At 35.9% G+C, this 72,089-nt stretch overlaps 2 protein-coding genes and 1 long non-coding RNA gene across 5 annotated transcripts; 1 reads left to right on the top strand and 2 right to left on the bottom strand.

Annotated features, from left to right (window-relative positions):
- The first annotated feature begins 34,115 nt into the window (after positions 1–34,115).
- On the top strand, positions 34,116–36,811 carry LOC135077824 (uncharacterized). Of its 3 annotated transcripts, none has more exons than XR_010258517.1 (4): positions 34,116–34,379; positions 34,931–35,150; positions 35,325–35,554; positions 36,315–36,811. It is a non-coding gene; the product is annotated as an uncharacterized LOC135077824 (long non-coding RNA). The 3 variants fall into 3 exon arrangements; XR_010258518.1 differs by lacking the exon at positions 34,116–34,379 and adding an exon at positions 34,407–34,621; XR_010258519.1 differs by lacking the exon at positions 34,931–35,150 and having other exon boundaries at positions 34,121–34,379.
- A 5,398-nt stretch (positions 36,812–42,209) lies between these two features.
- On the bottom strand, positions 42,210–47,104 carry LOC135078025 (G-protein coupled receptor moody-like). The gene is made up of 3 exons (XM_063972570.1): positions 46,420–47,104; positions 45,378–45,616; positions 42,210–45,248 (listed from the first exon to the last, which is right to left on the bottom strand). Exons 1-3 carry the CDS (start codon positions 46,630–46,632, stop codon positions 44,321–44,323), a joined length of 1,380 nt encoding a protein of 459 aa, XP_063828640.1. The 5' UTR covers positions 46,633–47,104; the 3' UTR covers positions 42,210–44,320.
- Positions 47,105–47,245: 141 nt separating this feature from the next.
- On the bottom strand, positions 47,246–51,695 carry LOC135077823 (G-protein coupled receptor moody-like). Its single transcript, XM_063972362.1, has 3 exons — positions 51,220–51,695; positions 48,469–48,707; positions 47,246–48,390 (listed from the first exon to the last, which is right to left on the bottom strand). The coding sequence occupies exons 1-3, from the start codon at positions 51,457–51,459 to the stop codon at positions 47,553–47,555; spliced, it is 1,317 nt and encodes a 438-aa protein (XP_063828432.1). The 5' UTR covers positions 51,460–51,695; the 3' UTR covers positions 47,246–47,552.
- Between the last annotated feature and the right edge of the window lie 20,394 nt (positions 51,696–72,089).

The raw sequence follows: 72,089 nt of genomic DNA, 5'->3' as shown, positions 1-72,089 counted from the left end.
CCAAGGTGATGTATTTGCGTAATGTGGTGACAGTTGATGTTCAAATGTTATGGGAGAAAATTTTCATTTTATCAAAATCCATTATCTCTATATTAAAAATTATGTTATTTTTAAATGGAAGACAAACAAACATCCATCGGTTATGTTATGTTAGCACACTATGTAATGGATTTTTTTTTATCCACAATGGGGAATTTCTTGGCGAATATTGGATAGATCGATTAGGTAACTTAAGGCTTGGTATTTCTTCTAAAGTAGGTATTTCGCGCTGTCAAAATCTGCGCGCGCAATTCTTCGTCGAAAACAGCGCGTCAAAGAGCTCCCGCCACAATTTCCAGCTACACAGTATAGAAATACGCAGTTGGTTAGGTTAGGTTGACTTCCTTCCCTTCAAGCGTCACACTCACAACACTTTCTAATAGAAATCATATCCAAGTGATACAAATTAAAACACCTTTCAGACTTTTTGGGAATATATTCTAGAATCGAATAAATATAAAATATAACTGCAGAAGTAAACACTGTTCAAAGTGGCCGTGGCGTCGCCCGACCTTCTAGAAGTTCTGCGCCGGCTTAAAGAATTTCAAGATTACGTCACCCGACCTATCGGTAGGCCCTTGGGAGCTTGAGCGATTGGAATTTTTTTTTATGATAAGTTACTCTTAGTAGCGATTATTTAGAGCTTGGATAATAAATTTAATTATAGTTGTTGCAATTCACGAAGCTTTGCATGTGGTTAATAACATTAATCAGTATAGGTACGCATCAATTTTGTTCAGTCTCTATGTTTATTAATAAATAAAAATATCATACTAAAATTGCAGAAACATATTTGTTTGTATTGGTCTGGGTGTTTTCTTTCTATAATATGTATGACGTATGTACGGGGTTCTGTACCTATCGAAAATTGTTATAAGCATCACACGCGGTTACCTGCGTACCTCTGTGCACTCATGGGAGTTTAAGCAGAGGTCCCTAGAGTTTGACTTTGAGCTTTGTTTATAGTCATTACGAAGCAGACTGATGGGAAACTGCACTGTCTTGAATTCGAAAGGGTAATTTGACGGTGTTTGGGGAATTCTAGGAATAAATACAGTTTCCTCATTGAGATTGAGACATTTCAATTTGAGATTTCACTTGACATTGAACACAATCTGAAATGGAGTTTTCAAACACTTGTAAAAATAAAAAGTAATTAAATCAAAGGCACTAAGTAGTATTGATATCAACTTCGAAGAAAATGACTGCCAAAATTACTTTCTACCCGAATCCACACGTCTTTCATGAATTATATTAACACCTTTGCTGCGGCAGTAACTTTCTAATACTTTCCATTCCTTCGGTACAAGGTCAGTAAACCTGGTATTAAAACTTACATTGTGGCGGCACAAGGCTTAAAGACCTTGTAATATTTAAGATATATTAATTTTATTTTTGGCTTCATGTTAATAGATATTGTGTTTTTTTTCTTTGAATATTAATAATAATGCATTTATTGACATACACCTGAAGGCGTTCGTGAATAACTTGTTTAGTATAAAAATTATAGCTATATTCAAAATACAAGGCTTATGCACCCTGTGCCGCACTGAAGTAGGGAAGTCTGGTGGGTATTCTAGGGATGTGAAATACAAATATCGATAGTTTAAATTAAGTTTTAATAAAAATTTAAAAAAGTAACAAACAAAGATGTTTTAATAATTTAGTCTAAATATTTTACAAATAAGACATACGTGCATAAATACCTAAATAAGCTATATTTAAAGAAAACATATTATTTAATAACATTTAGTTACAACTTCAAATGTTTGTCACGAAAAACATTATTTAAATTAGCAATAAATCATGTAGCAAATTAAATTATAATCAATTTGCAGTTTTGATTTTGTTTGTTTCTCTTGACGCCATGTCGACATGTGCGTTTCTTACGAATGCGAGGCAACACTGGCTGCACGAAGCTAGCGTGGGGTGCGGTACCAGGTGCGCAGGGTACAAGGTGCTTCGACCTGGTTTCGCATTGTGAAGACATTTTATTACTTCCGTGCGGTACCAGGTCTAAAAACCTGGTATTAAGGTAGGTACATCATTGGATTCTATTTTAAGAATACATCATAGATATATATTCATCACTTTCCTACACCGGACCCAATTGAAGTTATGCCTTTCGCACGACAAGGAAGACTATAATTTTCTTAGCCGCACGGTAAGCGAGACGTACACAAGGTCTATAGACCTGGTTTCGCACTCAACGTGTGGTATTGTTAAACTAAATTTCAAGTAGATTGAACCAAGGAATCACTTTGTCCCATACAAACTTTGCCCCCTTTTTTCACCCCCTTCATTTCATGACCCCATTTCGGAAAATGTTTTCTTATGAGATGCCTACGTCATAAAAAGAACACACCTTCCAACTTTCAGGTCTCTACGATATCCGTCAGTCATTTAGGACAAAGCATTTTTATTAGTTGTTCAAAACTCTATCGTTCCAGGTATGTCATTGACAGGAGGGCGCTACTATCTTAATGGGTTATTCATTAGTCCACTTGACATTTCAGAATCGTTTGACTTTAGATACCTAAGCGATTTGATATTCGGAGTCTTTTAATGAAATCAAGTTCTGAAATAACTTGAGGTGTTGTACCCGATCAAGCTTTTCATTGCAGAACAGTTAAATAGTTTTATTATTAGTTTCTTCTCTAAGTCTTAATTTGTCAGAGTAGGTAAAGGCTCCATGAGAGCAAAATTCAGCTTTATAATAGTTTTTAATTTTTTTCTTGAAATATTTGACGCCTTGTAATCTCTTGTAATCTCTCGTTAATATAGGTCCACACAAATAAAGAATGTTTGACTTCGACTTTAATAATTATGCTCTTACATAATTATAAATAAACTAGCTTTCCGCCCGCCGCTTCGCCCGCGTGGAATTATTTGGTTTTTATATAACTTATTACACTCAGATATAATGTGGCTTTCTATTGGTGAAAGATTTTTTAAAATCAGTTCAGTAGATCCCGAGATTACCCCTTACAATTTAACAAATATACAAACACACAAACTTTACCTCTTTATAATATTAGATTAATATTATAGATAGGTAATTTGAAACCCTATTTTGTTTTATTCTTTTTTTTATTTTAAATATTTCACGATCCAAACTAATATTTACTGTAAGTAAATGCTAAATAGTAAATATTAGTTTGGATTGTGAAATATCCTACTAATATTATAAAGGCGAAAGTTTGGATGTCTGGATGTCATGATGTCTGGATGTTTGTTACTCTTTCACGCAAAAACTGCTGAACGGATTTTGTTGAAACTTTACAGTATTATTGTTTATAACCCAGATTAACATTATGACGATATGTGGCAAATAAATTTCAATAAATAAATAAGACGTGTCTAAAAAAGCGCCATCTATCGTCATTGGTTAAAATCTACAGCACTGGACAAACTACGGTATGACGTTCGTAAATATTCATTCGGGGGAAACCGTGAAACGCCATCTATCAACATGGGTAAAATGAGGTAAAACATCATATCTAACGGGGGTAAAACGAGGTCCACGCGAACGAAGTCGCGGGCGGCCGCTAGTTTATAATAGGTAGCTTTCCCTCCGCAACCTTATTGGTATTCCATGTATGTGTCTTTTAACTGAGTTCTGTTAAACATTTCATGTAAAATTTGTCCAATTATAACTCTATTTGGGTCATTCCACCGGCCCAGAAAATCACGTGTCCGGGGCCAAAAAGTACCCGAATATCATAATATTTTAGTAACAAATATTTTTATCTAATAGTATAAATTTGGTTCTTGTTGTTAAACCACAGAGATAGTTAATAATAGTTAATTAAGTAATTTAAAAAAAATCGTAAGTCGTCAAAAATTGATTACCACGCCGTGTCCGCGCTCCCGATTTCAGAACAAATTTGCTCGTATAAATTAATCCGATATTATTATCGCTTTCAATGCTTATGTAATCAATTACTGATTAAATAAACATTGATAAATTAAATACGATATAACTATATCACTAAAAGGTTTTGTAAAATAACTACTTGAAGTTGTGTCCGGGCGTTAACCGTGATTACCCCGACACGTCGCTAATGTGCGCCTACGTCCCTAGCTACGCAATTTAGAAACGAGCTCTATCCTCCCCCGTGAACCTTTAGTGGTGGCCTGCGTGCCGAGGTGATCGGTAATGCAACTCGTCGCAGGATTTTGGAGTTATCGAGATAAGAATATGATTACCCCGACCTTGATTCAGTGCACGATTGATTTACTCTATCCTGTTTTTTTAGGTTTCTTTACATGGAAAGTTCTTGAGAATGTACAGGAATAATGGTCCATGTAACCGCATTTTTGTGTATTAAAACATATGGGATTCAACTTACAGATTGGGCAGGGCTCAGGATAAACCTAAATTTTTTGACTACCCCGACCTTGATTACCCCGACTTTTGTCACCGAGTAATCAATAATACTGTAATTTTACTAATGAATGACTAACTAAATAACGTTTAATAAGCAAAATTACCCTTTACTAAAATGAAATCCTATCTTCTATTAATACATAATATTTATCCCTCAAAATTGGCAAGACCCCTGGACTCGACCTTATCACCGCTGAAATGCTGTAAGCCGATGTAAACTCCGTCGTTTACATCCTGATACCTGTCTTCGAAAACATCTGGATGGAAGAGGAAGTCCCAGACGACTGGCATAAGGAGCTTCTAATTATTGTGTCGAAAAAAGGGTAGAGCAAGGGTATCAGTACCGGAAGACCCAAGAGATGCGATCTGGAGTGAGGAATTGCACACCGTTGGTGCAGAGGATGTCCAACGAGTCCACAATTTCACTTACCTCGGGAGCATCGTTTCAGAGCCTGGAGGTACCGAAGAGGACATCACTTCGCGCATTGCCAAGGCCAGAGCTACCTTCGCACAACTTCGAGCCGTTGGCAGTCACGGAAATTTACCCAAGCAAGATCGAAATATTCGGGTCCAACGTCAAACCAGTTCTGCTCTATGGGCGGGCGTGAAACGTGGAAGGTCACTAAGGTTATCTCGCACCAGCTGCAGATCTTCTTCAGCCGCTGTCTTCACCGAATTCTCCAAAATCTTCAAACGACGAACTTTTGGAACGCTGCCACGAAATACTGATCGTTCAGCAGAATAAACGCTGCAAGTGGAACTGGATCGGCCACACTCTCCGAAGGGACCCCGATCACATCCCCAAGCAGGCTCTAGATTGGAACCCCCAGGGAAAATGCAAACGTGGTCGCGCCAAAAAAACATAGCGGCGCACTGTTAAGACTTGGAGCGAGATCAAACGCGAAGCTCAAGACCGAATTCGATGGAGGACTGTTGTGGACGCCTTCTGTCCCATATAGGAGACATAGGACATTGAGTCACTAATATTATAAATGTATAATGTATAATATGTATGTTTTTTACTCTTTTACGCAACAAATACCTAACAGATTTTGTTGTAACTTTACAATATTGTCGTTTATACATCAAAATAACAAATGGCTAGTTATAATAACATTTGTTTTACCATAACTTAAAAAAAACCTTAGAAAATAAAATATTTTGTTTTATTTTTGATTACTTTGACTCCCAACTTTGATTACCCCGACCATGAAAATTTTGATGTCGCATAACTTTTTATTCCTGCTTGCTACAGATGGGCCAATATAAAAAATATGCTCGTAATAATGTCTATTTTGAAATGTTTTACCTAAACTTACTCTAAATTCAAAAATAAAAAAGGTCGGGGTAATCAACAAAATAATCCAGATCCGGAGAATGACCGATTTACATCTGCATCTGTAAGCAAGGATTCATGTTCTCCAGCCCAGATGCCGAGTAAACAGAATCGTCTTTCAGTGACGTGCAGCTGCCCCTATATTTGACCCACTGACCTAATTTTTTTTTATTTATTTGTGTCAGTGTGCTCTTCTAAAGAGTGAAGACGATTGTATGTAGGTACTATTAAAATGTAATTTTAACTCATTGGTTTTGTCTCATATTTGAGGAATGTAACATGAGTAGAGTCTTAGTTTAAAAGGATGCCAACGATTTAAATTTCAATAGGTAGACAAAATTCAGAATTCTTAATTATCAAAAATTTTAGCTTTCTCCAGTAACACTGATATTATTATACTGTGACTCATCAAAGTCATCATTGTCAAAAATATTGACAAATCGAGAACTGTCACGGCCAAAAAACTGGCACGCGTCCGTCCTCCGTAAGCGCCACCGCGCGACTGATTGAGATTGTCCAAGCCGTCATGGGCGATTTTTTCCACATTTTTTAACATAGTAACTAAATAAGACGCAATATAAAAATTTCATCCGTTAAAAGCCCTCAAGTTATTTCTGAACTTTAGTTTAGTAAAAGATTCAGAATCTCAAATCGCTTATTTTAAAAATAAAACCATTATTAGAAAACGAATAGAGGTAACTTTGGGAATTTATTCTATCGAGTCAACTTCATCAAATCGTGTTTCCATCCGTTAATAGCCCTAGAAAATATCCTCAACTATGCTCAAAAAAAATCTTAGCCTTTTATTTTACTGTTTAGTACCTCAAAAATGAAAAATGAAAACCTCATTTTCGCCATTTTCTCTGTTACCCGGCCTTAACCTACAAAGTTTATTATTAGAGTAATAAGTAGTATTTGTCTGTTTACACATTTTTTCAATTAAACGCACTGAATTAACTTCAATTGTATCTGAACTTGTGAATCGGGGTCGTAGAGCATTACGCGTAGAGCGGTAACTTGATAAGCTGAATGCTGCGTGAGAGATGTTTTCATAACGCGATGTGAGCAGTTGTTTCTACTAAGCTGCGAATCGCGTGCTAAGTAAGGAAAATATTATTCGGCTGGTTTTGAAGATATTCAATATTTGAGCTCCTGTATTTATAGGGCTTGAGATGTTTATTCGATTTCGTATCGACTGTGATCTGAGAGCAAAGAACTGCGAGCATTGAACGGTAGATATAGAAATCAAATAGACGATATTATTATTTCAGTCTCTATTAATGACATTTTTTTCTTTATTTATTTAGGGACTTTTACATAGATGTACTTCAGTCCCATCATAAGCTAACAATTTATAAAGATAAAAGAAACAAGATACAAAAACATTGTCATTTTAAAGTCAGTCAGCACATAAGGCGATAAGAGTACATTGTTGTTTCAAAATAGCACCTACACCATAAAATATTTTTTGATTTATTATTATAGATTATAATAATCTAGTGCATGTGAACACCATGAAAAAGAACGGAATCTTATACAATTATCCTCACGACTTTTCTAGCCTAATAACCTAATTCCCAAGCTGGCAAGGCTGAAACTTGAATGATTTATCTCGAAGAATGTAACATTTTCCCCGAAAGTATTTCTTGAAGCCTGTGTCGGACGGCACTTTAAAAGGAAAAACAAAAAAATTGATCGTCGAAGAGGGCGGAAGGCGGAGCATCCATCATCTTTTCAGTTTCTTGTACCATTCACACATTTCGTGTTGAGCATACTCGTGCCTGAAGAATGACAGTGGAAATGTGAACGCGACAAAATATGTTACACACACATTATGTAGAACATTAGAAGGATGAAAAAAGTTCAAGCGTGGTCCCATATCATTTATTTTCTGTGGAAATTCATCATCTTAGCACTCATGATAGAGTACCTATAGCGCTCGAGAATTTGAACAAAGACCTAAGTACTTTAGCATTTATGTAACCATATTACTCATTTGTTTAACTTTAAAGAATTAAAAAAATATGTAAATACTTAGTAAAATTTATGTAATATTTTCTATATTGATAATATTTACAAACATGCTGATGTTTAGCTTACATGATAGCGTATTAATATTAAAAAAATATTAAATTCGTTTAGAATTTGTTATTGCGAAATATATCTCTGAAGGAAAATGATAAATGTTAAACTCATGCTCTTGGTAACTTTAGAAATATAATGCCCCACGTTTGAAGTCTTCGAAAATCAGCCTGATTATGTATGATTACATCTTACTGTCTGTGTAATCAAATTCAGTTGATTGGCACTGACTGTACGTAAGAAACACTGTTTAATACTCTTAACGATCTCGAGAACGTGATACTTACCACGTGTAACATTTAAAACCTGATATCAAGTGACACTGAAAACGCACCTTTATGGCTCTTCCCTAATGAGCCACTGTTAAATGGCGCGAGGTTTTCAGGCGAAGAGGCCTGGATACCATCTTGTGGTACAGATAAATCCTCCATTGTTTAACATTAGCCTCCTTTTGGGAGTCACAGCCTATTGAACATGCGAATAATGCTGCGGGAATAAAAGTAAAGGATCGCTGCCTAGGGATTCTGGGCGGTATTCTTCAAAATTCCACTTGTAGAAAATTGCTGTGTGCGCCGTGAATTATGGGCGAGATTAGAAGACTTCATCCACTTTACATGAGAAGGCACTTTGGACGGGCCGAATTTTATAATTTTATGTATGTTTATTAGTTTTTTCGGCTTTATGAAGCTCAGAGGAAGTGCTTGTTTATTTTGTTTGTGGAAAAATATATTTTTCTTAGAAATGATCATCTATGTAAAAGTTGCAAGATAAAGAAAATAAAAGGTTTTCATAGACTATACATTCATTCAAGTATATCTAAAGATCGCAGGTAGATGAATGAAGTTGACAAAGCTAGAAACGAGGTCGGTTGTTAGAACCTTACTTTCGTTAGTTGGAAGAGCCCTTGGGCACAACTCGGATCGTCACTCGATAAAATAAAAGGGGATCATGTCTCAAGTGGAGTAATCCTATCTTTCCACTCTATTTATGTCTCGTAAGGTCAATGAAATATTTATTATTTTTGGACGCTCAATCTTCTTCAATCAATATAACAGGGTGTCGTTGCCTTGTTTGGGGTTTCGCGTTCCAGGATTCATTGCTAGCTCCTAGTTCGAGATTGGGATAAAGTAGTTAATTAAAAAAAAGTAGGTACATTTAAAGAAGTCTTTTTACGCAGTCGGCATGCGTACTACAGAATTCAATGAAAACAATTGATTTAAATGCACCTAAGAATTTAGTCGGTTTAGTACTTAGCTATAGTAGCTATTACATGAAGTGTTTAAAATCAATTCGAATTACATATATACCAAGTAGAGGAAGGAAGGCTTATTTTAACGGGGCTTCGAGGAAATTCTTCTCGTGGCATGTTTGTGTTAGGGAACTGTGGTTCCACTCAAATTAGCTTATCTCGACGGTCCCTACGTATAAAAACGTATCTGAAAACGGCCAATTTTACAGGAGAGCGGTTTGAAGGTTTAAACATGTGTAGCTCGCGTTCTATTTATCATACATTGACGAAATTTGGTACAATAGTTATAAATGAGGTATATTATATAAAACATGAAGAATTATCAAAAAATAATCACAATAAGTGTATTATTTGTCATTTACTCACTTATACAACGGAAAGTTTCTAATTACAAATGACGTAAGTGGTACTTACTAACTTTTACGTCGGAGTAATATATTTGTTTAAATTATTAACTGCCACATAAGTAATTGTACACGGGAACAAAGTTCAGCTACTACTGACCGTAACTCTCACTCTAGGCCCATAGTCCTGCTCGACGAGGCATAACAGCGTCCCGCCTCGTTTCCCAGATAGTTGCATATTGGAGGCACTCAATACCTTAAGATTCTTCCTTATCTAAGGGGTCTTTTGACTGAAGAATACCTGTAGAGCCGGTAAATTTTTTTTGTCAATAGTGCCGGCCAGGTTTGACAGCATGGCATCGAGTCCGAAGATCCACATGGCTCTTTTTTGAGTTCGATCTTGTGGAACATTGAATACGACTGGGTACTAAATGGAACCCTTTTCAAGGGCATGGATATTTCAAGGTATCATCTGCCATGCAGATAGTTTCATCATTACAAGAATATCCTCATAAATAAATAAATAACTTTCACAGCGAGGCGGCTTGCCTTGCCACAGACGGCATTATGGTCGCCCTAGGCCAGAGACCACATACATTTAAAGACATCCCTGACACCTTCACCTGACGCCCAAACCACTGTCAAAACTAAGGCCCAGATCAAATATCTAAGAGTTATCATGTTAATCACCAATGGCGCCAAGTAGTGAGCGCAAATACGGTGACCTTAACTGTACTGTAAGCTCGCACTTTTTCCAATCCGTTGCCATGCGAATGGAAGACAGCTTGTTTTTTCGTGGCTGCTTCCCTAATTTGGAGGTCCGAAAACTCTATGTTGGAAAGCTATGGAGAAAGGCCGGGAGCTCTATACTGGCACCCTCAAAAGCATGATTCTGTCCCATCTAAGGCATCGCCCTCATAGGGAAAGGTAACGCTGCCCATCTCCTAAGACCTTTACAGGCCCAGAAAGTCTACAGGGCTACATCGTCGGCTTTAACGCAGCGTGAAGAACGAGGTGAAAGTTCCGCCATAGGAGGACAGAGAGGCCGTTTGACGTGAGACTCGCTAGACTGTGCTGTATAGTCTAATAGTTGATAAACCACCTCGGCGTGGGCCGTGGCTAAGTTGGGTCGCCGAACCTTATTCGCACTCGTGCTGAAGTTTAAGGTTGCTCTAGCGATCGCACCATGACTGGGCACGGATCCTTCGAGCCCTACCTGTAGTGAAGTAGCTAAGAGCATACCACACCATATTCTTGCGGGATAGCATAGTCAAAGCTATGTGGACGGTAACAAAAGTTGGGTGGTAATGAATCACCTCTATCTGAGAAGACAAGGTGCCGCAAAAAGCTGCGGTACGATAGCGCGACTACGAACCAAGTGGTGGTGGGTGCATTTGAATTCGCTCCAGGGAAAGTGACAGTATGATTGCCTCCTATCTTACTTCCTCGGTAATGGCCAGCGTAACGGGGTCGTGAGGCCGCACGGGAGGCATTGCATACATAAGCCACCACCACCGTCTGCTGACGGTGAGTGTGTGTACGGGAAAGCTATGTACTTCCAGTTGCTCTCGTCCCAACCGTCGCCGTGTAGGTAGGAGATCTTTGTCCGGAATCTCAAAGTTAGCACTTATAGCGAGTGAAGGGGCACCAGGGTATTTTTAGTGGGTATACCTCATCCTTCTGACGGATAATGTTTGCAATATCATGTAAGCATTATCATGTAATAGCATTCTAAATGCAGTTAATTTAAACTTTAGTTTGTAAGTGTTACCTGCTTATCTTTATTTCTGAATGCCTTAATATGCTTAATAAATAAATAAAATAAATTTTACGATTTTTTACTTGTATCTTGTATTATTGTAACATAGGAGAAGAACTTGGTTGCGTTGAGTCTAATAGATACTTCAGTCGTGTTGTATATCATCTATATTATATAAAGCTCGTCATATTTTATATTGTTTTGTCTTCACTTTTATGTCCACCAGATATTGCTAAAATACAATTTCTCAGCGTAAAACACCGTTACTGGCACTAACTTATAGATATAAAACAAACTTTTCCAAAGTAAAACATTTATAGTGGCAGTTACGGCTAGAAGATGCTTGAATTTTCCGACGTAAAAATAAGTAAGTGCCACCTACTTATAATAGTAACTTTAATTTTCCCTAGTAAAACAACTCAACTACCTTATGCCTACAGTTAACTGGTTAATTTGCCGTTGGTATAATGTTGAGTGAAATATATTAAGTCAGAAACCATAATAATACCTATTTCCTTCATAAATTACGTATCAATTTACTCGATCTGCGCGAATGAAAGTGGCAGTTGCGGGGCTGATCGCGCGGAGTAAGGCGTGTGGTCCAACGTAAAATTTCTTAACTCCCACTAATGCAATTTTACTGCGGAAATCGTTCTAATTTTGTAGTTGCGGGATTTGTTTTTTGGCGTTTTAAGGTTCAATTTGAATAAAAACTGTATGTTTTTTTAACTGAGCCGAAACTGTTGGGTGCTCTGAAGGTTTTGCAAACAAAAACGGCAAATCACGGAACTGGTAGATACTGAATTATACGTAGGGACCGTCGATCTGATCCTATTATTGTTGCTGTTAATTGCGTAATTAGGTCAAAGCTCTGTAATTTGATCAAATTAAGATAACAAAGCCATGAAACAAATGTCTTGTTTAAAATAGGGTGATCCATGCTAAAAATAAAGTGGAAAGTGTAATCTGTGTGTTTGACTCCTAGTTCATCCTCCATAGTTTGTTATAGCGGAGTTTTATTTTTATTTAATTATTGTTTGAAAGCAAATTAGGTACCAAATCTACATTTTACATCTCTATTAGTGAAGTAGATCCTGAGATCTAGCTCTATCACTAAAATAATAATTGAAAGATCCTAACTGGACGGAATAATTTACTGAAATAAAAATAATGCTGCTTAATTTGTAGCGGAAAAAATAAACATAGAACTGCAGACAAGCGTGTAACTAAGTGCCGTTACTGTTAATAATAAACACAAAAAGCAGTAAAAAGGGACTAAAATTAATACACCCACATCCATCTTTGTCCCTTCGCCCAGTGCGACTATTTTTCGTACACAACAATAGCTTTTCTGCGACACCTTGATGAGGCATTGTCACGGATCTGTACAGTTGGAATAATATATCTCGTCCCAGCGAAATTGCATTGCGCATTGGAATCATTTCCTTTAGCTGGCGAAAACTATCTGCATCAAAGTTTCTAAACACCTTATTGTACCTACTACGTGTATATTGCAGTCATCTGTCCTAAGGCATTTTTGTTGCAAAACCAGACCTATTAAAACTACATATTATGCCTTAGTGTTGAGCTTTATATGAGGTCGATATAATTAATTAATTTGTGCCTGTATTAACGGTACAGTGATTGTCAATCACTTCCATTTGAGACGTTATTTTGACTAGCTCTGCTTAGTTTGAGCCTGCTTAAAATGACGTACTATATGTAATGTATGGCTTCATGGTTTGATCATAACGTTAACAACATTTGCCTAGTTATGGCAAAATATAAAGCTATTTGTACGATTTATATTGTTCATAGATTTATCTCATAAATTAAGTATGTTCCTGTTTGTAGTGACAACACGAAGGAGTATATTTGACTAACTTTGACTGTACTTTCTGTTGAATCTCCGCAATATAGACGGGATATCAAGTCTAATAACTCCACAGGGCGTTGTCAGAAATAACTGTCTTCTTAAAAGTTGATCGATGTATCTTTGTTGAGGGTGTGGAGGAAAATGGCGACTGAAGATGTGTTTAAAATCTTGCCATTTATTTTACGGCACAACTGAGAATAGGGATGATGACACCGGATTCAATTTATTTTAAGGTAAAAAGTTGTGTGGTAAATCTAAGGCTAGGTTGCACCATCTTACTTTAACTTTGACAAACGTTAAAATCTGTCAAACTTCATACAAAAAACGCCGGTTATCGTTAAAGTTACGGTCAAAGTGTGCACCAGCCTAAACGTTTTTCATTACGCTCGGAAATTAAAAACTTTCATCGCCGCACTCCTGGCCAGTAGAGTTTTCCTTTTTTAACCCAATATTGATAGTGAGATGTTTTTTACGGGCAATATCGGCGTGTGCTAAATTTTTCGATTAGAATTTCATTCAATCTACAAAATGAAAGAGCGTTTATTTATTGCCAAAATCACACGAGTATACAACATTATTTGTACATCCTTTTCGAATAACACAACAAAGCAAGTAAATTACTTACCTTATATGTGATTTCGGTGCCCTTTGCTATAATAAAGTGTCACCTTTCCTGGAAGTGATCGATGGGGGCTTTGGTCACCTTTAGCGAAGGTATCACACGGGAAACATTATCCAAAGGCAATATATTTTGTAACTAGATAGAAACCAATTCATAATATTAGCAGTGACAATCGGGTGAATGTTCACTGGAGTGATTGTTTTATTTATTTTTCATTTCACGTTCACAAAACAAGGAGTAAACGATTTCCTCAATTTTCAAAACAAAGGTCTTCCGTTTGTTAGAGGTCAAAACGAGTTAAGAGCCATTTTACATTTTCGTGCGAATTTCTAAGATTTTGGAAGCATGAATTACTATCTTTAGCAACACCCAGAGATTATTTAATAACTGCGAAAGATAAGTCAATCCTTGTTGTTGACCATTAATGAAACGGATTTCCTAAAACTCTTTTGCTTAATTCACAGTGCCCCATCTCCCACAACCATTTTACGAAAAAATTGCCGCAGACTCATTTTCAAAGTCCTGTATCTATTATTTATGCCTATATAATAAGCTTAAAAATATATAGTAATCATCGGACATATATTCTTGTAGTCCATTAATGAAATAGATTCTTGAATTTCATTACCATTATTGAGTAAAATCTAAAAATAATTTGGCAAATTTGAAGATCAACGTCACATTTTGATCGTGGTTTTTGGTTTAAAAACAAAGCAATAACTGCAATAAAAGTATCCCAAAATAAAGAATATTCATTGTAGAATTAATTTCTACAGTTATTGTTTAAATATTAGTAACCACTTTGTCAAAATATTGATGTGAATATCAGTATAAATTACAATGCGCAAGCCGACATCGATTAGTATGGCGCGAGCGCCCGTCAAGGCAGTACCTGTGTCATTTTTCCCGCCGTGACGTTTACGTGCGTTCGTGTCGTAAAGCGGTGATTTGTACGGCGACCAAATACATTTGATACTATGCCGAGAGGCTGTTTCGAGTCGGCCGGCCGAGCAGAAATTGAAATGATGAATTTTAATTTCTTTGACGGATCTGGGTGTAACTATGTATAATATATAATAATAATAAATAGTATTTATTTTCTCATCACAAACATTACAATGACACAAGTTTTTAAGCACATTAGGTACAATTCAAAAACCAAGTTGTTTGTGTGAGACTGATGCCCGTGAATATGTAGGTACCATGTATTTAATTTAATAAATAAATTATAAAAAAGTATATCCATTATGATAGCACCCTTAACACAAGCATATTGGTTGCCTACTTTTGGACTAGATGGCGCTGTGAAATTGTCCAAAGATTTGTTTATTTATTTATCCGCTTTGAGTTTTGTTTCGTGAAGAAGAAAAAGAAACGTTGTTTTTTTGTTAAATCTATACTAATAAAAGAGGAAAGATTTAATTGTTTGTTTGTTTGTTTGGAGGCAACAGGCTCCGAAAAAAATTTCTTTCACGATTTAGAATCCTAATTTTTTTCTATGTAGGCTATAACATATTTTCAAAAACTTTAGTCCAAAATCTTTGATAAAATTCGACGTTTAATAAATAAATTAGATAACATATTAATACTTTTTTTTTTCAGTACGATTTTAGTACTTGTTTTTCAGAAATTCTACGATTTAACTAAACTTCTAAAGTGTTTATATTTTATGCATAATTTATTAACTTCTAAAATATACATATATCCTACTGATAGATGACGTGCTTCGTATTTTATTAAAATTATTACCTGACTAGGTTAAAAAGGTGTGGAATGTTATTTTGGAGATAATTTGGTTCCATAGAAATATAGAGAGATGCTAAGTAATGCACTGAGTTCGAAACTCAGTGTCGTATTAGAAATTCACACACACAAAGAAATCAAATTATGTGCTCATTATCCATTGCGGTATCAGTATTCAACGTCCGAATAATCTTTAGTACTATGCAAATTACGAAGGCTACAGTCGAAGGGTGCAAAGAAATGTAGAAAATTAATTAACTTAATTTATTGGATAAAATTAATTTAAATTACAGTATTAATAATTAGCTAATAGGTGACAGATGATCGATGTAAGAATCAAGAGTGAAATTTGGAGCGGCCGCGATCGAGGTCGAGTGCGGCGGAGGGTGCTGCGTCGGCGCTTCTTGCTAGGCCTTGGTTTCTTTCTATGCGGCGACGTAGTCGCGTAATTGCTAATCAGCAGCATCGGTGACCTACTAATACGTAACACCTCCACCCGTAGTTCGGCAACTTTTTGAGAACTCTGTTTGAAATAGTTGCTGGGATATTTCTATGGTCCACTCTAATCTCGTTGGGATTAACTGATCTAGTGTCTGGTATTGCATACATTCTGTGACCGTCATCTGGGTTTTCTTCAATGACGTCACTCTTCTTTCGTAGGCAATGAGTTCTTAATCGTCGGCTAGCTACGGTTATAATAAATGCCGAGGTGCCAAGTAATGCTACGTAGAGTGGGATCGTAGTATGGTACAGCGACTGATCTGTAGCACTCTCTAGATGAACTGGAGATTGTAGGGATATCTGAGTACTAATTGTATGTAGATTTTCTAAATTCGTGGTGCTTAGGTTGAAGGTTGGATATTCCTGGTACCTCGACTCGTCATACTGAGGCATTTCCATGATCTTCAACGCGTGTCCTTTGATATGCTCGTTCGTGTTGGCTATGGTGAATTCAGGGGTCTTCAAGTAGCAACTAAGTGGAATGACAATCAGGAAACTTTCTTGTAGTGTTCTATATTGTTCTTGTCCACAGTATATCTTGATTTTAGTTGGTGTAGGAAGATAAAGAGTGTAGTGCTTGTCGTCTAGTTGTTCCAGGGCTTCCTTTGACAGGATGACAGGAGTCTGCTTACAGGTTTCATGAAATTCTTGCTTGACGATAAGTTGCTGGATACAATCGGGTGCATCTCGGATGCTGTAGTTTGGTGTGGCTTGGCAGAGAAACCATGAATTGATCTTCGGGCATTCTGCCTCTATGTATCTATAATCTTGACCAGAGATTGCTATGTAAGGAGAGGTAGGTAAAAGGATATTATGATTTTTGTTAGGGATAATTGATAGTTTGAATAGGTCGTAAGGTAAGGGATAGACAATCGGTACCTTTATAACTATAGTGATTCTATCACCTACATAAAAATAGCCTAGCTTAATTACGTCATAAAAATCCCTATATTCTAAGTCAAAGATTTCATTTTTGGAGTATAAAATCCTTATTTTATCAAGCATGTTCTTAAGGTTATCTAAAGTTATAATAGAATGAGGAGTGCTCGATGCACGAATCAAAGCTAGGGTATTTTCTAGTTTTACGAGTTCTTGAGATAAATCTTCGATGTTATCTCCTAAAATAATAAGATATTGTGCCATACGAGCATATTTAATTATGTCCGTTTCTCTTTGAGTGTCACTTGCCATGATTGCATTTAAAATTATATTGATCTTATCTTGATTTTTTTTTCTATATTATCTATGGCTTTTGTGTTAAGTGAAGTCATTTTTTATTTAAAGTAACGTGATTATTAAACTCAATTGTGATATCTTGCCCTCGAGTCAGTTGAAGCAGTGACGTTAGTAGAAGTATCCTGTAACAAAGTAGGATCTTTAGGACTTCGTTTCAGGCGAGATTTGGCAACGGGACCGCGTTTCTTTTTCGTATAAATATGTATGGGAAGATCAGCAAGAACTGTGTCTTGGGTATATCGTGGGGCTAACTTTTGTCTATTTGCCAGAGGATTTCGTATGAACACTTGTTGGTCAGGAACATAATTTTTTTCAGGTTCACGATCCTTGTTTTTACTTTCAGTCAAATCAGTTCTGTGTTGCAAGGCAGATTCGTTTATTAAGTCGTATACTTGAGTCATTCGTTTCTTATGGTCTGTAGAGTACTGTTGTAGTAAATGTTCTGTTAGGTCTATGTCTAAGGGGTCGCGTGGGTCAAAGTGCCCTGTAATCAAGTCTAACTAAAGGTCTACACCTAGTGAAGCTGTGAATTGAGCTATTATAAGCTAAGACTGCGTATGGCATAAGATTGATTACGGGTTCATCGGGTTTCTGGAGTTTTAATATGCGTAGGTGTTCTAAAATTGTGGAATGGAATCTTTCTACGATACCGTTATCATTTGGAGAGTGCGCCATTACCTTATGGTGCTGGATTTTGTGCAGTTTTATAAATTCAGCGTATAGCTGGTTGGAGAATTCGGGACCTTGATCGGTGATAACTGTTAGAGGGAGCCCGTGATGTGTAGAAAATTGAAGAAGGCCTTGGACGACGCTAAGAGCTGTTCCATCTCTGAGATGATATGCTTGAGCATATTTCGAGAAGGCATCGACTAATGTTAGATATTTCTCGTTTTGAGCCGTGAAGAGATCAAGATGAACTATCTCGAGAGGCTTGGTAGGTGGTGGAACAATCGAGAACTTTTGTTTGAGTCATATTTGGCTGGGGTTTCGGTCATATTTGGCTTGGCCACATATGCTACATTCATTGATGTATTTAGTTATATGCTCTTTCATTTTCGGCCAATAATATTTAGAGGACAGGGCTAAATAGCATTCATTAATACCACGATGGTTGGTCTTGCCATCGTGATATTTCTGTATGATTTTTTGCTGTCGTAAATAGTCTTTCACATTTTCTACTTCTGTTTTAGTTAACACTAAGCTCATAGCGGAGCTTTTAAACTTATTTTGGATGATGGGGATGATTTTGTACATGGCCAAAGGTGGATGTATTAAAAGACCTGTTTTAACTTTGGGGCTGACATGTTCTTTAATTGCTGTTATAACATCATCTTCGAGCTGGGATTCTGATAGTTGAATAGTCGTTCTAGTATGAGTCTCGAAAGGTTTAGTCACGGTCGGCCGTTTTTTAATGTCACCTACTATTACAAAACATATTTGACGGTTAAATTTATTAAGGGGGTCGTCGGATATTGGAATCTCTAAAATAGGGTGTTCAGCACTTGTGTGAGCTGTTTCAGTGGAAAAACTAGCCAAGGATGGTGGCTTTTCTGAGGTATTGACTACAATAGAACTGATATCTTCATTATTTATTTCGATTCGAGATAAAGCGTCAGCATTGGTATTATGTTTGCCTTGCTTGTACACCGTAGTGAAATTGTACTCACTCAACTTTAATCTCCATCGTGTCAATCTGGAATTGGGTTCTTTAAGATTCATAACCCACTGTAGTGGTTTATGATCCGTGACAATTTTAAATTTTCTACCGAATAAATATGGCCTGAAATATTTAGTAGCCCAAACTATGGCTAAGAGCTCTTTTTCTATCGTGCTGTAATTTATTTCACTAGAGTTAAGTGTTCGCGACGCATAAGCTATCGGTTTGTCACTGCCTATAGTGCCTTGAGAAAGTACGGCTCCTATAGCGAAGTTGGACGCGTCAGTGGTGAGAATAAAGTCTTTGTCAAAGTCGGGATACTGTAAAATTGGATCGTTAGTCAACAGTTTTTTGCATGTCTCGAAACAGTTAATGTAATTTACGTCGTTGTATGTTATCTTTGAACCCTTTTTTAAACATTGTGTCATTGGTTTAGTTACACGAGCAAAATCTGGTATAAATTTCCTATAATAGCCTAACAGTCCTAGGAATCGTTTAATTTCGGTTGCGGATTTAGGCAACGGGAATTTCTGGATTGCTTTTATCTTGTCCGGGTTGGGTTTGATCCCATCTTTACTAATTATGTGTCCTAAGTAAGCTGTTTCTAATTTTAAAAATTCCGACTTGTCCATTTGAATTTTGAAGTTCGAATCTCTTAATCTTTTGAACACTTTCTCTAGATTATCCATGTGTTCCTGTAGGGATACACTGAAAATAATTATGTCATCAAGATAAACCAGGCATATCTTGTTTTGGAGGTCCCTGAGGACATTATCCATCACCCGTTGGAAAGTAGATGGAGAATTCTTAAGTCCCATGGGCATGCGCAAAAATTCAAAGTGCCCATGCTCGATATTAAAGGCTGTTTTGGGAATATCCTCCGGGTTCATCTCAACCTGATAAAATCCACTGGCTAAATCCAGGGTAGTGAAATAGTGGCAGTTACCCAGTTTATCCAGGACGTCAGCAATATTTGGGATGGGATATTTATCATCTATGGTTTTTTCGTTAAGTTTTCTGAAATCTACAACAATACGCCATTTGGTTTTCCCAGATGCGTCAGTTTTCTTGGGAACCACCCAAATAGGTGAACTCCATGCTGATTGTGAGGGTTGAATGATGCCTTGATCCAGCATCTTAGATATTTGATCCTGAACTTCCTGTCTATGAATGAAAGGATAACGATAAGTCTTAGTGTATACTGGTATTTCATCTGTAGTACGGATGCTGTGCTTGATCTTATTAGTGAAAGTTAAGGGCTCACCATCAACATAAAAGACATCGGCATATCGAGCGCAAAGCGACTCTAAGTTAGCTCGTTCTTCAGGATTCAAATGGTCTGTACGTAAGCGCGATAGTACTTCTTTTACGCGATCGGGTGATTGTTCGGTGCGCGTGCACTGAACATTAAACAGTTCTGCACTAACAGGTCTATCCATTGAAAAAACTATGTCATGTTTAGTCGGGTTAAAAACTTCGACAACGCCGCGACTATTCATAACTGTGGTTATGCAATCATTTATTTTACAGTTTGAGATAGTCTGCTCTGATATAAATGCATCTCCGTCATAAAAGTTAACCGGTATGCGTAGTAATTTAGATGACTTCGCTGGGATAATATTTTCGTAAAGATTGCAGTTACGAGAGTCATACATTAATAAAGGCGTATGAGATTGCCGTGTAACCAAGACCTTGTTCTTTAAATCGATACTAGACTCTAGTTTTTCTAATAAATCATAACCAATCAACCCGTCAAAATAATTATGAAATTTATATATGAACAGAGTGATGTCTTCCTGTTCATTAAACTCCCGAAAGCAAGGTATTGTTATTGAATATTCATTCCTTGAAGTGGCATGAATATTACCTCAAAGGGGTCATAGTTACATGGAATATTTGAGTAAAATCTTTCGACGGCTTCGGGGCTAATAAATGATTGATTTGCGCCGGTGTCGATGAGTAATTTAAGAGGTGGATTTACTATCTGTATGTACGGTAATTGACGTTGTGTTTGTAAGTTAATTTCTATTTTAGTTTTTCGGATTTCGAAGTTATCTGAAAATCCTTATCGTTAGTAACAGAGACATCGTCGTGGGTTTCCTCTACAGACACGGGAACGTACTCTGGATAATAGGGTTGTTGTTCATATGTAGCACAAGCAAAGTCAGGGTAGTCATAGAAGTCTTGTTGGTACGAGTAAGTATCGTTATAATCGTTATAAACTTCGTTCGGATAGTGATCGCTATACTCATGGAAATTTGCCTCTCTAGTCTTGAAATAATTAGATGGTGGTGGATTTCCGAAACGGGACCAATCGTGGGGAGTGCCCATGGTTGTGGGTCTAGCTACATAGTGACTAACGCCGCTCATAGGCGCGTGTGCGTTATTCGTGTTACCATGTGATTGAAACTCGGGGTTCCTTTGTGGCAATCTAAATACGTTGCTTTGGGGTCTATAATTAGGCGGTGATGCCGCGAACATTTGCTGAGTACGAGTGGGGCCAGTAGGCTGCTGAGATTTCCAAATTGGCATTGCTTTAGGTGGTTGTGCGTGGAATTGTCTTGAGGGACCAGGAGTATTGAAAGGGCGTGAAGGGCCAGGCATATTAAATGGCTTCAATGGCGGGAAGTTATAGGGCTTAGGTTGTAACGCAACGGGTGTCTGAGCGCCATAAGAGATTTTAGGTTGGTTAAATGAGGGCATAGACTGCAACCTTCTGTCGGGAATGTATTCATTACGATGCTGTAAATACAGGGTATTCATCTCTTCGTGCACAAATTCTAATGCCTGTTCGATTGTATCAGGTCGCATGCATCGAATACGTGACCCTAATGGGTCGCGGAGACCACGTAGGTATGATTGTAGTGTTAACTTCTTATATAATGTACGTTTGGCCTCAATAGTGCTCGGTATCGTTTCATGCAAACTGATATAAGTCATAACAATACTAAACAGATTTTGACACTTTTCATAAAATTCCTGCGGGGTTCCTGAACCCTGGGTAAGTAGTGACAAATCATTATAGAGCGAGGTCTCATCGCGGTGATCGGCAAATGTATTTATTAGAATTTTACGAATGTCATTCCAGTTCTCCGGGATACCATTCGAATTTATTGTAGTAGAGGCGGCCCCTGTGATCTTGTTTAAGATTCCATTAATTAGGGACAAATTACTCAATCGATACTCGTCACCTCCTCTCATAAATTGTGCTACTAATTGGTCACATAAATGAATAAATCGAGTAAGGACATTAGAGTTCCCGTCAAACTCAGGAACGAGCCGGAGGGCTTTATAAATCTGGTCTACAATTGAATCACTCATCTTACTGGATTCAAGATTAATCTCTTCGTCTATAATTTCTAAATCTCTATTCGAATCTAATGTTCTCAATCTATTATCTATACCTAACCTAAAGGACCGTGATTGTCTTGGGTGAAAAATATTGGTAGCTTATAGGGACACTAAAATAAAGGAAAGCAACTCTAGTAAGATCTAGGTACTTACATAAGCATTTTCGATTTCTCTGCCGTATCGATGTCTGGATACACTCTGGACTGCAGCTCTTGTAGGTTCTGGATAGCCGTTCGCCGTGATCGATTCACTGACTCTACTTTACGACTATCCTACCGACTGCGCCAATTACGAAGGCTACAGTCGAAGGGTGCAAAGAAATGTAGAAAATTAATTAACTTAATTTATTGGATAAAATTAATTTAAATTACAGTATTAATAATTAGCTAATAGGTGACAGATGATCGATGTAAGAATCAAGAGTGAAATTTGGAGCGGCCGCGATCGAGGTCGAGTGCGGCGGAGGGTGCTGCGTCGGCGCTTCTTGCTAGGCCTTGGTTTCTATGCGGCGACGTAGTCGCGTAATTGCTAATCAGCAGCATCGGTGACCTACTAATACGTAACATGCAAGCAATATAAACTGTTTACATAATAACGTCGCTACTGTCATCATTGCTTTCACAAGCAATATGTTCCAATTTGACCCTTGTCACATTTCCCTTTAGTTTCTGTGATCTGTGCTTGTTTCTAAGTTGATATCAATGAAATATTAGTACTTTTGATTTAAATTATTTTTTTTTTTGACACGTGTTTTCAAACATCAAGGTCAGATTTCAATAAAATAACAAGTGAAAACGTAACATTGCATTGCAACTCGCAATTTCGCAATATTGATGAGGAGATTCCATTGGAAAGTCTATATTCATTCCTAGGATTCCCCTAACACCATCAAATTCAAGAGAATTCAAGAGAGTGCAGTTTCCCATCTCATGCTTAGGGACCACGGTTTAAAATAGCGTGGTTGCATAGAGCCTGCAACGGGCAACCGCGTGCGCAGCTGCTCATACTAATTTTCGATACAAAAGCAAGTGTTGGCGCCCTCACGAGTTTTAGCGGAGTTCCATATGGTAGCGGGAGTAGACTTAATGGAAATCTATGCTTCTCCGACGACCAGTTGTATGTGGAATACTCCAGAGTATGCGCACACAATAGCCTGGTGATTTTAGCACCTAAAGGAAAAACAAAAAAACATTGTTTACAAAGAAATCTGCGGCAGGTGTAGTGTTTTAATTTTGTTTTAGAAAGATCTCATAATTTTGTAAGTATTCAAATATTTAAACATAATGATGTGTAGATTTTATATCAAAAAATATAATCATTTAACAAAATTAATTTTCTAAGGATATTTTAATTCTATTAGAACCATAGAATTATCACTTCACGGGATTTATTGCAACAATATCTATTTTAACGGTAAATAAAATATTTACCCTCCCGACGTTTCTATTAGAACCATTTTCCACTTCATCGCAGTAGAAGTCGCGGGCAAAAAGCTAGTATGAAATATGTAGTATTGCCCGCGGCTTCACCCGCTTGAAATTTAGTTTGTCACAGATCGTCATAAATTATAGCCTATAGTATGGCTCCTACGTATACTGGCGTAAGTGAAAAAAGTAAATTTTACAGGAGAGCCATTTTAGTGGCCAGAACCATATTTTTGGGTCATATCTTCTGACCTACTAAAACGAATTTAATGAAATTTCACATTTAGCCTTAACATGTAATGCTTTTGCTACTGCTGTTATCAATTTTTATATTTTTCTTATATATTTTGAGATTTTACGCATTGCCCTTTTACGTCGGCATATTTCTATAATTTCATGTATATTGTTCAACGTAAAGAGACTTAAATGACAACGTAAATATAATATTTTAAGCGATTACTCTCTTTATTTATGCATGTAATTATTTTAATTGTTATCATGTGCTATATCAATAATAAATCAGTTAGAAAAAGTCGTTTAATGTACCGTTTTACGTTTTAGCGCAAATACGCCCATATACTGTGCTCGAGATTTAGTTAGGTCTTTTAACATAATGTGTCATATTTTAAAAAAATATTAATAACTTGAAAAAATCGAATTGCCTAAGGCGGGAATTGAACCCACGATGCCTTAGGCAGTTCGATTTTTTCAAGTTATTTATAATTTTCAAATTAGTTTGAGATGCGACTCTTAACGCTAAAAATTAAATAACTATATAATGTGTCATAATTTATAAATAAAACAATTTGCTAAATATTTTCATGGCTTTATTTAAGATTTGGATTATAAAAAATATATGTTTATGTAAGCAACTACTCGTATAGATTGACGAATCGTATGATTGGGCTTTATACGTGGCGTAGTTTTGCACATACGCCTATTTGCCTAAAATTTTATTTTGTATCTAATGGAAAAAAAATTTTTTTTTCTTACTGATGTTATAGATTAGAGCAAAGTGAAATCATTGCTTAAATAATTGGAAAAAGCCGTAAGCGGCAGTTTCGCCCTTATACGTAGGAGCCATCGACATTGTTATTCTGGTCGACGCCAGGGATGGATAAGCGTCGCTGTCGCTGGCTACAGGGTCTTCTGGTTCAGGGTTCATGGCGTAGGTCTCAGGCAAAATGAAATCCACTCGTAGAAATTAATAAACTCAGTGTATTCACGAAAATAATTACACACAGCACTAGAGTCGTATCGGAACTGAGTGAACCAAAGGTCTTGTGATAGGAACGTCCGACCCGAGTGATAGTTGAACACAGACTGCCTAGTACTGCTGTACTGTACTGTAAAGTTTCATCAAAATCTGTTCAGTAGTTTTTGCGTGAAAGTGTAACAAACATCCAGACATCCACACAAACTTTCGTATTTATAATATTAGTAAGACTAGTAAAAAGTAAGATAGTAAGATGAATTATTTTTGTTATTTGTTTACTTATAATAATATTTATTTATTTATTTCTTAGCTCTGTCTGATAATGGATCTGGAGGAGATGCAATAAAACTCAGTAAAAACTCAGTAAAACTCATTTATTTCTGTAAGTAGGTTTTAAAAAAGCACTTTTACACGTCCCAGTATTAACCCTACCACTGCTTCAGGACAAATAATGGCCACCTCCGCAACAAAACAATAGAACCCTATGGAGTTTGGGCTTGTGTGATTAGCCTTGACGAATATTTCGTATCCAGGGTCCGATGATGGAGCTGTAAGGGGGCAGAATTTTTTTTTCACTATGTGACTGTCTTTATTTTGTACTTAATATATTTTACATATTATACCTATTCGTGTTTCATTATTCGTATCCAGGGTCCGATGATGGAGCTGTAAGGGGGCAGATTTATTTTTCACTATGTGACTGTCTTTATTTTGTACTTAATATATATTTTACATAATATTATACCTATTCGTGTTTCATTATGAATCGAAATATAAAAGACTTAATAAACTCTATTAAAAATTTAAATTAATTAATCAAGTTTGAATACCTCATTCTACCTTAAAATTAATAACTTAAATCAAGTCTTAATACGGTCACGGCTCAAGATTTTTTTGTCCATTTCAGCGTTCTTTTTACTCTTTTGACGTTGCGTTGACAGCTTTTACCTAAATTCGCGCGGAATATTTTTGTGAAATGGCTCTTAACGTAATCTGTTTTAGACGTCTATTTTTGTCAGTAAATTTGTTTACTTACTTACTTTAGATTTTTCGATTTTCTAAGTAAGTAGGTAGGTAAGTATTTACTAGTTATTTGTGGTAAAAAAAACTTGAATTTCCGCCAATGTCAACGGTCCACGGGAACCGAACTCTTGAATCGGCAGAATTGTGGCAAAACCATTGGGCTCTCTATTTACTGTCTAATAATTAATTCAACAAGAAACAGCCCGCCTGATTCTATCTTATAATTTGTTGTTGGAATAACTTCGCCTCCATAATTTCTGCTATCCAATAACAATTAACAGCAATCATCAAGTCGTTATAATGCTTCGAGCTATCTTAACTTATCAAATCCGTAAACAAGCATTTGACAAGTTCTTAATAGCCCAGTTGAAAAGGGGTCTGCTACTCATACATAACAATCATTTATACTTTATGAGCTTACGACAACAAAGACACAAGGAGTTTGTGTCTCTGTTGTCGCAAGCTCTACGCATTAGCGTTTTTCTTTCACCCTGTATGGAGATACGGGGTGTTATTAAGAAAAACGAGCAAGTTTTTCTAGGAGGAAATTTCTCATCTCATTATCTCATCACATGAATTTGAAATTGTTAATTTGTCTACTGCGGGACTCGAGCCCGTAACCGCGACCACAGCTGTCAAATTAGACGTTACTCTCATAGTAATTGGTGTACGTACTCATATTTTAATGGCAATGAATGAGCATTGCAATGAAGCAAAGTTGTTGGTCCTATTAGCCCAATACAAACATTCTGTATTAATCTTTTTTTTTTCAATACAAATCTCGGTTATTGGAGGTATCATAAAACACTTTGTTTAGTATAGGACTATGTACAATGTCCAACAAAATAACAATAAATATTGTTATATTATTACCTAGTGTCAAGGGTTATTGTCCCGTACACCCTATATAACAAACCCACTCAGCCATAAGAGCCCAAAGTTTGGCAATGCTGTCTCAGTATCTCGATTAAGTTAAAGCTAAGGTAAGCTGTGAGTTGCCGAGCAAGCGGCCTCGAAGGATTAGCTAGCTCCTGATTTACTGTTCTTGTACACAATCCGTGTTACAAAGTTACTGCTCTACCCTCAGAATTGACTTATCCACGGTGGATTTGCAGTCGCTGATGTCACTGGTTTAAAGTATTTCCTCTGCATTAAAGTAGACATATCTAGCATTATTTATAACTAGTGAGGTATTAGGTACTAGCAGGGCTACCTACTTAATCCGTTTAACCAAGAGCGTTTGACTTTGACTCTGAGTTAGGGATTTCTTAGTTTTACTTGTAGTTTATCAATTTCACTATTATACTTACGTACCTACTTAAACCACGTTGAAAAAAACAAGACAAAAATTCCCAACTGAGGTTAAAAGTTGCACGTCTACTCTTATTGTAAAGAAAAGAGTAATCACCATAAACCATAGGATTGAGTGACCGAAAACAAATCGTCTTTTCGATTCGAATATCAAAGGCATTCTGGCGAGTAGCCACAGAACTTATTATAGGAAAATTTCGTCTCCGACCCTTACGTGAGGAGAAATCGAATCGGATGGCAAAAGACGCGGCGATGTCAAACATTAATCTATAAATCAAACTTTCCATAAATCAATTTTAGATAGATTTTATTAGTTTACACGAGTTCATTATGGATATTCTAGCCCTTTCAGATGATATTTTCGAAGTTTTAAATCAATCAAAGGAGTTTAAGGGACGAAGAATAAAATGTGCAATCAAACCACAAAATTGCCTTCGGTATCAGTAGCACTGCTGATTTTACATTTTTGATGATAAATTGGATTATTTGATATTTTTCTATTCACTTAGATAGTGGTTGTGCCATTAGAAATAGATGTTGGCTCACAGTAGGTATGAAAGGTAATTAATTAAACTTGTTTGCAAGTAAACATTGATCAATCTATTCAATCAATCAATATTTTTTCGATGACTCACCTTTTGTTTAACCTCCATATGTGTCAAACTTCAGCAATCACAGTGTTATTCGTATGCCGCGTATCTGCATTATCTTTGTGAGCAATGTCCCAGGGTTCACTGTGATTCTAAATGCGTTTGTTTTTTGCAGCCCTGCGAAGCGAATGTTATTCAGGGCGGGTAGATAAGACAATAATGACAAATTCCTGATATATGTTTTCCTCCCTTGAAAAATATCAAGCAGCAATTCGGCCACCCGTCAAACACTGTGAAATAAAACGGTTGATTGATTTAGACCCTTAAGGGCAGCCTAATAAGTCCCCGCCGAATTTCAAAGAAACAAGGTCAAACTTTTTATTGAAAATTCGTATTACTTTCAGAACAATTTAATCAATACAAAGTGTTCGCTCCATTTGTGTCGGCCTTGATAAATGATTTCCTTTTTTCAGTTGACCTAATTTTACCTATATCTTCAATATAAATATTATTATATACGACAACAACATTAATTCCTGTTCTAATGATATTTCAACTAATTCCAAGTAAATCATTTTTGTTTCCTACAAGGCTATCCCTTGTTGTTCATTAGTCTCAATGCTTAATGAACGATGAAGGACCAAGATACCGAAGTAAAGGCTAATCGAGTTTGTTTGTTTACCGGCTTGATACCGAGCCCGAGGAATCGAGTTATCGTAGTTATAACTTTCACATGATTCAACATGGTGGTTGTAAATTTCAGGCCATCAAATTTCGATTATGCCGTCTGGCCAAGATTCCGCGTGGAATCGGCCGATGCTCGAGGGCTGTCGTTTAAGAAGTGCCCTTCAGATCATGACAAATCTGCCCTTGAGCCTTGAGGCGTATGCAACCGATTGCCCTCATCATTCTCCGTTTTTTATTACCTTATTAAATGTTGTTGGAACAGGCAGCTGGTAGGTTGATAGCGTCAATTTTTTCGCTGACAGGCGACCGAATGTCTCGTGTTTGTTAGCGTATTTTTAGACTGTAGTCCCGTCAATACTGTAGCGCTTAGATAAGTTCTGACAGGCGCTTTGTTTTCTCTGTCGACAGACGTGAACACATATAATTTAGCTACCGAAGATAAAATTCCTGATAGACAATATCAGCTTAGATACTTTTGGCATGTTGTGGTATGATGAGAAAAACAAGCATAAGATCATAAAATTCTAGATTACGCAGTCTATAGATTCACATCAAAATTATATGTATACGTAGGTAGGTAAAATGTATCTAGTTACAAATCATACGAGTATTACGAAACCGCTCCAATGACAAAAATAGTTGTCTAATAGGTATTATTGAAGCTCTTAGGTAGCATTGCAGGTATAATTCCAAACTTTAGATTTATACTACTTTGTGTAATAGAAAGAAAAGTGATATTTTCCAATGTTTATGCGGAAAAGGTTGAAGTGTCCATCTACTTTACCATCTCGCTGTATATCTAAGCTAAAAGGACATGAATACGTCTTTGGGGAGTTGTTTGGTGTTGTACGAGATCTTGTTTTTCTGTTTATTTATTCCGCATGGAGTCAGCCATTCGTCATGCCGGCCCAATACTGTCTGGTGTCGACGAGCCACCGACACAGGCGTGAGAGGAATTTGTGTCGGCCAGGTGAAATATCGTCGACATTTCAAATGTTGCTGGCCCACATTTTATCTTTTGATGTCAGTTTGGGATTTTAGATACATAAACACACAATTCGTCGCTTGCCACTCTAACTGACGTATCTGACATTTTTTTCGAAACTGAGTTATTTACACCATCTTAATCAATTTCGCAAGACGAATCGATCTATCTAATCGCCTGAAAATTTTGCAAAATGTCAGTTACGTCAGTTAGAGAGGCAAGCGACGAATTGAGTGCGTCTCATTTTTGGTTAGATTGTGGCATTAGCCATTTACTTAAAAATTCGAGACGTTCTGCAGACTACGAAGATCTGTAGCTTCTTGCTACGAAACCAGCCGTAGTATTTCGTAGCGTAATACGCTTGAGTTGAAGCTAAATAAATACCTTCTTAGCCGTAGCTTTACTAGTTTGAATTTATCTTTGACGGCATCGTGATTTTGATAATTGAATACCTTAATTGTGGATTGAGTAAACCTAATGTTACTCGTAACTATTTCACATTGTTAGTTAACAAACATCTTTCAATAATTAATATTTACGATGGTTTGATTACAATACCAAATTGTAACACCTAACTTCATCAAGTATAATTAGGTGGGTGACATAACATCTAGCGGGCGCAAACAAAGACGCATAATTAATGCTCTCCTAACATTGTAATTACAATCTCAGTCGCAGACTTTGATGAATCGTGCCGCAGGAACCGTTGAACCCAACATGACGGGCGGTTGTTCTCTAAAGTAATTGCAATAAAGTGCAAAATTGATCGGGTGACCCACGGTCTACGATCCATTTCTCATACCCGATGAAACAGATTTATCTCTTTCAAAACATAAAGCTGTACACAATAGCGCCCAGATCTGATATAAGGTAAGTGCCCCCTACTTCGGTATATTAAGGCTCTTACGACTTTAACATTTTATTTAAAAATAACCAAGCATGATATCAGTATGAAAGCTTTTGTATGCTAAACTTTGGTCTTTTGACAGTAAGTTAATACATAATTTATAGTTATATAGTTTGAACTTTTTTTTATATTAATTGTTCTGCGGACCTCTTGTTTGGATCCTGTTTCGTGACAAAATTTTGCTCTGTTTCTAAGTTCGTGAACTCATGTCCCCTACTTCGGGATAAGGTTTTATGCATCCAGTTAGGATATTTTAATAATGATTAAGGGTTTAATAAATTTAAAAACGATAATAAAAATTTTGAATAAAATAATTATGTGAAATTGACGATATTACTTACCAGAAATATAAGAAATAATGTGAGTTTAGTATAATATTTTGATTTGTTAATTCTAACAGTATGTGAAAATATTTATATAACCATTAGAAATGTAGGGGGTAGGGTCCCCCCCCCCCCGTCGTACCCATAAAATTTTGATCTTTCTAGCGATATGTGAAAATATTTATATAACCATTAGAAATGTGGGGGGTACTTAACTACTTACCCCCCCCCCTTCGTAGCCATAAAATTTTTATTTGTTATTTGTAACCCCCCCTTCTCCCCATAATCCCACCCTTGGAGCTGTTCCAAGTGAGGGTAGCGCCCCCCCCCCCCCTGAAAATAACCCCAGATACACCAATGACTCATAATAATTAGTAAGTAATTAATTAATTTCTTAGTTAGGTAAGTATTAAAAACTAAAAAATATGTCGATTTTTTTGATGGTATGTGACATAAAAGTACCTAACACCATACATTTATATATCACGAACTTGGAAAAAAGTAACAATAATACGGTTCCTTGTTTCGTGATACTGACTATTCCAAATTCCCCAAGTAAAATTCATGGATTATTGTCAAAATGTGTCAATTAACTATTATCTATCCCATATACAATACAAATAAACAAAGATAAATAAAACAAATCGAATAAAACCAAAATTATGCTGGTACTACTTATGCTAATTTATCTTAAAATTGGTCATATATGTGAACTTCAAACTCGTGTCATATAAATTCTAGTGAACGAAACATATACCGAATTTAGGTCATGAGAAACTTAAATAAATGCATTATTTGTTTCATAACTTACATTTAAATTATCATAAATAATTATTTAAAAACCAAGCATCAAAATGTTATCCATAATATCCTTGATTCGGTAGTGTCACGAAATAGGGGACACCCGAAAAATAATATGTACGCTATTTCGTGAGTCAATTAATCGCAATTTTAAAGGAATTCTAAGTTTTCATGTAACTTTTTTCTAAGCCAAATCAATTGTCAAGGAACACATGAAACCACTATTACAAGTTTTATTTAAATGTACGTTCCTTCGCCTTTTTACAAGCTTAAGAAGTTGGAGCGCTAACCTTACGGTGAGAGCAACCTTTGCAAGCCACACGGCTGTTTTTGGCTCTCTGAGAGTTTGAAGCTTTGTATTGCTCTCATTTTTGGCGCCACAATGTTGGTACTTGGTTTTTTAGATAGCTTAAATAATAGAGTTTTTGTAGTAATGAAGAATTTTTATAAATAATATTCCATTTGCTTATTATTTGAGCTAGAAAAAAAACTTACGAACTTATGTACTATCACGAACTAGTAGCCGTTTACCTTAAATAGAAGAAATTGAAATAGAATTAATAACGCATTAAGTGATCAATTTTAAAAGTTACTTCCGAACCATTGTTTGGAGAATCCGAACTTGATTAGTCCGTCCAATAAGCATTAATCAACCAAATAATTTATCTCAATTCAAGAAATTCTAAAGAGACTTCAGTAGGGTAATTCAAGTGCAATCTGTCATTTCAATCTATTCTATTTGTCATTTAGCTTGTTTAATCTGTGCTGAATAAAGTGCACAATATTTAAGCAGGATATGGTTGCACGCGGATTCTTAGAGAGTTAAATCTTTTGGCCAATAGAAAACGTCATAATAGTTATTATATGAACTGGGATTGGTCAATGACTTTTGAAATTAAAATCCGATGGCCTGAAAAAATCGGTTTTCCAACAAACGTCAGTTACGCGCAAGGAGGTTTAGCTATTTATCCATCGAAGTTAATAAGGGAGAAGACATAAGACTAATTTTATTATTTGCCTGCCGCGACCCGGTTTTTACGAACAATGACGATGACGAACGATGAACCAGTAACGAGGAGCACACTTAGCAATGCTTCCAGGTTGCGCCTCGGTATCAATTAAGTAACATTTTCCGTTAAGTTTACTTTATGGCCAACTAAAGGACTTTTGCCGTCTCCATGGACAAACTCGAAGTATGATAACTACAGTCATTGTCAAAATTTTGCACTGCCATTGCCGCTGGATACCATATATCGCTACTATATTCATAGATAATAGACTTTCAGTTAATCGTCAAAATTGACATTGTTTTTTAAATAACAACAAATGGTATGAATTTTTAAATGTGATATTTTTATAAAGGTAAGTCCCCAAAACAACATTTGATAGCCTATTTTCTTTCGTTGGCATCTAAGTTCCTGTTTTCTACATATATGTTACTACTACCTATTGGATAAGTAACTAAGAACTTTGTCGTTTATTCCATGTGAACAAAATCCCTAAAAGCCCATTTGTAATAATATTCTTACTAAACACTGCTGAAAAAGGACTAAACTTCTGAGCTATGAACGTATAATCCAGTAGCATTAAGTAGGTAGGTACCTACGTATAGCGACGTTGGAACTTGATATAGAAGTTAGCTGTTTTATATTTTTTTTCACAGCAGAAATCTTTATCTTTGATCTTAATATCTGATCGTACGTATTGTCTTTTAAAATATTACATTTGCCTAAATAAAAATAACCGACCTGCTGCTTATGTAAATTATAATTATTTATAACCCTACTTACAATGCATAACAATCATAATTAGGTATTACCTATAACCCTACTTAACAATGCATAACAATCATAAGATAGTTTGGCGTATAAGTAGGTAGGTAGGTACTATCTAGGCCGAAGGTGGAAGCGATCGACCCGGAAATATTCTCAACTATCATAATATGTATTTAGAACAGTCCCTCCTTACCAATGATATTATAGATAATACCATTGCTCCTTACTTACCATCAATGCAATCGAGCAGACAAAGGACATTGATAAAAATCGCCCTAAGATTTTGAAAGACTTAGTATGTACCATAATTTTATGTATATTTTATTTATTTACTTGCAAGTGTCCAAACCTATCGGACAAGTTGCAGTTCGAAAAAATATTTTAAAAGTATTTAAACGAAATCAAAGTCACCGACATATTGACAGAGCAGAGACAGAGATGCGCTTTTTTAATTCGATTTAAGTAAATAATGGTATGATCGATTAGACTAGAGTCTAATCATTAGACCTTTAGACGGGCGCAGATCCGCCGCGCCCGCAGCGCTTCAGTGGATTATTGCATTTTATGTATATTTAATCACATTTATTTACCTACATTTACATATTTACTCTTTTCTTTAAGTGTAGACACTGTTTATGTATAAGTCCACTATTGCATGCCGTGGCAACCTATAATTAAGGCAGCACTTAGATTAAGTTAAATACGTTGTAAATATTTATTGTCTTCCAGTGTATGTCTTGTTGGTTGTCCTATTAAATAAATAAAATAAATATTTATAGCAACACAATGTTTAAAAATAAAATTTTTCAAAAACGATCAATTTAATCGATTATGTCTATTCTAAATGGACATCCCTATTTGTTAGTCAAATTGTCATTCACTCGCATCACCTTTTCTCTCTCACTCACTCTTGCTGTGTTGCTGTCTTGCTTGATCCTTCTTTGTGATTCGTTTGTGTTTTAGCTTTTATTTTCGGAACTTTATTAACTACAAACTTGGCTATTCAAACGGACTCTGATTGATTGCAATAACGACATACTCAGCCTGGGATTTACTGTTTTTGTGTGGCTCGGCCAAGGCTCGGCTGGTGGTTCTATGGTGTTAGAAAATGAGCAACTTAATTATACACAACAATGGGCAGCACCTCGATCGGTAAGTAGGTACCTACATTTTGCTCTGCAATCTTATGAATAAGTACTAGCCTTGCCAAACTTCTGAATTGCCATTCTCATGGCGGGTTGTCTTGAAATGAATGTTCCGCTATTATCTGTGGTTCAACCCTGGACAGTGTGGACAGCCAGGCCCGATTCGATTGTAAGAAACTAGTCGATGGTACAGCGCAATGGAGGCATGAGCGAAACAACAATTATGTTGACAATCCAGCTGGTTTTGGTGTAAATCTAAGGAATTATTTACTTTGACACTATCTCCCTGCTCTCAATGAAAGCTTGTTTTGTTTTGTTTTTTGGAACTAAGACTACTAGATTATTATTTTTTGTAACTAAGTTTGTAACACGTCATAATTAATTATTATAACAACAATGCTTATTTACTAAAGCTGTTTAACCCTACCCTCTGACCCAAAATTCTACTAACAGCACATAATATTGAATTATCATTTTTTTTATGGTTTGCGGCTCAATTTATTCAACGCACAGGAGTATGTGTGGCATGGCATGCAATGAATCTATTTATTTTTACAGGTTACATTACAGCTCATGATCTTATATGCACAACATGTTGGACCCAAGCCCAAGATACAACACAAATGCATCTACTTCAAATCTTAGCAGAAAATGTGTGCTTTGCAGTAGAACACTAGAGCCTAGAACACGTTCACATCAGCTCATGTCCCTGAGAACTAACACTCAACATCATATTAACATCAGGAACATAATTGTGGAACGACTAACTCCATTAGAGGTAATGCACGCTAAAGTCCTTATTTAATAAAATGTTATTGGCTATACAATCAGTCTAATTCTTGTAAAGTTATTGGTTTCTGTAAATTAATACTAAAATAAAATAATTTAAGTGCGGGACATTAAAAAACTGATAATTTTTTTAAACTTATTTCTAATTATTATTTTTAAACAGGTTACTGCAAATGACTACATCTGTGGGGCTTGTCACTCATTATTGCAAAGAGATACCACACCTACTTCACAAGACTCCAGATATGCCAACCGGTGCCCCGGTAGGTCACCAACAAGTTTGTGTTGGATGTGGTTGTTCATTATTGCGAACTTGAAGTCATTGTTTGGATACAGAGAATAATCAAGATATACCTATTAAACATTGTTCGAAATTGGATTCAACCCAGAGAGGTAAGAGCCCTGCCAGTTTTATAATACATAAAAATAATTATGCCGGTTTATTATAATAATAAAAAAGGTTTTTTCCGAATCAGCCTTCCCATCCTTCAACTCCTTCCATTGCTTTCAATCTGCCACTACTCTCATCCATACAGGTTATACAGGGTGGAAACGATAAGTGATCTCACTCGATTATTTCTAAACTACACAAGATATCGATAAACTGGTTACTCATCCTGAAAGTGCTTCACGAGCTCTTTCTAACGGTATCAGTAAATAGTTACAGAATTAACTGGATCTATCCGAAAATTCAATGTTTTCAGCCTCCATACTAAATGTATGCCAGCCACACAATATTAAAAGTGTTATAGATCACTTATCGTTTCCACCCTGTATAATACAAATAGACTTATATTATTAAAACATTGCAATATTATTACTTACATAATATTAAACATAATTTTTTACTATTATAAAGCCAGTTAAAAATTCCCTGAGCCAAATAAACTCAGTAAAGTTTTATTTATACTTCCTGCATAACAACAGACTACTCTTTTAAACTACCACTATTCTCACTCTCAATCCTCGTTCCTCATTCATCCCTTTCGTTTCCTCCATAGACCAATCATTCCTCATCATTCAGCGTTCAAATCATAAATTATCTTTCATCACTCATCTTACTATTCCGTTACACACAAAAGTCATTAATCCTATATAAATATTGCTCTTCTTATTGTTGAACTGTGAATCTGATGTTTTATTTTATTTTCAGATTCGTCCTTCAGATCTTCTTTGCCATAGATACTATCAGAGAGCACGAATTACTACAGTTGGTGCTTATTTAATGAAGCTGAGGACCGGTGATTCAGATGACAGAATAGCTACATTACTTGGCATTTCAAGGAGTACTCTTACAAAATATGTAATGAAAGCACGCAGTATGATGGAGGAACATTTCGTACCAGCACATTTAGGGTTACAACATATTAGTAGAGAGGAAGTAGCCCAAAGAAACCTTTATGTTCCAGTCTCTTTTCGGGAAGCCAGGAAACGATTTACCACAAAGAAAGGCTATTGTCATCATGGATGGTACATACATACATTTATGTGCAAAAAAGTAGCAATTATGCATACCAAAAAAAAAACTTATTCCCTATACAAATATCGGAATCTCGTTAAACCATTTATGGTACTTTGTTGTGATGGCGACATCATTGATGTATTGGGCCCATATTTAATAGAAAATGTAGAACATGACCATTAATAAATAATAAGTACCTACATACGTATTTTCATTTATACCTACATAACTGCCTACTTACCCTTGGGTCGGAATAAAGATATTTTTGGATTTAAATGTAAGTAAAATATATTAACTTCTTTTTAAAAAATGTTTGGCTTTTCCGTAGGCATTCCTATTTTTCCAATACGCAAAGTTCTATTTGCTGCTATTCATACGGTTTGACAAAGGGGTTCTTTATCGATCTACGATTTAAAGTGTAATTAAGACGTCTCTCCTACATATCTATACCTACTTATAATAAATCTGTAGAGAGGTCAATTCTGTACATGAAATATAATTTTCAAAATAACTATCAGGGGGTGATACTGATGCCAAAAATGCAATCAGTAAAATTTTTGTCTGTCTGTCTGTCCGTCTGTATGTTCCTTATAGAAACAAAAACTACTCGACGGATTTTAACGAAACTTGGTACAATTATTCTTCATACTCCTGGGCAGGTTATAGTATACTTAGGAATTCTCACGGGAACAGGAATTAGCGGGAAAATCCTTTTGTATGAAAAATCTAAACCGCTTAAGTTAGACGCTTTAAATTTCGCACGTAGGTACTTTAGTAAACTAATTCCCACGGGAACGGGAATTCGCATTATTATACATATAATTCTTGACAATAAATAGTTTTATTAGCAACTAGCGGCCGCCCGCGACTTCGTACGCGTGGATCCCGTTTTACCCCCTTCATCTATCTTACGCGGTTTAGATTTTTTCGTTCAAATGTTTTTTCCCGTTCACGTGGGAATTTTGCAATATTCTGTTGTAACTAAGCTTTAAGTTTATTAAGATACCTACATGTCAAATTTCAAGCGTCTAACTAAAGCGGTTTAGATTTTTCATACAAAGGGATTTTCCCACGAATTCCAGTTCCCGTGGGAATTAGTTTACTAAAGTACCTACGTGCGAAATTTAAAGCGTCTAACTTAAGCGGTTTAGATTTTTCATACAAAAGGATTTTCCCGCTAATTCCTGTTCCCGTGGGAATTCCTAAGTATACTATAACCTGCCCAGGAGTATGAAGAATAATTGTACCAAGTTTCGTTAAAATCCGTCGAGTAGTTTTTGTTTCTATAAGGAACATACAGACAGACAGACAGACAAAAATTTTACTGATTGCATTTTTGGCATCAGTATCACCCCCTGATAGTTATTTTGAAAATATATTTCATGTACAGAGTTGACCTCTCTACAGATTTATTATAAGTACCTATAGAAGATAGAAAATGGAAATGTACTTCTGTTATGCTAATAACCTCAAAATCTGAAGCATTTTTCCTATTGTAACGAATCTCCCGCTTATCCGTGCTTTAAGTATCTACACTAATATTATAAAGAGGAAAACTTTGTTTGTTTGGTTGTAATGAATAGACTCAAAAACTATTGGACCGTTTTTATTAAATTCTTTCACCATTCGAAAGCTACATTATCCACGAGTAACAGGCTAAATTTTATTTTGGAAAATAATAGGGTTCCGTAAAATATGTAGGTACCTAATGTAGGCCACGCGCGCGAAGCCGCGAGCGAAAAGCTAGTGGAGTATAAGGTGACAATCGTTAAGTAATTTCACATATAAAAATCATTATTTCATTGCTTGGGGGTCTTGGGGCGAACGATGTATGGACGCAGAACAATATCCTTTATTTTCAAATTTAAGCAAAAAGCATTCTGTGGTTATAAAATACCTATGCTTATTTGCACCTAGTTTATCAATCACCATGTTAATTCCATGCTTTCTATCCAGTCGACTGCTCTAACGACAAGGGTGGGCAGTCGTTGAGATGACAGCGCGAAAATCGTCGGCATCCACTAATTATGACCCTTATGTACCACTATATTGACAAAGTTCTCCGTCTTCGTACGCGATATTGGAAATTTGGCATCTACCATCGGCTGATCTGACATTAGGCGTAGTCTGGCTTTGATATTCAATTTTCAACTGTATTACCTTGACAATCAGTTCAAAATTGATTACTAGAAAATTATTTGACAGACGATTTCTACTCTCGACAAATGCATTTGAATTAGCCCACAGATCTATAATAAATTCTAAAATCACTCTTTCTCGGAACTCACCATTTTTATGTTGCAAATATTTGACCGGCTTTATTCATTATTCACGACATTGAAATTAAAATGAATAAGAAAACTGATGAAGTGACGATAATAAAGCCCGGATAACATTATTATTGTTCCGATTTCTGTATAATTTTGAAATAAATTTATTTGCCCGGCGTCTTTGTTCTTACGGAAATTCATGAAAGTTTACTTTTCAGTAGCTGAAAGATTTTATTCGTAACAATGTTATAGATCTTTGAAACACTGGAATACCTAATTCCACAAAGTTTGTTGGGCTGTTGCTAATTTGATTTATTTTGTTTTGTTTTTCAGTCGATTTAATTTTTACTGAAAGGTGGGATAATGTGGTCCATCGCTGTTTCATCGAATATCGTCCGTGTTCGCGTAGGGTAGGTATTGAAATAAATCTTGGCAACACAATACGCAATAATGGCGGTCCGGGGGGTGTTGTGGCAGTGTAGCTTTTATCAGAAATATTTCTATTGAAAAATGATGGGGCTAAATGTTTTCCTCCGTTCCATACCTACCTATACCTACAACACAGAATACCTGTATTCTTCGAATCATTGCCAGCTCAACAGAATGTGATTTCATCGCTAAATCGTCTAAATATTTTACGAAGATAAAATCTAAAGGGACTGCAAACTAATAGGGCAATTCTCGAATCGCAGATCGTCGCGGGGACCGTCACCTTATCTCGCCTTGGTTGTTTGCTTCCGACCCAGAGGTGTATTTGTCACACTCCATTTTACCAGAGTAGGTATTAGACGGATAAAATCCTCCTTTTGTTAAAAGTTCAAAAGTTTTATAAAATTCAGGAGTGGAATACTTATTTTCTTATCCAATCTTTAAAGTTGAAGATAACGCTCATGGATTATAGTTGAGTTCCGTAGAATTTATGAATAAGTTCATATTCAAACTCACATTTTTTAATAAACACACTCTTTATTAAGTTAGTAAAATACTAAATTAACTTCATTAATCATCGTTGAAGACGAATTTTGATATTTGTACTTACTGTTTTTTTCCAAAAAGTAATTTGACTATGAGGAATATCTACTCAAGTGACGAAACAGCCAGCTTTTTCTAAGAAAAATATCGCAAAAGGAAAAGGAAGACCCTTAAAGTAATTTTTTTTCAACAGCCAATGTTGGTACTATGTGAACGCATTTTCGCCAAAAAGATTCTTTAAAAGATTGTCCTGGAGTTGATTCTGTTATCTTTCGCTTTTATGGTCATTGAGGGAAACTTCCGAAGATTTTCCGTTTACGTAAAAACTTTCCTTGAAACATTTTTATTAACTGTGGTCATAAACAGAACTAGGTATATGGTTGAGGTCGTTAATTTTATTTTATTTAGGTTTGTACTTACCAATCTTTAAGTTAATCGGTTTGGCTTTCTAAATATGTAATTGTATTTACTTACTTACATTATGTACAGCTGTTTTTAAAACCAGTCACTCTGCTCTAGCTTCAAAGGAGTTACAGTGCTGACATCTTAAGTGAAGTATTTTTATTTTAATATTGTGTAGCCTAGAATAAATACTTACTTTAGTTCTAGCCGAATTTCGGTATTATGTGTTTATTTTAGCTATTCATTGCTCCTCTATATCTACAAATTCCTTCCTTAATCAAAGTTGAGTGCCCAATTTGCACTAACTAGTATTTATTAGAATGGATTCTGCTTCCATTGTCTCCACGACCTGAATCGTTTGTTAGCTCTTAACTATTGTGCAGGTTCGCAACTACTCGTACGTTGAATATTCATTGGATTATCTATTCGTCGCTTACTTAGGTACCTACGTTTAGTGGAACGGATAGTCATGGTTTGTGTCAATATTACGATAGAGTAATCGATATTCATCGTGATTATGCAAGTCTACTAAGTTCATGAATTATAGACTTATGATGGGTTCATACTTACGGAGCTGTTTGCTTGGTACGTAGTTTGTATGATGTACGTTGTATTGTGCGATACCGCAGGTAGTTTAGTTGTTTATCAGTCTTGGTATTTGATACCATTCGAAAATAAATTCAAACTTTAGTAAGTTTTCTATGAACTGTAAGGATTTATAGTTCTTTGCAACTAAAGATTCTTGAGTTTTTTCAGCTTACGAGAATAAAAACTACGCCTTTTCATCGGAGCTGCCTTTCCAACGTGGTATTGTAAATGTCGTTGCACGGTCAGCGTCAAATTATTTCGTGACATCCAAAGTAAACAAAAAGTTCGCAACACATCTTTGTTACAAATGGAATAAGGTTGTGTTGTCCACTTTTTTGAAACTTGAGTGTCACGAACTATTTGACGCTGACTGTACATTTGGCAAAAAAGTTCAACTCTACCACGTAGAGCGTTGTTTAAATCTGTAGACTCACTATTAGGAAGGTGTGAGGTAGACAATTGGGTTAAGCTGTGATTGCGGATTCGAAGCTCACTCAATTCAATGTTAATCTTATTCCAAAGGTTTATTATGGCTTGTAGATGTTGTTGACGCTATTTTATATCTTTAGGATCTCATTATATCTTCAGTTAATGAATAAGATTAAATTATGGGATTTGTTAATATTATCACATCTTTTTATGTAGAAAATCAAGTAAGACTCGTGGACACCTCCCGCTTACCTAGCTTTTTGTACCTTGTTGTACCTACTTGTAGTGTGTGCCAGCAATTAAAATATTCTGGACATATTTTGGGCTGTCATAGTGTCACGTGAAGTTAGTATAGGCAGGCCTGTTCATCTCCGCGAGTTTACATCGAAAACAAAACACGCACGATTGCCCCCTACAGGAGTACTATTCGACAAGGCCTCACATACGAGCGAACTTTGACTCACACACGCGTATTCTTGTGTATGATGGAAAAAATAAAGAAAATGGTGTACTAAATACTGTGCAGTATTTAACTGCCTAAATAATAATAAAAACACAGAATGTACTTTTTTAAGTTGCCTGAAGACACTGAGAGGTAAATAAGTAGTTAATATTATTCATGATAATTCATGCTAAATCATGTATTTCCTCCGCCATTTTCTGCAGATTGGCACCTCACGTCACATCATTTTACCGAAGTCAGCCCTATAGCTTCGGCGCAGTACCGATCACTGACGTTTGTCAACAAAACTTCTGACAAACTTGCTTGACTCTTGAGACAAGCTAAATTACACCATATTGTTAATGACATTGAGCATACATTTTTTTAAATACCTTCGCGAAGTAAAACTTCTGTACGTAGTACTTATTATTATTCTGTGGTATAGGTAATATTATGGGATTTACACAAATAATATAAGTAGCATTAAGTTGAACTTTTCAATTTATTTTAATTACATCTTTGGTAAGTACAATGGCGTAGGGTTGGGTGGCCCCGGGAGATTGGTCTTTGGTTCGTGTCTATCGTAACATCTTTCATGATTGTTTAGTACAATATTCAGGCCAAGGGGTGATAAGATTGACTGTTTATTCATCACGTAGGGAGAAACTTCAACTAACAAGTTTTTCCCAATGAAGTAAAAACTACACAACTCTGTAATCCTTGTAAAGAAATTTTTTTGTTGAAAGTACGGTTTTAGATGGTAACTACACGTCGCGTCGATCCATCTCAACTTGGGGACATATTATATTGAACTTCAACTTGGTTAAAAGAACTTTAAGGTGGTTGAACATAGGTGGAAAATGTACTTAATTTACCAACAACATTAAGCCTTAGTATCAGTTATACTCAGTATTCTTAATTATTTATTAGGTAATAAATATTGTAATCATCTTATTCGTTACTTCATTGGGAAGGAAACATTGAGACTATTATCATAGTAATACTGTGCCATTCTGAAAAAGTTATCTTATTATAATCGTATCGCCTTACTGTGTTATGTACCTTATGCATATACTTATCTATGTTTGAGAACTTCAGAATAAATTATAATTATCAAGCATTTAGTCTTCAAAATACAAATTGTCATAATTTGTTAAAATAAAGATTGAGTATATCGGTTGTAATTCCTATCTATTCATGACTTACATTTAAATATCTTTGGAAAACTTCGGTAATCCTTATATTCTTAGGTATATTCAATACAGTATCGTACAAAACACCTATTCATAAATTATTATTACATATCAAATCCTTATTATATCAAGTGACAAATCTGGAATGGTAATCAAACCGAGCACGGGTTGGTTATCTTATGTCAGTTCTAATTTGTATAAACCTTTTGTTATAATTAAATTATATTATTATAGCCTGCCATTTTTATCTCAATGACATACTTAACTTAATTCTGAATGTGACTAATAAAGTACAAACAAAGCTTTACCTTAAAACACTTTTGAAAAAGTATCTTTTAACGGAAGAATAAATACCATCATAAAAATAACACACTAACCAAAGCGTGCTTGGTTTTTGTCAACTAACTTTTCAAATCACACAATATAATTAAGTCTGCAGTATATGGAACTATTTACATTTCAACAAGACTTCATTCATTGGTAGGGTTTTCGTGCAATATTACCTCAGCACCTTCTTCGATTCAATACAGCATTCGAAACTCTATGTCTTTGACAATCACCTTATTTACCATAATATCACACATTGATATTGTACACTTTGTACGAAACATTTAGCTTATATGCGAAAAGAGTATCGTTATATAATATTTATACTTATGTGAAACTTTATAGCAAAACAAGTTATGGCACACTAATGATTAATATTAGGATTTTATTCATTCATCATTTAATAAATATAATTTTCATTTAGCTTATTATAAAAGTATAATTGTAATCAGTTATTAATTTTGTTTATAACATGGGGTTCAGTCGAGTTTATAATTTTAAAATAAATTTCAAGGCTGAACTTCCCTTTGAAAGCCCTACCGTTTTACTGTCTCAAAAAATTTTATTTATGTCTCTATAATAGAGACGACATTACAAGACTGATATTGTTATGCTTTTTATATACTTTTGGGTATTGAGTGCTCTTCAGATAATGTTCATTATGACCAATATCATTCTTAAGAACATAGATAGTCTAGCGTTAGAATAGGCCAATTTATAAAATATCTTTTGCATCTGTCTTTTTAAAACTGAACGTATTGTTTGTAGGAGTTAAACAAGTAAACACAGAAGAAAACTATTTCTTGAATTGCTGTCATTAAAAATTTCACTTTGACGATACAAACAATTTCTTTAAAATACGAGTAGCTGGTATGCATTGCATTTACAACTTCATATAATTTATTAATCTAATATTTACAAATACTCCAGTCATCATTTTCGTTCATCACTCATCGTCATCATTACCAGTTACTTTATTTCCTTCACTTTACACGAAACACGGACGGTTCTCACTTTTCCACAAATGACGCGGATTCAATTGAGTCACACACAAATAAACACTTATTCATATTCTTACGTAGGCGTTGGGTTATTTACTGTGTTTGGTTTTCTTCTCGACATACGAACGGCCGAAAATGTCTTCGAGCTAGCTATTCTCCTGAGTATCGACGATTCGGGGAAATCTTGATCACTGCGACAAGTGATCAAGTTCTTGTAGGCCTGCCGGTATTCCACCGACATCACTACGTATATGATGGGATTGATGCAATTGGTCAGGTATAGGAGAATGTAGCTGATAATTTTGACAATAGGGTGAAATGTGAACTCTAGGAAAATCTTTGTAATCGATATAGGCAGGTAGCAGATGGCAAATGAGAGAACTATTGCCATGATCAGAGTACGAAGCTTTTTGTCTTTCTTAGATGGAAGCAGTTTTGGGGCTCTCGGCTGTCTGGGCGCAGGAGTACATGCCATTCGAATTTTCTGTAGTGCTATATTACTTCTTGATAGACATTTATTACTATCTGTTATTTTCTTATCTCGATCTTCTGTTGTGGAATAGTCCAACCCAGAGTTAGAGGATATTTCTGGCATGAGACAATTGAAAGCATGGCAAGTATTGCGTTGAGGAGGTGAGGAAGTCTCAGTAGTTTGGCTCGGAAGTGTAGTTGATTCAAAATCAGTAGAAGTTCCAGCAACAATTTCAGTTTTTGGTCTTCGTATGCGTATTGGTCGTCTTGATCTTTTTGCGATTTTCTTCACTATCAAAAATATCCGAGTATAGCAGACTATAATAGCAATCCCTGGTAGTAAAAAGGCTCCGATAAACATCGCCTTTTTTGGTGAATTGTAGTTTACATCTGGGATGATGGTGCATGAACCAACCATAGGGTTCAGGCTGAAGCGGCCCCACTTCTCTTGCCATGTTGGAACTAGAACCGCGAAGCAGAATACCCATATGGTGGCGATCATGGTCGCTAGATATGGTTTGCTGTACAACCTGTAAAAAGGAAACAAATCATGAACATTTATTTCTTACCACAGTAACTTAAAATCTTGCCAAGAGTTGCATTGTAAATATTATGAAAACATTACTATACTAAAATTTTCTGTGGCAATGATTACTTACTTCGGATATAATCTAGGCCAAGCAATCATGATGTATCTGTTGATCGTGATGGCCAAGACCGTGAAGAGTGAAATGGCGACCAGTGCATATTTCGTCAGCGGGAACATGCGACATAGAGTTTTCCCATGTCTCCAAGATTGGTTCCAGAAGGTGGATGCAGCCAGCGGCAGATTGAAGCAGCAAAACAGAAGATCCGAGAGAGACAGACTGATAATAAATATTGCTGTTGCATTCCGAACCTGAAAAACGAGCAAACATTGGTCAACTTGCAATGACATTTGCAATAAGGGCAATGGAATTTTATTATGTCATTAATTGTTTTCCTTCTGGGTAATTTATTAAACCACAATAATGACATTGGTAAATTACCCAAGTAATACGTTATCTTTCGCGTGGTAAGTGCTTTCGTTAGTCTGTAAAATTAAAGACCTGATTTATATTTACAGTAATTCAGGACATGGTACTTTATCAGTTACATAAATTCACGATAAAATCATGTGCGTTTGCATTTCTGGAAACTTAAATTATTATGAAGTACAAAAATTTGCTTTATCAGCAATAAGTCATAAATGGTGTGCGCATCTTATCATATTTGCGACTGATTTCTTTATTTAATGGATAAATAACAAGTTGTTAGTAATCTGACTCGCCCAGTTTACTTAACTGTGTAAATAACTTCGATTTTTATCTGTGATCAACGCATTCGTTTTTGATGCGTAAGTTTAACTCTAAATAAAATCATCTACAACAAAATTCGAATAGGAAAGACCAGTTAAACTTCGTTTGTTTCTGTCTGAACAGCTATCAGTTTTAACTTATTCATCAGTTAATACTCGTAATAAGCATTTGAGAAAAAGTTTTGAAATGACCACTTTAATTAACATTTAATTAAACATCATTAGCTTAATATTTCTATCATTACTTTAAAAAATATTTAAAATATAACTATGCCATGATGATTCATGTGCAGATGTTCATAATTGTAAGTAGCTAGATTGATGCACGACATTGCATTTGTATTAATATGTATTTGAATGATTACCTTTTTACAGCGAGCCAGCGCGATGATAGTGATCAGGTTCCCCGGGACACCAACCACCATGAACAGCATGCAGCACAGCGATGCGAAGGTCAGCAGGGCATCTGGATAGCCAATGAACAGTTCCACTGCTGCCAGGGCCTCATCAGACTCATACTCGTCCAGGCCCAGCATACTGTCATTCTTCGTCACAGACACATTCACCAAAGCCCCCATTTTGTTCCCAACTTCACTGACCACTATTATCACGTCATTAAGCAACGGGCATTAGTACTGGAATGAGCCGCTCCACTTTAGTGATGAACATTGTTTATTATGATTTTCCTCAATGGTGATGAGTCAATTTACGCGCGAGCGGACGTAGGCGCTGATAGTGACGGCCTGGATACATTTTCACACCTTTACAACTAACTTTATTGCTCTCCAACATTATTGTACCTTTCTCCTTGGTCCTCACCACTTTTATTGCTAAATAATTCGTGTTCAAAACCTTTTCTCGCGATATAAACACGGTGATCACATAATGTATACTAATGAGTACATTTGCCACATTAATGGTGATTGCAAATTTTACAGTGATTTAATTATCCTTATTTTAAATATCAATATTTCATCCTTATATTCAATTTACATTATTCATCTTAGCCTATGATAATAAATTAAGAGATTGCACAGTTTATTTTCTAAATAATATTTTAAACTATTATGTTGCATTTTTTACTATAAAATTATCACTTCACGGGATTTATTGCAACAATATCTATTTTAATTTTATTTACCGTTAAAATAGATATTGTTGCAATAAATCCCGTGAAGTGATAATTTTATTTTCTAAATGCTATGAAAACAGTCAATATAATATTGGTTTCATTTTATATACCTAACTGTAACAGTGCTTATACAAAACCTATTGTTATCATTAACTCGTAACTTCCTCTCAGCACAAACACGGACGGTTCACAGTCAACATTATCCACAGCGCTTATAACGCAAACATAACACCACTTCACACAGTTTGTTCACAGTTCAGAGGCGTGCAACCTGTAGTGTCTGATTGCACCGATGGCTCAGGAGGCGCCATCGTTCACGACTAGTCACGGCGGGCGCTTCTCGGAGACGCCGTCGCCAGACGAACGTCACGCCCACCGCCGGCACATCAACAAGTTCTTGTACGCCTGCCGGTACTCGCTCGACATCACCACGTAAATGATCGGGTTGATGCATGTCGTCAAGTATATCAAAATGTACCCCGCTATGTTCGCAGCGGGGTGCGACGTGAACTCCCTAAATATTTTCGTCAAAGTTATAGGCAGGTAGCAGACCCAGAATGAAAGCATTATGGCCATTATCATCTTCAAAAGCTTTCTGTCTTTTGGTGTCAGTCGGGGCGGTCGCACTGATGCGGGTGATCGCCTTAGAGCAACTGCTGCTTGACGTAGTCTTTTTGCAGTTTCACCGCCACTTGGTGTCCGTGGCTTTGCATCGAGTGCACATTCGTCGTCATGGCCATCTAAAGTGTCTACGCCAGATGAAGACGATCTTTCCGGGCCTGGTGTTGGCGGACAATGTAAAGCAGGAGGAGCAAGCAGCGCCCTGCGTGGTGGAGCGACGTGGTTGATTCCATTCTCTGGCCCTGGAGACCTTTCAAGAGCAGTTGAAGCTGACCCAACTGCCGAATCTTCTAACCGTGGTCGGCTTTTTGCAGGAGCTCGAGACTTCCTTGCTGCTTCTCTAACAATGCAGAATATCCTAGCATAGCATACCACAATTGCCAAGCAAGGTAGCATGAATGCTCCAACGAATAAGAATTCTTTTGGAGATCTATTATTCTTATCTGGTAGTATGGAGCATGAGCCGATCGTTGGGTCCAAACCAAATCGACCCCATTTTTCAAGCCATGTCGCAATAAGTGCTCCGAACGAAAATATCCATGTGCTAGCTACCATAACAGCCAAGTATCGTCGTTTATATAACCTGTTGAATAAAAAGAAACAAGTTGAGGAACATATTTATGAATGTTTCATTGGAGTCTAGTCATGGATAATTACTCACTTTGGATAAAGCCTAGGATGCGATATCATCACATATCTGTTGATGGTGATGGCCAGAACGGTGAACAGCGAGACGGCCACGAGTGCGTATCTTGCAAGCGGGAACATGCGGCAGAGGATCCTGCCGTGCGCCCAGGATCTTCGCCAGAAGGTGGACGCGGCCAGCGGCAGGTTGAAGCAGCAGAACAGCAGATCCGAGCAGGACAGGTTCATTATAAACACAGCGGTTGCGTTGCGGACCTGCGAATAAATATCTTGGTTTATATTCGGGTACTTCTAGTGACCTAAATAGCGTATAATAAAATGCAAATCGAAAACAAAATGGATAAGGCTTTAAGAAATTCAGTTTGGGAACAAATGAAACTGTTATTACATTTGATACTCTTATGAATAAAAAGAGGCCTACACCTATAGAGATACATTCATCTGAATTAGATTTACAATATCGAATGTGTTATTTTTTTGCCAAAGTAATTTTGGTTGCATAAAAGCTTTGCATAAACAAAATAACAACTTTAATACCTCAGGTTATTATGTCACGTAACTATGATAAAATAATCATCCGGGCCATCCTCCAGGATTGATAAATTGAATCAAACTCGTTATGTGGAGCAATGTAGGGAAAACTAACCTCAAGGGGAACTAAACAGAATTGCTTTACACACTCCTGTGTGGCCGATCAAGATAGTCCCTGGATAAGTTTAACTATTTTGGGACCCGCTAGTAAATTAACGTGTTTAACAACAGTTCTAAATTTAGATGTGACCTTTCGTATTCTTCGACGAAACTAGATTCTATAGTCAGTAAATATTTGTTGCAAGCTAATCAATTCTTTATTAGGTTCTTAATTTACTGTATATTGGCTTGTGTATATTAAACTTGGAAAATAAGATATAGGTAGATGTTCGTCCGTTTCAGCCAAATGACGTCTACTGCTGGACAAAGGATTTCCATAACGATCGGTGCCTGTGGTATAATTAGAAGAAAGAGAAGACTTTTAGGCTGAAAATAGTTTAAAATTTACGGAACTGCTCTGTGTTATTACTTAACCAAGGTCTCAAAACTCATTATGGACGCTCATGAATCCTTCAACCGATAGTGATTGTCGTTACCTTATCAGTTTGTATTCTCCGGACTATTTGCGTGCACTGAACCATGACCTAGGATAAAACGGGACTTGTAAAGTTTCAATCATATTTAATAGTATCCAATTTGTATTCATTGGATACTATTGAATGCCTACTTCGACTTTACCCTGAGAAAAAAATTTGGACTTTATTAGGTAGGAGTTAAGTGGCAATCAAGCTGTAGATCCTTGCTTAATACGAATCAAATCAAATATATTTTTTCAGGTGTCACCAGTATTTTGGCACTTATTAACGTCAATAATAATAATAAAAAGGTAGCTTAACACCATGTTTCCTTATCTTTTGGGCCTACTACGAATTGCAGTAGTGGTAAAGTACCTTTTATGAATTGCGGTTTGTGACGCATTTTATCGTATGACTTATTACTTATTGATTAAAGATCAGGTAAGTACATACTCGTATATGGTAACCGCTTTTTACATGTTTATTATTAGTTATTAAGATATGAAATACTCGTAGATAAAATAATCCATAATAAATTACCAACTTCTTAGCAGTCGATAACAGAAAATGTTCAAATTATCTACTTGTGTGAATGTCATAATTTAATTGTCGTCGTCTTGTATAGTCGACTGCACATCAGACTATACATTTTTGTTGCAAAATAGTACTTAATACAACTACATAAGATGGCGCAGTGTTAAGCTTAATGTGCCCGTCCAAACTTTGTATTGCCAACCTTCTTCATTTAGTTAGAAGTAACTCGATCAAAATAAAGAAAAGGGAAATAGAATTAGTTGTAATAGTGGGGAAAGGGGCTCGGCTTGTTATATCTTATCAGCAAACTACTCATTATCATGAAGAGATTATTCAAGCAGACACGCTGTCATCCGCCATTGTTTTTGTGCGATGACCACGTTATCAAAATGTACACATCAAGCGATTCACATTAACATATTTATTATCTAATTAGTGTAGATAATGTATTCAGGATTTGTTTGTTTAACATTAACATTTTAATAAAATGATTTCATTTTGTTGATCGCAATGAGTTATTTGTAATTTAAATACTTTTAGACACAGACTACAGTACATTGGGTTATCTAAAAGTGTCAAATTATTAAAACTACCTACTTAATTAAAGTAATTTGATAATTTCTTATAACTTCAATTTTATGTGTTGTTTTTGTGCTGTCATAAAAATATGTAAATGCTTCTTCCTCGTAGATTAGCCGCATCAAACGTTAGCATAAAATTATCTTCAATGACAACTCCAAATAATTAAATATTCCAAAAGTTTTTGGGTCACGGTGATAACGTTCAGGCAAAATGTCGCCGCCGAATGTTTTTAAAGTCTTTGATAACTTCCAGGACAATTGAAGTGCGCGGCGCACTTGTAACTCCAAACTTGAAGTAATATCAATTATACTTCAGTTCTTGTGAGTGTATCAACCGTTTTATTGGATCTTCAAAATTTCGCTCTAGTTACTTCAATCTTGTAAATCAATTAAAACTTATGAACGGTGGCAATAGTACAACTTTCAAGTCTTGTTCATTGAACATTTCATCGAAATGGATAATAAATAATTTCATAATTTCCAATGACCTTTTAATTTGAAAAGGGCACAAGTCGTGCTGAGCCAAAAGTAGAAAAAAAGACTGACCTTTTTGCAGCGAGCCAGTGCGATGATAGTGATCAGGTTTCCCGGGATGCCCACCAGCATGAACAGCACGCAGCACACCGAAGCGAAGCGCAGCAGGCCCTCAGGGTAGTCCTTGAAGAGCTCCACCGCGGCCAGCGCGTCGTCCGTGCTGTACTCGTCCAGGCCCACCACGCTCCAGTTGTGCCCCTCTACGTCGCTGGCGAACGTGCTCTTAGGTATACTCGGCAGCAGATCACCCATCTTAACTCACTGAACATCATTCGATCACACACACTTCTCGATCCATATTCGCTTAGGTCGGGACGCGCTCGACCGCCGCGTGCGACTGAACACCCCAGAACTTGCTCAGTGGCAAGAGGTCGCTAATGTATGTTTGTTGATAAAGCATTTCGTCGATGGGCGAGGTTATCGCCGCACAGCTGCTCAGGAAGTGGACGCGTATCATGCATATCACTGCCATGTCGGTCCCATTGTACGGTATCTGCAAAGATAAATTATCGGTTATTTCGGTGTTTAAGTTCGTCGAATTGTTCTTAGAAAGTGGGAGGTGAAAGGTCACTTTGGTAGCGGGTGATCTTTGAACACGAATGAGTGTTCTGCTCTTCCATGTATTGTTAACATATGAATTGTGTATATTAATTGCTCTTGGAAGTTCAAAGGAATTCCACATATCGAGAGGGTATAATTAATAAGGAAGTAATAATATGAATAATTAATTGTTTTCTTATTTGTCTTTGCGCTTGTAATAATAACATAGATCGTAATATTAATTAACTCTTATCTTTTTATTGTAAAAATTTTCCAACAGCCATGATATGTTTTAGTTGAAATTATTTACTTTAGAAAACAATTTGTTGTTAGCCTAAAAGTCTACGTGTGAAGTGGTCGTGTAAAATTTATCTCAAAGATAACGATAATGATAAAAGCAAATTTACACAAATTGCTTAATTAGACCCTTGAAATCAAATTAGAAATCAACTAACATGAAAGAAGAAGCGCAAACAGATTTAATAAATTCTTGGGACTTCTTATGACTGTCGGAAAAATGAGTATACATTTTACGTGATTTAGATTTTAACTAATGAAATAACCAAACGGTGCGTAAATAAAATTATCATCACGACAGAGGTATTCCCACAAACTTGATAGCATTAAAATATTAATTTGTTATGCTAACGTTCCTACAGTCATGTAGGTATAGCATGTAACATACTTATGTGTGTGTTACTTTGAATGCGTGCACCATGTACCCAGTATTTTAAGTTTAACTTAGCTACTGATGACAGCTGAAGAAAAGGCCAGAACAGAGGTTAAACTCGTATATTAGAATGGAAAAAACAATGAGAAACGTGACGAGAATAATATCAACGGTAATCAAAATAATATTACACAAATATTACATATTTTATTTATGTAACTTATTACTTAATGTAAAACAAGATATCACTTTTCAGTAGACGAGGCACATCACGATTTAATGCGCCATTTCGTCACAAACTGTAAATAACCTCCCTTTGTGATACAATATAAAAATATTCAGACCAATTTAAGAACACAAGTGCCCCCAAATCGCGAGAGCGGTAAAATAAAGCACATAATATTAGCCACGATTTTACATACAACTGTGCACCCGCTTGTTGTAGGTAATGTGAACAAAGAAAATACGCTAAAGATTCAAGTCCTCGCATAATCAAGACGGCGCAAACTGAGTATTCATTCATTTACTTAAATTACGCCATTGTCAAACAATAAACGTAAGCATTTAAATAATAAATTAATTTACGAATGTGGACTTTATATGCTTTGATTAACGGTTTAATTAGACGGTGAGCTGTTTGCCGACAAAGCTGCAAACATTAATTATTCTTATTTAATACCTACGTGAGTCGTGGATTATACGCACTACACAGTAGATCCCAAAATTCCCAAATAGTTGTCCACATGAGTGAAGTTTATTCATGTGTGTATCACTGCCTTTGTACTTTGTACTGCCACTGAACGAGAATTTAATTCAGTTTATGTTATTTGTTAGAACAAAAACAGTACCTACGTAAATGAAAAGATTAAGTCGTAGGTCGGCTAATGGTAATACGAGTATTACAGGAAATTGTACGTTTCCTATATTGTTATACGGAATAATATTTTTAAGATTTTAATTTCTTCTTTTTAAGATACTAATTTCATCTTCATAAAGGAAAGGGCTTACTAAATGGTACATTTAAAGATAAATTGAGAGTAATCCTTATGCTAGGGCTTCGATTTTGCATTTCGAAAACCGAGTGACACCTAGTGACCCTATGGTCCCTGTTGTTGGTGGCTACACCCGTATTCACAAACATTACTATGAGGTCTCAAAGTGCGCGTGGACTCACAGGGTCCTAAAAAACTATTTATAGACAATACTTGAGTGAGTGCAAACCAATTACAGAGCTCTAATAAACGATGTGCGTTCGACTTCGCATAGCGTTGCTGCTTCACTTAAGCAAGTATAGTTTGTGAACACGGGTGTATATCTGTCCAGTAGAGTAAGGCATGTGTCATATTGTCATGTTGAATGAAAGGAAAATATAATAGGCATTTCGATATTGCACTACACGAATTTTTAGAGTAGGTAAGTTACGAGTATGATTATTCAGAACGGTTTTCCCATGAGAATTTGTGTATTGTTTGCTTTCAGATATGGCGTTCATCCATAATTATTATGTTTATTGTTCTGTTTTGTGATGTTGTCTCTCGGCGGTTATATCACACTACATGGGGTCATAAAGTGATCAAATGTTGAGGTTTTGTTATGTAAGACTCTTGCTAAACTTTGGATCATAAGATAAGATAGGTAATGTAAAACATATAAAATAGTATTTTTACTAAATAATTTCATATAATATATTATTGCGATGGTAGGTATTCGATAGGTACAACCTTAACCTTGCTTTTACAAGTGGGTTTTTTTTACCCACATTAATATTAACATTTGAACGTTTTCAATCGGGATTTCCGTTTGTCTTCATTACAAACTATTGGTACAAGTTAACCTACATGATCCTAGGTATTCTGAGAAGATAATAATATTATGTTCAGTATTCTACACTTGTCATTCAGCGAAGTATAGTAACTGAGAAATATCTATTGTAAGATTGATAAAGTCTCAGACGCATCATAGTTATGCTTGACTAATTCCCATGCACTTTAACGCCCGCATTCACAAACAATATTTGCTTAAGTGAAGCAGAAAATCGAGCGCACAGCATTGAAAAGAGTTCTATGATTGGTTCTTGTGTCACCATGTGCGTCCACGTGCACTGTGAGACCTCATAATAATGTTTGTGAATACGGGCGTAAGAAAGCTCTGTAAGTCCACCCAGTCTACTTGTCATAAGCCCTATCAAAAGCTCGTAAGCCCTGTTAATTCTCTTTGGCACAGAGACAGGACAGGACGTTGCAGCTAAAAAACTGCTTTGAGTCAAGGAATGGCTATCTCCGGAACTATATTTTACAATTCTTTTGTGATCTGAGCTTGGCAAAGTACTAAAAGGTTTTTTAGGATTGATATTGGGTTAGTTACACTTTGATGAACTGGAATTTTGGAAATATATTTTTTATGCTGAAACGTATTTACCGGTAACTTCGTTACAACATGTCTTGCTGCATTAACATTGGTAAAAGGACAATGTTCGTTCTCCATACATTGTTCGCCTAAGAACCAACAATTTTGACATATTACTACCCGAAAGCGAAATAATACGATTCTGTGTGTAAGAACAATGATTCCTGATGGACACTTGCCATAAAATTAATGAATAAGAATATTAAATCACAGCGATTTTATAATATGTCGTTTATGACAACATGGCGTCTAATGTATTGTGTGAATGTATGAACACCGATTCGCGAAAAATGTTTTGTATTGTCGTCACGCCGAGTCGCAGCCAAATAGTATAAAATAATAGAACAAGTTTTAGAAATACAATTTGGCATTCCACTTTTATAATATGCCCACATATTGCACGTAAATAAACAACATGAATCGTAGGTTGTTTCCACCCTTGTCATCTGACACATGAAATAAACTCCTATTGTATTATAGATATCGAAGCCGAATCGTATATAATAATAGAATGGGTTTTGGAGATCACTCGGGGTTCCACTTTTATAAAATACCTACATATTGCATAAAAATAACACGAATCATGGGTTTTCTTTTCACCATTTACATCTGACACGAGATAACAAACTCCTATCTCCATGACTACCGTCGTAGTCTATGCCAGAGACTACAATATTTTAAGCAAGAAGTTTCAAACCTTAGCGGCTACAGTAACCCCTGGGCCACATACATCGTGATAACATTCGGTCGACACCGGAACGAAGTCTTGCGATTATGCAAAAAGCACCGTATTCTAGTGCGGCTATATCACGTTCAACCGGGGTTTTAATTCGACTAAAGTCCTGACTAAAGACTGGAAGAAAATACGCCGCATTGTATGAGCACTTCGTGTTCGTTAAAGCGGCTTCAGATCTAGAGCCTACATAGTTTTCTTTCCAATAATATCCGCAAGTAGCGCTGCATGATCTTTACAACAAAAACGGCAATAGTTATTAAGGTGCCAAAATTATATGATTACTTTGGCACGGTATTATACACGTTCGAAGATTTGTCATTTTCATTCATTTCATCATCATCATCATCATTTCAGCCACAGGACGTCCACTGCTGAACATAGGCCTCCCCCAATGACTTCCACATCGCACGGTTGGTAGCGGCCTGCATCCAGCGCCTTCCCGCTACCTTTATCAGGTCGTCGGTCCACCTTGTGGGTGGACGTCCCACGCTGCGTTTTCATTCATTTATTATTTTCTTAAAGTGCCGGAAAAAAAATAGTTTCTAGCTGTCCCAGCAACTTCATCAATAAAAAGTTGTCTTGTCTTATCTTTAAAATCGTAATATTAATTTCTGAACGTATCCTGTTTGACACCTAATAATATTATTTGACATAGCTGGCTCGGCGAATTTCGGCAAATTAATTTTGACATTGCAGAATATGACTTTTGATAGGTTTATCATAGAATTCGGCAGGGATATCCTCACGGAGGAAGTTCGAAAAATGGCGGAACAAGATCTTATAATAATGCAAGGCCGAAGCTGTAACGCGCGTGCTCCTACGTGTAAACCGGCGAGTATACAATAAATAGTAATGTCTGGTATATAGTGGTAATACGTATCGTTCGTTCGTTCGTTTCAGCCGAAAAGACGTCCACTGCTGGACAAAGGCCTCCCCCAAGGATTTCCACGAAGACCGATCCTGCACCGCTCGCATACAGGCACCTCCCGCGACCTTCACCAGATCGTCGGTCCACCTAGTGGGAGGCCTGCCCACGCTACGTCTTTCGGCTCGTGGTCGCCACTCAAGAACTTTCCTGCCCCAGCAGCCATCAGCTCTACGAGCTATGTGCCCCGCCCCGTCTATGTCTATATGCGCTACGATTACAGGGTATCATTTTGCATAGTCGCAAGACTTCACTCCGCTGCTGTCAAATCAATGTCGCATAATGTTATCGCAATGTGTGTGGCCCTTGGCCAAATCACAGAAGCCTATGCGAAGAAAGAGCACTTGAATGACAATGAAAATCAGGGTTACCATTTTGTAAGATCTCCTCACTATTGAGGGTAACAAAGTAACATTAATAATCTAGCCATTAATTACATTTATTACCTATACGAGAAAGTAAAGCAACATGCGGTTTTATTTTAATTTGTAAAATATTTGTAACAGTTTGTTCTAAGTTTAGTTTTACAACAGTATTGCTGTTTCAGCTGTCACTGTGAAGCTTTGGGAAAATAAATAAATAGAAAAAATATTAACATAAATATTTATTTAAGTTTTTATGTTCATTATCATAATATGCCAATTTAAGTTACACTGTGTGACAGTCTTTGACACTAAACAAACTCTTCAGCTTAATAATACCTACCTATAGGGCGTTTTTATAGTTACTCTTGCTGATGAAACAAGAAGGGTTGATTCTACTACTGAAATACAACTACTTTTCTTACAGGACCAATATCAAATTCTCAAAAAAAATTCACATCCTCGTGATGGTGATAATTTCTATGGAGATGTTTTTTTTTATATTCGGTCTCTTGGGATAAGTTATTCCATTTGAGCAGTAGAATTAATCCTTTTTATTTGATCACATATAAAAATAACACAAGTGTTTAGGAAAACTTCTTCTTTGGTATGGTATCACCACGGAGTTATAATGGCGGCAACTCTGTATCACTGACTTGTAACTTTCAAACAGTATGAATAATAAGGGCACCACATTGGTTTTCCTTCTGAAAAAAGGCTTTCACTTTTAGTACTAACCCTTTAGCACTATTTCATTGAAATAAAAATACAATAAACGCACAGAAGACTGAAATTGAGTCAACTGACGTGACATTTATAATTTGTTGACATTATGACAGTTTGACAAGACTAGGGATTGAAAAAGTTTTAATTGAAAAAGTAAAATGACAATTTATTAAAACGATTCACAAGGATATAATCGATTAAAAATATTTATAAAATGTTCTGATACTTGCCTGTAGCGATTATCCAATCCTGTGGGTCTAGACAAAGTGCAAATTATAATCGCAAACCAGTCGAAAAGTGGTCGAAAAGCCCCTTTTTTGTATGGAGTTTTGACGGATTCGATTTTCGATTCGATCAAAAAGTGCGTTTTGTCTAGGGGGGCTGGTTTCTACTGAAAAACTACCTCGTTGCAAGATTTTAATAAAATAATAAAACCTTTATCTTCTCTTTCATAATCTATAAAAGTTCATTTGGTCTATTATGTATTATACTCATGTGCTATGAATGAGGGTTTTCGCGATTGAAAAATCCGCGAGATGGCAATACGTAGACGCGAGGTCCAAATGCTGCATGATTGGCGGATTTTGACATACCTGTCAATGTCATGTCAAAAATAACCAATCATGCAGCATTTGGACCTCACGTCTACGTATTGCCATCTGGCGGATTTTTCAATCGCGAAAACCCTCATTGGCATAGATTATGAGAGACTGGCAACTATACTAGGTTGATATATGTTTCTCTCACTTCAACTGGCATTGGATTCAACATCGGATTCTGACACTTTTACAGTTATGATACCATGAATATCAGTTTATGGTCCTAATTATTTTTATTATATTTACGACCTTCGACCAGTTGGACACTTTAAATAGCTTCTTGTAATAGTGTCAATATCTTTTTAGCTTTTAACGCAAATCTAGTCTTCAAAGCAGTTTAATCGATTTATTTTATTTTCAAAATCGATATTTTATTGTCTATGATGGCCGCAGGAACATCACTATACATGGACTCCCAGCAATAAAGTACGGTAATGCCTCGTACAGATTTTATCGGCAAAAATTATGGAACTTGATAGGTTTTAGACCATGCCACGCACCAAAACGTCCGGAAGTTGTAATAGTATTATAGAATAAACGTTAAAAGACTTATTTATTTCATTTTTTAATGCTTAAGTGTCCATTAGAATGAAAGGGTGCTTAATGTATTAAAAAAATTAGAAAATAATTATGATGGGTTAATGTTTTTGGGCGGTTTTTTAGGCGATTTCTGACAATGTCCTTTCACCTGCCTACACCAAAGTTAATAATACAATTTCTGTGAGTGCAACTTACGTATTTTCGGAGCCTTACCGACGAAAATGTGTATGAGAATTGTCGTAAGACAGTTGTTTCTAAATACATAGATAGGAGTTGAGAGTAAATTCGAACACAATTCAGTCACAAAAACTTAGTTCATCTAATAATATCGCATTCCACTGATTGATTTTCAAGGAATATGTTGAATCTTACGAATTCAAACTTTCCGTCTAGATCTAAAGTTATTCGGCTTTAGAAACTTGGGTAGACCCAAAACTTTTAGGTGTGGCAGACGCTCTAGCAGTTTTAGAAAATACTGAATATTGTTTGTAATCAAAGTAATACTGATTTTAGATCAAATGAAACTAAAATAATAATTAACTGGAGTCCACTTTGATTACCCAGGTCATCTTATCCATGGGTGATCAAAGGACACCAAATTGTCGCTCGGTGATCAAAGCCAGTGATCAAAGTGGAATAGACCTGATTTTAAGGTCTGAAATTGATTAATTTAATATTTTATGTTGCAAAATAGCTCCTATTACAAGTCTATAAACTGCCCTTAATTTTCGGTAATGAATTTCTTAAGTTACGTGCCTGAAAACTCCGGCTGAAATATCTGTCCTAATTAGTGCTACGCGTTTATTAGGTATCATTTGTTACGTTGCGGGATTTCCACTTTTATCATCTTAAGTAGGTCTTGTGTCATTAATAAAAGGAAATATTTTTTTCTTGATTATTCTATAGTGTTTTAAAAATAACGTCACAGGTTTTGACCTGTACACAAGAGTTATATCTTTATCCCGTCAAACCCTAAGCGGTCGCATAAGTTCGCGTAACAACTAATTTCTATTGTCTCAATTCACGCGGTATGAACGGATAAATATTTAAAAAAAACTATTAAGTAGCAAAATATTATGCCTTGTGCACACGAGCTCTAATCTTCATTGTTGCTAGAGGCAATGAGTATGCACGGGAGGTAGCGCAGCGACTAGGCACAAAGGGAGAGATTAGGAAAACGGAGACGAGTTAATTAACCCCGTGCGTGTACACGCTGCACAAGATATCTTAATAACCAAGCTCATATTTATGTCCGCAGGTGCCTTAGTTTGTTAATAAAGTCTAGAAAATTAATTTAAGGTAGCATTAATTCTTAGCGTGGTATGAGAATTTATTATTCACGTTTATTTTTATTCTGCAAATGCGTCTACGCAAATCTTTATACATATAAGCATTACTCATTTATTATAATAATCATATTGTTTCTGTGGTTTCGGTACACAGGATTGCGTAGTTTTGGGGACTTTATGCCGATATTTGAATGCTTTAATTAACAGTAATTACATTAATTACATAGTAGCTAGTTGCTTGCGTCATATTCATATCGCATGGCTACAAGGAAGTCAAAATGATACTTTGATTAATGATGTTTACTAGTACTTAGAGTTAAATCAAATAATTGATTTAATGACTGCTATGACAAACAAAATGGTCACTATTTGAAAAGTTTTTATCTGACTTTCATGTCCATAAACGTTATTATTCCGATAAAATCTTGAATTAGTGCTTCAACAGTCAGCAAAATTCGAAGTGGCTGAGCAGTTACCGTACTTAAATGGCAGATAATAAACCGTCGACATCTGTGCTCAATAAATATTATCAAGAACTCTCAAGTGAGGAAGGGAAACGCTACGTGCAAATGTTGGAAAGGATGAAAAAACGTGCCGAGGTGTTTTAACATCCACGTTACATGTCAATATGTCTCCAGTTAAGGTAGCGCATCAAGTTGACACGTTTTTTTGACAAATAGGGCACTTACAGGGCAGATATTATTAGGTACCATCCTAATCTAGATCTCACTTAACAATTATTTGCAATGAATATATTTTTGCCTTAGCTTTAAAGATAGTTTAGTTTCGTTCTTAATTGAAAGTTAGTTCATTCCATTGACATAAATATACGAAAATAATTAGCACAGCATCATAGAATAAAACCGGTTCCAGACTAATGCGTAGCCTACTTTCAAGAGCTCTTGAGCAAAATCTTCTATACTATTTTTAGCATCATTATACATATAGAGGGAATCCTGAATTTCCTCAAGAACGCTCTGCCATGTCATCCATAGATAATCGCACTCGTCGCTCGCCATTGACAAGGGCCCTATTGATTTGAGGGTAAAGGTTCGATCAAACCTACGCGTGCAGCCCGCGTGCGCGATGACGATCAATGTGATTACGTCTGATCGTCATCGCCATCGCGCACACGGACTGCACGCGTTGTTTTGGTCGAACCTTAACGGAGGTTATCACGCTGTAGTGGGTTGCCAAATATAATTTATCTCTTTAAAGTTATGTCTACGTCGGAAATTACAAAGTAGAGCTGCCTACTTAATCCGTAATTTCAATTTGCGTTGCTCGACATGTAATTTGGGATATTTTAAGCTAGATATTTTGACGCGGCTTTATCCTATTTCATTATAAATACGTATTAAAAATGGTTTTTCATTCATATGCTAATGAAAAAATGAAAAATATTTGCAAGTAAAGGCTTTCGTTTTATACAATAAGTTCAGTCAGTTGCAGTTTGAAACTACGACCATAACTATACGCTGAAAATTAATAACTTCGTTCTTTTCAGGTCTCCTGTATTTCCTACATACCTATCTCTACGCCTTTGTATCATGGTTGAACGACCGCTATTCCATAAAACTTAACTAATATTTTCGGACTGCGTACCGTGACTCGTGCTCTAACGCTCGAGAGGGATAAGAAGCTCTTGAATAGAAGCTTTCCGTCACACGTACGGAGCTTTCATTAATCTTCCGGCTGTAACCGAAGCACAGAATAGTTGGGATCTAGCTCAGTACTGAGCACGATTTTCAAAGATATTTTTATCTCCAATATCGTCGTTTTCTTCGTCACGGTTCGACGGATAACTCGATATCGCAGGCCATGACACGAGGTGACGGTGCAACTTTGGGTTAAAAGCTTCATATAAAGTTTCGCACACAAGCACGTAGCTTTTTTGTTCTTTTTTGTTTGCTTAATGGGCCGGTATACGAGTAAGCGTAGGTATATGTATTTAAATGTTCTCCCTGAGACACGTTAATTTTTCAGTTATCTATTTACTTGTATCTGAAGAAAAACTTTTAAATCGCATTTAGAAGGATTAAAGAATAAGATCGAGTTAATAGAAGAATTGAGTGCAAAGAAGTGAGCTCAAGTCTTTAACTAAATGGAGAAGATATTAAGACCAACCACCCTAATAAGCTCTAAAGGAACTAAACAAAATGATTTTCACAGATAGAACAACAGAATAATTCAGACCGTCTGCCCAAATCCTTAACGAGCCGAAAAATTTCACAAAAATGTCGAGTTCCTTCACCACTGCCCAAAACATTTGTGTTAAAACTGGAGCGTTTATCGGAATACGGGGCAAACAGAGCATGCTAATAACAAAATTAGGCTGGCCCTCCCAATTACGGAGAAAAAAGTTGAAAACGTGTTAAGTGGAGAGTGACTACACAAAAACATTGTGTTTCCCAAAAGTATTTGTTTCGGACAGTTACCTAATTAGGCAGAAAGGAAATTAGTAGAGTTCCAAGCTTTGATCGCATTAGTTTGTTCTTGAGATAACAAATAAAATAATCACAGTCGTTCAACCGTTTTGATAGTCCAGGAAATTAATAAAGTTCCTTTAATCTCAAGCAAGTTTGGCATAGCTACTAAAAAGTCTACCTAGGTATAGGTAATTTGTGTAAGTATAACATAACATTTTATAAAATATTCATATTCATATTCATATTCATTTATTTATTGCATCACATATGTATGTATGTACAGTAAGGTCTTATAAAATATGTAAGGTAAACATATGGGCCCTGCAAGGGCATTGCAATTTTACTCGTATTTACAATAGCAATCAAATAAATTATAGATGTCTTTGATAGGAAGTACATAAAGCATTTGGAATATAATGTCTATTATTGTATAAAAAATATATTTGAAAAATTACGCATACTGGGCCGACACTTTTTTTTATAAAGTCTCTCCAGGGAATAGGAAAAAATAATTCTAATAATTATCATAATGAGTATAGTAGGTAACTGAATAACTGAATGTCATATAATGGGTGATACAATATGTAGATAATAGTTAAATGTATGTATTGCATAGTACTGTATATGTGGGCTTATCATTATAATATTCATTTAAATCATAGTAACACTTGCTTAGTAGAAATTTTTTTAGCAAATTAATAAATTTATTTGTATTTGGTTCAGATTTTATGTATGTAGGTAGTTTATTATAGACTTTTATCGTCATTGCGTATGGTCATGTAGCAGCCATGCCTAGTTTGAATAGAGGTAATATTAAATCATTAGGGTATCGAGATCTTGCATTTACATTTCCCTTTTTTGTGTATAGATTTGGATATTTGCGCACAAACTTACATAATTCCAAGATATAAATACATTTTAGTGGTAGTATTTTATATTTCATAAAGTATGGCTTACAGCTTTCAGTATTCTTTATTTGTGCCAGGATACGTATACACTTTTTTTGGAGAATAAATATATCATCTGAGTCCGTGCTGTTGCCCCATAGTATGATCCCGTAAGAGATCCAAGCGTAGCTGTAGGCATAATAAGCAGCGAGTGTAGTTTTTAGGTCGGAGTTTCTTTTTAGTTGCCTTAGGGCGTAAGTAAATTTAGATATTTTCTGTTTAATTTTAATAATATGCTGTTTCCAATTTAAATTACAATCTAAGTCAAGTCCGAGCAATGTAGCAAAATTTACGCATTCAATACTTTTACCATTGAATGAGTAGTTAATGTTTAGTGGAGTTTTTTGATAGGGCCTAAATTGTATTAATTTCGTTTTTGAGTAATTTATTTCCAAGTTGTGGTCGTCCATCCATGCTTGTATGTTATTAAGGTTTTCCGTCAATTTTTGGTTAAGATCAATATTAGATCGGCATGAGGTCACCGCCGATACGTCATCCGCGAACATAACACAGGGGATGTTAACGTATTTAGGAAGGTCATTAATATACAGTAGAATCCCAATTATCCGGATCAATTAAAACCAGGGGTGTTCCGGATAATCGAAAATCCGGATAATCGATTTCAAAGTAAAATCAAACAAAAAATAACTTTTTACAATAGAAAGGGTTTTCAATACATCATTTAGAGTCTAAAAATCGTCATTTTAGACCATTGGATGAATCCATTTCTTTTAACAATGAACTAAGACGACGTCCGTACCGTGTTACGGTGGCGGTGCCTTCCGTTTTTATAAGTCCAGACCCTAAATCGGTAATTAGAAACCGTGAAGAATGAATCCGGATAATCGGATATCCGGATAATCGAAGTCCGGATAATCGAGATTCTACTGTATAACAAAAATAGGACACATCCTAGGACGCTGCCTTGAGGTATTGAGCTGGTCGTGGTGATCTCGTCCGATCTTACCGACTCGATCATTCCCGTTTTATAATTTGAAAATTGTATGTCTACGACCTGTTTACGATTTGACAGATATGATTTAAACCAATCGTGAACCACTCCCCTGATCCCGATATCATAAAGTTTGTTTAATAGGATTATTGAAATAGGCTATGAAATCGTACTTAGCTCCCCTAAAAGTTGTTTTAAGGCCTACTTATTTACATACCTAATTACCAATGACGATTCAATGAACTAATTATGGTTTATGGTTACGGTACATGAAAAACAAGTTTTATTTTTGTAATTGGCACAACGCATTGTGTCCCCGAGACGCTTCAGTCCTAATTCCTCAGCCCAAAAAAAATATCAAAAGGAAACTTTGTTTTTACAAATCCATTTGAATTCAACGATGCTTTTGACCAGTCCGCGATGGGCTTCCCTTTCATAGCTGTCAAGCGACCTGGATTCCTCTTTTTGGGTCGGGTGTAATGAAATATTGTACTTACCGCTCCAATGCCTTCTTTATTAGGTTCTAAAGAGTTTGCTTAGGTTACATTGACGTCAACGACTATCGTGTGTGAGTCAGCACACAGCATGTATTTACCCAAACTAATTGCATGTTTGTTTGGAACAATTGGCCGAAACAGTGGTTAATAAACCTATGTGGTTATTATTGATATTTTATTAAGAGATTATTAAAATACGAAACGGTTCGAGCAATATAATTAGTCACATGAATTAAGCACTGACTGATTATGAGGTACGATTTGGCATGTGCTTGATCTATGCAAAAGCATAAATTATTGAAATGATTTGAATAGTTACGAAGGACTACCTTTAGAAGTACCTAGATTTGATTTCACATATACAGGAAGATACAATTCATATTTTTTGAAATCTAAGATGTCTTACGTGGCATTTTTTATTTACAATATGCGTTCAAAATAAGAAGTCAATATCGTATTACAAGGCACATTTCACTTTCCACGGAATTCCATTCGTGTTACATGTCGTGACGATAACCAACATGTCGTTCTCCCAATTTGGTTGTAAGACGACAGGTTTGTATGTAAATGGGCTGTGGAAAACGCTCAGACAGTAATATCAGCTTAATTACTAGGCTTGTTAGGTCGGTAATTGGAACTGTTAACAAAAAGCTGATTTTATATGGTAAAACAAGAACAGTCTCTTTTCTGTGGTTTAGTTGGCTGATGGAAATATACAGGGTGGAATTTTGTAATGCCACCTGGAGGGAAAGTACTCTTAATACTGTAGATAGAAAATTTTACTAAAAGAAAACATTCCTTTATTTTTGAAAAGAAAGAGAACTGCAAATCAGTGTCTTGGCAGTCACACTGTCAAGATATTACTGAGTGGGTGACCTTTTTTGGCAACTTAGTTATTATTTTTTTGTGTATGTCTATGTTGCCTGAATTTGTTGTTGCCAAAATAAAGTTATTTTCTTTCTTTCTTTCTCTTTCTTTCACTAAAAGATTTTCTAAAATTTTTCGAAAATTCTCTACCATACCATACAATTTCCTGTACATAATTAAAATAATTTAAGATTTCATGGTTTTCCTTTCATTTGATTTATAAAGTTTGTTAGATAGAATTCATCCTTATACTTAACCCTAACGATCGATGCAATAAAAATACAGGGTGTAATTTTTAACAGATTTTAGTTGGTTCGAATTCCGGGTGTGGCAAGCAAATTTATAGAAATCTTTGAATGCAGTTCTATTTCTTTTCAAAAATAAAGGAATGTTTTCTTTGAGAAAAAATTTCTATCTACAATATTAAGAGTACTTTCCCTCCAGGTGGCATTACAAAATTCCACCCTGTATATGTAGGAAGTACCTAACAAGGCAACGAAAAAAATGTGTGATTGAGCAATCTTTTACGAAGATACTTTTTATAATCATACTACTTATATTGACAAAATCATTTACACGGTACATTTTTTTTATCATTCATCCTGTAACTTTTATGAGGTCATTTGTCCACCTTGTGGGCGGACGTCCCATTCCACGCTGCTCTTGCCCGTACATGGCCTCCATTACAGCACCTTGCTGCCCCATCAACCAATCTCGAAATCATTACGGGAGGCCTATGTTCAGAAATGATGACGACGATGACTCATACTCGTTTATCAGGTTAATAAATAATGAAATCATTGTAACTTTCCTTGTAATAAACTACTCTGTCTACGCAATAGGTGTAACTTAAAAAAATTGCATAATTTCCGTCGACATGCGATATGTCGGTAAACAACTCCACCATAACTGGTTTCCGGCATAATACCTATAATTTAGTTTTATCGCGATTAACGTCTCAACTTTCAGCACTGAAATATGTTAATGTAAATCCGCTTTCATGTGGTTATTAAGTTATAGCTTAAACTACTAGAACTACAAAGTTACTAGGTATACCTAGTGAACATTAACATTATTGGTTTGTTGTAATTAGAGCGTTTTGTTAGTATACTGGCAACATTGATTTGAGTTTGATTCTTACTTGTACATACTACTTTCTTGACAAGAAACTAGCTAACGTTCTTAAAAGTCCGTATTAACTCAAGTACCTATTGCTTTGTCCAGATGAAAGTTCAGAAACTTGTTTTTTAATATAGACGAAAATTCTAAAATCCAGTCGACGAGCCAATAGTTCGGATGAGAAGCCAAAAGTGTAGACAGCCAATAGTTTGGATGATCAGCCAAAATTCTAGACCTGTCCCAATAAATCTAGAGATGAATGCCTACCCTACATATTATAAGAACATTGTGCCATCGCATTACGTGAGTAAGTGTTCATTTTATGTCTGGCCTTATTTATTTAAGCACCAACTTAGGTCGTTACTTTATGACGATGTCTCGCGTGGGGTGCAGAAATGGTTACTTTAACACACTGTAACCCAGATTTACAGATTGTCACACAAGATTGAAGATAAGTGGCGCTTTGAACAACTTTCTGGGGCAATAAATAATTTTAACAAAAAATATAGTTAAGGTTAGGTAGTGGTATATTTATATTTTTATTCGTAATCATCATTTTGTTACATAGTTATTCAAAACGTGTACCTAATTACAGCAATAAAAGTGCATCCTACTAATATTAAAAATGCGAAAGTTTGTGTGGATGTCTGGACGTTTGTTACTCTTTCACGCAAAAACTACTGAACGGATTTTGATGAAACTTTACAGTATAATTATTTATAACCCAGAATAACATACGAGTATCTATAGGCTATAATTTATGACGATCTGTGACAAACTAAATTTCACGCGGGTGAAGCCGCGGGCAAGAGCTAGTTAATAATAATAGAAAGACACACGTGTGCATAACTTTGTATAAGGACCTAAACACGGTTCTTTATGAGTCACTTTACGCCCAAGTAAGTTGAAAAATAAAATTCAATGTCGTATGAAGCAGCACTACCGTGTACTTGACGCAAACATAACACATTAGCCAAGCACCCCCTTTCAAGGCTTGATAGAGTCTCTGAGTGAGTTTCTTTGTAAAGTGGACTTACTGGTTTTTAAATGGAGTCTCATATTAAATGGAAAGTTTTTAAATGGAAGAAAACAACTACTTACTGAAGCTAGTACAGTTGAGCTCTTGTTGTAGGTATTAACTTATTTCCAAATGTGAAGGAGGTAAGGCTCAAATATGTAGTAAGGTGCAAATCGCATTTTAAAGTTAGGTAAATGATGGGCATGGATAAATTGAATGAAAGAGAATGTCATATGATACATAAGATTGGTATAACTAGCGGCCGCCCGCGACTTCGTACGCGTGGATCCCGTTTTACCCCCTTAGGGGTGGAGTTTCGTAAAATCCTTTCTTAGCGGATGCCTACGTCATAATATCTACCTGCATGCCAAATTTCAGCCTGATCCTTCAATGGTTTGGGCTGTGCTTTGATAGATCACTATGTCAGTCTGTATTGGTAGACTGTGCCCTTAGCAAGACTGTAAGACTGTAGTGAAGTTACCTAATATACTTTTGCAGTAAAATTTTACCGGACTTAAAAAGGTAACTTACCTACAAAAAATATCACACACGCATTGAAGACGATTGAATAGGTACATCCCTTGATAAGTACCCTTGATATTTAAGCATTTTTTCTCGGAAAAGTTCCGCTTGATTTCCTTTATGTTTGAAGATTATTTTCTGAGAACTTCCCTTCCGTTCACCTGACTGAGCCGACTCAATACTGAGTAATCATTACGTAAGACTAATCTTTCAATATGTTATTTTAACGCGAATAATTGATACTAAGGCTGGGTACATGGCATGGCACCATCTTACTTTAACTTTGACAAACGTCAAAAATCTGTCAAACTCCATACAAAATGCACCAGTTATAGTTACCGTTAAAGTTAGGTGGTGCAACTCACCCTAAATATTGTTAAAATGTTTTTCAATTTGCGAACCAAGGGAGATGATCAAGCTAACTTAATTTAGTACTTAGTTAATAGTTAAGTTAGTTTCAGTCGGTGAGAGTGAATAGGCACTTACAGGGCAGATATGTACCATCCTAGACGGCATCCCACTTAACACCCAGGTGCGATTGTGGTCAAATACCTGCCTTGTTATGCATAAAAAATAAAAAGCATGAAAATTTTAACAGACCGTTTTTGGCCAGTCTGTCACTTAAAAATACATGTAAGCAAAAATGATCACAAGGACCAATTTCTTCATTGAATTGAATATTATTATGTTAAGTTAGCAGTGAGTAACCTACATAAATAGAAATAGAAAAATATATAAGGTAGAGTTTTCTCACCATTATCACTATCCGAGTATTGTATACGAGGGTGTTTTGGTTGGAAACGTAGGCTCTTCAGTAAGCAAACCCTGTGCGTTTCATTTGTCATCACTCCGTGTGAAATATTAGCTATTGTGTATCATATTCCCGCGAACACGTCCTGTGTAAACATTTTGCACGTCACATTAAATTTTGTTTGGGCGCGAGAGGCGGGCTCCAGTGCGGGTAGAAACGCAAAAAGTTCGCCGCCGCGGCTCTAGACAAAATAACATTGACAGATTCAATTTCGTGATCGCTTCGCGAGTTAAGTATTCACCAAATACCAGAACTTTCTGACCAAAGTTAAAAAAAAACTTTAAAATATCTTTCTTTCTATAGAAATACTGAACAGAGTTCGCATTTCGATCGGTCCCGTTGGAAAAGTGTTTGTATTTGAGTAGTAGAATTCAAGCGAAAAAGTAATCCTTTTCGCTTGAGCACCCCTAAAAGAATCAATTTGTATTTTTGTCGTATCTTATGTAGGTATCATAAAAAGTCGGGACTGTCAGAGGATGAATTTTTTTCGAAGAGAAGTGTCTCAGTTAAACGTTTATTGCCTTGAAGCAAGAAATAAAAGTATAAACTTTAATAAATTTTATTTCTCAGTGCCATTCTCTAGTTTTAATGTTAGCAAATAAACTCTCTTCATTGAAAGTATGAGCCTTTTTTAAACATAAAGCCCGTTCTTGTCCGGATAAGTACCGTACCACATCAGACTTTATATTTTTCTTGCAGAATCGCTTTTATTACAACGAGAGAAGACCCTACAGTGTAAGCTTGATGTGCCGCCTGTACAAAAAAGAGCAAGGTCAAAATGGCCTCCGCTGGGTATGACAGGAATTTATGAGTTTTGTTACCGCCGTTATTATTTTCTTTTAAAGCGTTGATGGAATGATTGATGATGTGTCCTAAAATTATGAAGGTTCCTGTTACTGATTAATTTATACCGAATGTTGATATAGGTCGCTCTGGAATATACCACACGGTAAATTACATACATATTTTTCTTTTTTGAGATATTATATGAGGGTGGAATACTGAGAGGTAACGAAAAATATACAAGTAATAAAATATGTCCAAATCACATACAAAGATAATGCGATTTTATGGACATAAAAACTGTAACTTATGTATTACCTACATTAAATTGACTAAAAGCACAAAACAAGTTTTATTAAAGTTACCATGGTCCAAGTTGTCTGTATAAGAATGAGTTTCGCGTTAGGTACTACACCTACATATTAACTAGCTATTATAGCAAAGAATCATGCTGCAATTCCACAATAATAAGTTCCACTGCCTAAAGCGGTATCAAATATCGGGAAAACCTATAAAAATAGACATAGCTTAACGTTAATAAAAACGCTTCCTCCTAATATAAGTTTCCAACCGATATTTTCTCTTCATATTTGTTTTGATCAGTATTGTTTGATATCTTCCGATGTGTATATTTGTCCGTGCGGTGATTCAATATTGTCTTTATACGTCTGTGACGATCTACTTCGATTTTATCAATATGCGTACAAACATAGTGCTAGATTCCTTAAGTAACTACAGTAGAATCCCGATTATCTGAATTAATTAAAACCAAGGGTATTCCGGATAATCGAAAATACGGGTCGATTACTCCATTTCAAAGTCAAATTAACTTTTTACTGTAGAAAGGGTTTTACATACATCATTAGATCACTGGGTCTTTTTAGGGTTCCGTACCTCAAAAGGAAAAAACGGAACCCTTATAGGATCACTTCGTTGTCCGTCCGTCCTTCTGTCAAGACCCTTTATCTCAAGAACGCGTGAACGTATCAAGCTGAAATTCACATGAAATACTCAGGTCTATTGTCCCTTTAAGCTGTGAAAATATCAAACTTCTAAGCCAAGCCAATCAAAAGATACAGCCGATTATGTCGATATTTTCAACAAATTTTCGACACTCGCAAAGGAATCAAAACCTACAGGATACTTCCCGTAAACTCAGAATCTTGAAATTTGGCATAAAGCATTGTCATATAATGCAAATATAGGAAAAATTGCGAAAATTACATTTTTTAGTTATATAATATAATAAAAATATTTTAATAAAATGAAACTTACTACCTTATTTCTCACGACCGAATAAAGGTATCAAATTGAAACTTATACCAAATACCTAGATCTATTGTCCCTTTAAGAAATAAAAAAAACAAACTTCTAAGTTAACGCGATCAAAAGATACAGCAGTTTATACCGACACCTTAGACGAATTTCCGTCACACGCTAGGGAATCAAAACCTACAAGGTACTTCCTGTGAACTCAGAATCTTGAAATTCGGCACGAAGCAACGTTATATAGTACAGATAAAGGAAAAATTGCGAAAATGATAAATTTGAAGTTATATAAAATTTAAAATATTATTTTTGCTTACATGACATAAAATATTTTTTTAATAATTATAAACTTACTACCTACCCTTTTTCACATGAACGCGTAGAGATAATAAAGTTGAAATTCATATCAAACACTTCTTAAATCTAATTGCCTCTAAACTGTGAGAAATTCTAAATCAACGCAAAAATTCAAAACGCTGAGGTAGGTACCTACCTATAATGCAAATATAGGAAAAATAAATAAATAAAAAATAATCATACCGCATATTTTGAAATTCGCCACTACTCGCAACGGAATCAAGTAAGTAATTTGATTTAATACGTCATAAATTGTAAACCGCTACGTTTGTACGGCGGAACCCTCGGTGTGCGAGCCCGACTCGCACTTGTTTTTTATTATTACTGTAGTTAGATAAGTATTCGTAGTGCTTAACTATTGCAGAATTACGCTCAAAACTCGATTTTTAAAGAAAAGCCTTAAAGCTTTTGATTGGTTTAAATGAATATTAAACATAACTCTCGGCTACATTATGAACCCTTCCTTACACAGCAAAAATTGGATAACTTGTAGCAAGCGTCCATTTTCGGATATTAAG

Source organism: Ostrinia nubilalis, chromosome 14 (assembly GCF_963855985.1).
Source record: "Ostrinia nubilalis chromosome 14, ilOstNubi1.1, whole genome shotgun sequence".
NCBI classification, from domain to species: domain Eukaryota; kingdom Metazoa; phylum Arthropoda; class Insecta; order Lepidoptera; family Crambidae; genus Ostrinia; species Ostrinia nubilalis.
This window is presented reverse-complemented; position numbering and strand designations above follow the sequence as displayed.

Excerpts from the sequence above, each read along its gene's own strand:
- LOC135078025 (XM_063972570.1), bottom strand. The coding sequence starts at position 46,632 with ATGGGGGCTTTGGTGAATGTGTCTGTGACGAAGAATGACAGTATGCTG. Across the intron at positions 45,617-46,419 it reads CGCTGGCTCGCTGTAAAAAG|GTTCGGAATGCAACAGCAAT; the intron begins GTAATCATTCAA and ends CTCGTTTTTCAG. Across the intron at positions 45,249-45,377 it reads TGGCCTAGATTATATCCGAA|GTTGTACAGCAAACCATATC; the intron begins GTAAGTAATCAT and ends TCCTTTTTACAG.
- LOC135077823 (XM_063972362.1), bottom strand. The coding sequence starts at position 51,459 with ATGGGTGATCTGCTGCCGAGTATACCTAAGAGCACGTTCGCCAGCGAC. Across the intron at positions 48,708-51,219 it reads CACTGGCTCGCTGCAAAAAG|GTCCGCAACGCAACCGCTGT; the intron begins GTCAGTCTTTTT and ends ATTTATTCGCAG. Across the intron at positions 48,391-48,468 it reads CATCCTAGGCTTTATCCAAA|GTTATATAAACGACGATACT; the intron begins GTGAGTAATTAT and ends TTTATTCAACAG.